The 72089-nt window shown below is 37.8% G+C and overlaps 4 protein-coding genes and 2 pseudogenes across 5 annotated transcripts; 2 read left to right on the plus strand and 4 right to left on the minus strand.

The window, feature by feature from the left end:
* Positions 1-2319: 2319 nt before the first annotated feature.
* LOC143534020 (uncharacterized) lies at positions 2320-16173 on the minus strand. Its single transcript, XM_077028627.1, has 2 exons — positions 15463-16173; positions 2320-4159 (listed from the first exon to the last, which is right to left on the minus strand). The coding sequence occupies exons 1-2, from the start codon at positions 15497-15499 to the stop codon at positions 3192-3194; spliced, it is 1005 nt and encodes a 334-aa protein (XP_076884742.1). The 5' UTR covers positions 15500-16173; the 3' UTR covers positions 2320-3191.
* LOC143534030 (uncharacterized) lies at positions 2512-3144 on the minus strand. The gene has a single exon (XM_077028635.1). The coding sequence runs from the start codon at positions 3142-3144 to the stop codon at positions 2512-2514; it is 633 nt and encodes a 210-aa protein (XP_076884750.1).
* Positions 16174-51016: 34843 nt separating the features above from the next.
* On the plus strand, positions 51017-52118 carry LOC143534039 (mitogen-activated protein kinase kinase kinase 20 pseudogene; annotated as a pseudogene).
* Positions 52119-56541: 4423 nt separating this feature from the next.
* LOC143534031 (uncharacterized) lies at positions 56542-57977 on the minus strand (annotated as a pseudogene). Its single transcript, XR_013135460.1, has 3 exons — positions 57559-57977; positions 57252-57449; positions 56542-56826 (listed from the first exon to the last, which is right to left on the minus strand). The product of XR_013135460.1 is annotated as an uncharacterized LOC143534031 (transcript).
* A 7638-nt stretch (positions 57978-65615) lies between these two features.
* LOC143534038 (PI-PLC X domain-containing protein At5g67130-like) lies at positions 65616-69014 on the plus strand. The gene is made up of 7 exons (XM_077028641.1): positions 65616-65852; positions 65930-66067; positions 67194-67292; positions 67393-67696; positions 67770-67993; positions 68543-68629; positions 68715-69014. Exons 1-7 carry the CDS (start codon positions 65640-65642, stop codon positions 68877-68879), a joined length of 1230 nt encoding a protein of 409 aa, XP_076884756.1. The 5' UTR covers positions 65616-65639; the 3' UTR covers positions 68880-69014.
* A 135-nt stretch (positions 69015-69149) lies between these two features.
* On the minus strand, positions 69150-71253 carry LOC143534032 (transcription factor SPATULA-like). The gene is made up of 5 exons (XM_077028636.1): positions 71137-71253; positions 69906-70010; positions 69765-69830; positions 69618-69683; positions 69150-69537 (listed from the first exon to the last, which is right to left on the minus strand). The coding sequence occupies exons 1-5, from the start codon at positions 71251-71253 to the stop codon at positions 69304-69306; spliced, it is 588 nt and encodes a 195-aa protein (XP_076884751.1). The 3' UTR covers positions 69150-69303.
* Positions 71254-72089: the final 836 nt, after the last annotated feature.

The raw sequence follows: 72089 nt of genomic DNA on the forward strand, positions 1-72089 counted from the left end.
ACTAAGGTTAGGCGTAATGATGAATTCAATATAATTCAATATTATATTAAGGGCTTAAGCCTTAAGTCGAGGTTATACTCGATACCTCGATAAAAGAATGGAAATATAAACATAACAAAGAAATGAATAAAAGATTGTATATTGTATATTGTGATTACATATATATGTGTGTAAGTATATATGTAAATATTCTTTGTTATGAAATATTATTTAATGAATAAAGAGTATTCTTAAATAATAAAAGAAAATGATTACGTTTCTTGGAGAAGAAGAAACGTCGGGTTTTTAATATAAACTAAAGGTTTATAATTTACTTTTAAACTAAAGGTTTTCAAGTAAATAAGAATTGAACTAAAGGTTCAATCGAGGATTGAGATATAAGACTAAAGGTCTTAAGCCGGATCGTGTATCCGACTAACAAATATTTATACTCGTAGTGCGAGATAAAGAAAGGGAAAGACCCTTGGACGGTGAGTGAAGCCGATCCTAAATCGAGAAGGTGAATACGCCCCCAAACTTTTATACTTGTTTTAAAATGAGTCAAACTTGTTATATGAAATTGTTTACAAGGAACTATGTGTTCCTAAAACCGTTATAAATAAAGGGTATGAACCTAGCCCTCATGTTGTGGTATACGTATGTCTGGATCCTTACATAGGTGGTAATATGCGATGAATGGGCATGATCGCACCACCCATGGTCGTAGGATGCTCTCCTGCAGGGAGTACGACCGTTGTGTATATTTACGGGTACTTAACTAAGTCAAACGCTGCAGTGTTTGCTGAGGTGACCTAGCGTAGAGGCTCATATTTATAATGTGTTATTTGACTTTGTTATTCCTAAGCCACGTTGGGCCGAGGCAGGCGTAGTCTCGAGGGGTAATAAAGTAAAAAGAAATATTTTTGCGTCAGCATGTTCACCAGCATTCGTTGTTGACGTATTTTCTTACATTTTTGCAGGTGAACAAAGTTAGAGCTTGGAATGACGAAGTACTATGATATCTGATGGCTCGGAATTATTTCATATAAACTTAATGTGGTGGTTTGTAAACATAAATAAGTAATTTTTTGTTAACAACTTTAAACGGGTATTTTATAATTCCCGTCTTTTGATTCTATATATAAATTACACTTTTGATCCTTAAAGTTTTATAAAGTCTTCCGCAAAATAACGCAACTCTGAATTATTTGCAAACACAATACCAACTTATGGGTCACGCTCCTAGCCCTAAGATGGGGGTGGACAGGTTGGTATCAGAGCCATCGATCTTAGCGAATTGGGTATCATAAAACAATACCTAAGCTTCGATCCAAGTATAGGAATTAATTGATTATTTGCTTTAAGGATAAGATAGGTTGGTAACATTTCTATCCCTCTCTACATTCTAAACCACCTAAATTGTTAGATTCATTCAAAGCTATTATGAAGAATTTTATTCGCAAGGCCAAGGAAGCCGGTATAGCTGAACCTTACCCCGAAGACAACATGAGCGATGGATATTATGAGGCATACTTCAACCAAGATGTGGAACACGATTTCACTAAACCGGTGTATTACCCCGGAAGTAGGCATTACCCGATAGAAGTACCCGATAGTCCACCAAAGCCAAATGTTGAGCCACCGAGACACTCCAGCTATCACCCACCAACCATGCCGATGTATCAACCATCACAAGAACCACAAAACTATCCTACTGGATATTTCCCAAATGCACACCCATCCTATGCCTTTCTTTCAAACCGAGCAGTAAAGGAAGAACCACAAAGCCCATCCTCCGACTGGATGCAGTGTCATTCCGACCCATGTCGATGGTTTACTGGAAGCTCCACCATGAACGAAGTTAACTCGCAACCCAACAATATCGAAGGGCCATCCCGCAAGCCCAAAATGAGGGTAATGATGCCCTACGAAAGTTTCAAGATGCCCCCAATAGAGAACGAAACTGCACAACCAATGGAGGAAGATGAACCAGAGGAAGATGAACCAGAGGAAGAAGAACCAAATGAAGAGGAGGATCTAGATGAAGAAGAATATCCCAAAGAAGATGAGGACCCTGTGGAGGAGTCCGAGGAAGAAATGGAAGAAGAGCACCCTGAGAATTCTAACGAGATGTCAAGCTCAATAAATGGATCACTCACTTCCCGAAATCCAAGCTACGGTTCCGTCGATCCGTATGTTCAATATTTGGAACAACTAAGGAACCAAGCTTCGTCAATCTTCCCGCCATTTCAAGGGAGAATTCCTTCAATTCAAGAACAAGCCGATGAAATTCGCGAGCAAAATCAAGCCGCCAAGACATACCTCTACCTTGCATCCAGTGGCGGATCCAGAAAATTTAGCCAGTGGGTGCAAAAAAAAGTTCAACCTAGAACTCATCAATTCAAACTAAAACAAGTCAAACCAAAACGGGTCGGGTCAAACTGAAACGGGTCGAGTAAAAAATTTACATTAAACAAACTACGTGTAAAAAATGTAAACAATAAATTTCATTAAAGATAAACAAAATACATATTACAATTGACCTCTACGTGATTTCATCATTTGAAAACGGTCAATTACAGCTTCATTCGTAACACTTAAAAGTGCTTCTTTTTCAACACTACAAATTACACAAGCATTCAAAAAATCTTCACCAATTCGATTACGTAAATTTGTCTTTATGATCTTCATTGCCGAAAAACATCTCTCAACCGTTGCGGTCGCAATAGGCAAAACTAATGTTAGCTTTAATAATCGATAAACCAAATGAAAATAGATATGTTTCCTTGTTTCCGCCATAACTCTAGCAAGATTCGCAATACCTTTCAGGTTAGCAAATCTTTCATCTTTTCGCACACTATCAATGTACAAGCCAAGTTGAGATGCAAGAACAATTTTGTCCCCATTATTAAAATCATATGGATAAAACTCACACAATCTCATTAACTTTGATGCATCAAACTTGGAAAATGAATCATACGTATTGAAAGCCAACTTGTTTGGAAGTAAATCCGTGTTAATCTCATTAAAGCGATCACCAAATTCTTGAATTTCCATATCGACAACACTGTTGAAACAATCAAAATTATAATAATGTTGATTGGTGATTGTGTACCTTTGTCTTTTGGGTCTATAACCAGTGTCATCAAAATAGTTTTCTGCCATGCTCAAAATTTGAATACCATGTTTTCCACAAATTGAATGTACTTTCTCTAAAAGTTGATCAAATCCATTTTCTCTATATTCGTGCAACTGTCCTTTATCGTTTCCACCAATGAAACAGCTTCCAAAATATCTTGTTCTCTTCTTTGTAGAGCTCGTGATAATACATCAGTGAGCCCTAAAATGTGTAACATCAATTGCAAATAAAAAACAAATTCAAATGAGTTTAAATAGGCTAACATCTTGATTGCTTGATTTTGAGAAGAAGGATTACTACATTCATCTCTAACACATATAAGCACTCTAATAATTGAGGAAAACATATCAACCAAACGTATAAGTGTCTTGTAATGAGAATTCCATCTTGTATCTCCAGGTCGTATAAAAGAAAGCTCTTGGTTTAACCTACTTCCTGTTTCAAGTATACCACTACCAATTTCTTTTTCCACTCTCTCCTTCTCGTTTTCTCGAAGCATATATGTTCTCTTACAAGAAGAGCAAACCACGTTCATCAGAATGCTTAAATTGTCAAAAAAGTTCACAACACCTAGATGTTTTTTTGCATCTGTCACAACTACTAACTGAAGTTGGTGAGCAAAACAATGCACATAATATGCCGACTTATTTTCTTCTAAGATTTTTGCTTTAAAACCATTAAACTCACCACGCATATTGCTTGTGCCGTCATATCCTTGGCCTCTTAGCCTTATAAAACTCAATCCGTATGTAGCAAAAAAGCAGTCGATGGCAGACTTGAGAGCCAAAGAAGATGTCTCCATCACATGAACAAGACCAACAAATCGCTCTATAACAAGTCCGCGTTTATCAACGTATCGTAATACAATTGCCATTTGTTGTTTTTTTGACACATCACTAGACGCATCAACTAGCAAAGCAAACACATCATCACCAATGTCTTTGAAAATAGAATTTAGAACCTCTTCCTCAAAACAATCAGCAACATCTTTTTGAATAGTTGGAGACAAGTACTGATTATTACCTGTGGGTTTTGGCAATTCTCGAAGTTCCTTATTGTCACACCCTCAAAATCCACTAACGGAGTTTTACCGTCAGAGGGTGTGAACTGGCAGGATCGGAATCATCAGTTATAATCAAACCATAAAATAAAGTTTCAAAACCATGAAAACGTTTACGAGTAATTAAATGCGGAAGCGTAAAAACCTTTAATCAAAAGTTGCGTCACGCAGGACGACTTAAAACCAAAGATAATCGTTAAAAATAAGTTTGCAGGACAAAAGCGTTTTCAATCAATGCATGTTCCTAAACCGCGCGCCCGCCTCGGCTACCTGAGAATAACATACTAAAAGTGTCAACACAAGGTTGGTGAGTTCACAAGTTATATAAAATAAATCGTTTAGCGTTTGCGTTCAGCGTTTTACGTTAAGCGTTTTGCGTAACCACGTTACGGCGTTTTGCGTTAAGCGTTTTGCATTACCAGATAGTGTTATGTCAAATTATATATCAATAGGTAGCTGGTCTATACAACAAGTATTACTAAGTGTTCGACACCGAAGCTGACTCGTTTAGTAAGTGCCTTGTCACCAGGTCCTCCAGACCATGGTACGTGTTAGCCAAAATTACACCCGCTCGACCTCCAGTCGAGTTTAGCGTTGGGTGGGGTTTGGCAAACCCAGTAGTACTACTCAACAGTGACTCGCTATTCTAAATATTAACCGGTTCGATGTGTTGGACTTCAAATATTTCGTTTGCCACTTAGCCTTTACAAGTGATATATAATTTATAACAAAATCTTAAATGCGTTGTGGAGTATGTTATCTCCCCCAAGTGAAAAACGTTTGAAAACAGTTTAAAGAGGGGAAAGTGAAACTCACTGTTTGCGAAGAATTTCCCAAAATAAATCACCAAGATGCGCGTCACCGAAAAACTCTCTCTAACGTTCAAAAACAACAAAGAGATTTTTCTAAGTGTCGGAATATTATCGAGTCTCTAGACCCGGCACATAATACCTATGCACATAACATGTTTCGTGTTTCGTTCGTGAATCGTGTGTCTTTAACAAGTGTTTTTGTGACACATCACATGTGTAAGCAATCATATACGTGTCATGTATTCATAACGTACATTACTAGCAATTTTTCCCGTAAGTGCATTTTGGTCAACAAATAACAATTAACTAGTCATTATTCCCCATAAGGGCATTTTGGTCAAATTATGACAATCAATTAGCAGTTATTCCCCGCAAGGGCATTTTAGTCAAAACACGACAATTATCTTGCAATCATTCCCCTCAAGGGCAATTTGGTCAAAACACGATAATAAATTAGCAAGTTTCATATTTCATGCATTTTCACAAAACTCAGCAGCTAGTTTCACCGAGACAGAAATCCTACTAGAAAGATTGTACTACTTCACCGATCATAGCATCTAAATTAATTTACCAAAAATCATCACAGAAGCACATATATCTTAGGTTTCCAGAACATATTTTATTACATTTTTATTCCTCATAGTTTTCTCACAATCATCAAATCATTACAGCAAACTCATATCAGTCAGATTCATGCACAACAGAATGTTATTTGCAATTCCCGTTAAACGAAAAATCCAATAAATGCAAGACCACTTGGGTTTGGTTCCTAACTCAATGAGTCAACTTCCAGAAGTGGAACCAACCCAATTGGTCTCGTAGTTCATGAGATATAACATTTACAACATAACCTAACAGCAGGTCTAACAGCTCAGCTTTGCACAACGTTTTTGTAAAATCATAAAAGTTAACTTCTACTTGTCCAAAAATTACAAACTTATACTTTATAGAAACTAGACTCAACCTAGTTTACTGCAGTACCCACAATCTCAACCAACTTTCACGTTTACACTTCGTTACAGTCACTTAAACATCGTATACACATTCTGTCCAGAATCTGTTTGCATCCAAACTCAACATAATAACAATCTATGAACTATCATGCATCCATATAACCCTCTAGACCCATAATCACCATCCATGCACATCAATTTCACATTACATACAAGATTAGGGTTTGTGTTTGAACTCAAATCAAAGACACAACAATCACCATACAACAAGATTCAATCTAGTTATCAAATCATCATCCAAATAACAACAATCATGTTAGCTATGTACATACTCAAAATCGGCAGCCTAGGGTTTGTTATTAACCCAACAAACATCAAAATCAATCAACAAGAATGTAAAGGATGATCAATTATACCTTCCTAGCACCTAGTTCTTCAATCAAACACTTGATTTGAGGGTTGTATGTGTGTATAAGATGGACGGCAGCCAAGGAGCAAGGGGATGAGAGCTCCGATCGGGGTTTTTGGGTTTAGAATAATAATAAGTTAGGGTTAAGTAAAGGATCTATTTATAAACAAACAAGTTACACTCAAGTCCCTCTACTTTCAAGTGTTGTTTTTCTAACTTAACTAACTTAGTTCTTGTTTCTTGTCTAGCATTACACACCATATAATCAAGTAACACATATGTTAACACATAATTATCCCATAATTATTATGTTGACGTTTTTCGTTTATTCCTCAATCGTTTGCGTCAACTCGTTTGCGTTTCGGTACAAATCCCGAAAGACTACACATGTAGTAAGTGTTAAGCGTCATTTAAACCCTAGTTTAAATGTAATGAAGTGTGCGTTATAGATTTAGTGATCTTAAGTTTGAATTGACGGAGTTGAGTTAACGGAGTTAACCTGAAATTGACGATTGTCACATCATTCCCATGTTAAAGAATTTTCGTCCCGAAAGTTTGAGTCAAGTCGTGATGAGAGTCTGAAAGAGTAAGAAAAAAAATTTCAGTTTGTCATATCATCCCCTAGTAGAAAGAAATTTCTTCCCGAAATTTAATTCATACCTCCGGTGATGTCTGACGGTTTTCCGAGTTTCGCGGTTTTCTGTGTTTGGTTAGCCCTTCAAAAAGGTGAGGATACTTTTTCATCATTTGATCCTCGCGTTCCCACGTGAACTCCGGTCCACGTCTCGAGTTTCAACGAACCTTAACGATTGGAATTTTGCTGTGTTTGAGCATTTTGGTTTCCCAATCCAAAACCTCGACTGGTTCCTCAATGAAACGTAACTGTTCATCAACTTGAAGTTCCTCCAAAGGGACTACTTGGGTTTCATCAGATAGGCATTTCTTCAAATTTGATACGTGGAATACATCGTGTACGCCACTGAGTTCTGTTGGTAGGTCCAGTCGGTACGCCACCGGACCAATGCGCTCAGTTATCCGGTACGGACCAACATACCGTGGGTTGAGTTTGTTTCGCTTCCCAAAGCGAACCACGCCTTTCCAAGGTGAGACTTTGAGTAACACCCGATCGTTCACTTGAAATTCGAGAGGTTTTCGGCGCTTGTCTGCGTAACTCTTTTGGCGATCTCGTGCTGCTGCCATGCGATTTCGGATTTGAACAATCTTTTCCGAAGTTTCGAGTACCAGTTCCGGACCAGTGATTTGGCTGTCACCCACCTCTGCCCAGCAGAGTGGTGATCGACACTTCCGTCCGTACAGCGCTTCAAACGGCGCTGCCTTAATACTTGCGTGGTAGCTGTTATTGTACGAAAACTCTAACAAGGGCAAGTGGGGTTCCCAACTTTTTCCGAAATCCAAAACGCATGCACGCAACATATCCTCCAGGGTCTGAATAGTCCGTTCACTTTGCCCATCCGTCTGAGGATGGTATGCTGTACTCATATCGAGACGGGTGCCTAGTGCGCTTTGCAGCGACTTCCAAAAGTGCGAAGTGAAACGAGAATCTCGATCAGAAATGATTGAGACAGGCACTCCGTGTCTAGACACTACTTCCTTCATGTAAACACGAGTCAGTCTTTCCATTTTGTCCGTTTCTTTAATTGCTAGGAAGTGTGCCGATTTAGTCAACCGGTCAACGATCACCCAAATGGTATCGCATCCCGTCGGTGTCTTAGGTAAACCCGTAATAAAATCCATTGAGATGTGTTCCCATTTCCACATTGGGAGTTCCGGTTGTTGCAGTAGACCAGATGGTTTCTGGTATTCTATCTTGACTCTGGCACAAGTCAAGCATTTGCTCACGTAGGTGGCAATGTCGGCTTTCATGTTCGGCCACCAGTAAAGTGCCCTTAAATCATGATACATTTTATCTGAGCCAGGGTGGATAGAATATCGGGACTTGTGAGCTTCGTCCATCACTAGAGTTCTCAACTCTCCGTATCGTGGAACCCAAATCCGGTTCTCAAAATATCGGACCCCGTCCGATCTGGTTTCAAGTTGCTTGTTCATGCCCCGCATGAGTTCCGATGGAAGATTATCATCTTTCAAAGCTTCAAGTTGCGCATCGCGAATCTGATCGGGTAAGATGGCATGAATCGTGAGTTGCAATGCTCTCACCCGTATGGGTTTATCTGTTTCTTTTCTGCTGAGGGCGTCGGCCACCACATTGCCTTGCCAGGGTGGTACTTGATGGCACATTCATAATCTTTGAGCAGCTCGACCCAACGACGCTGTCGCATGTTCAGCTCCTTCTGATCGTAGATATGTTGGAGACTCTTGTGGTCGGTGTAAATGGTAAACTTGGTACCGTACAAGTAATGCCTCCATATCTTAAGAGCAAACACCACAGCTCCGAGTTCCAAATCGTGTGTCGTGTAGTTCTTCTCGTGAACCCGTAGTTGTCGAGAGGCGTAGGCTATAACCTTCTCGAGTTGCATCAGCACACAACCGAGACCTTGTATAGATGCGTCACAGTGTACCTCAAAATTTTCCGTTCCCTCGGGGAGGGCTAAAATAGGGGCGCTACAAAGCTTGGTTTTCAACAGTTGAAAAGCGGATTCTTGCGCGTCACCCCAATTGTACTTAGTGTCCTTGTGAGTCAAAGCGGTGAGGGGTTGAGCAATCTTTGAAAATCCCTCGATGAAACGCCGGTAGTAGCCGGCCAGTCCTAGAAATTGTTGCACCTCGGTAAGAGTCTTAGGTGCTTCCCAGTTTTTGATGGCCTCTACCTTACCGGGATCGACATGGATACCATTCTCGTTGATCACATGTCCTAAAAAGTGAACCTCGCGAAGCCAAAATTCACATTTCGAGAGATTAGCATACAGTTGTTCCTTCTTCAATAGTTCCAGAATTACCCTTAAGTGATCTTCGTGGTCAGTCTCGTTCTTGGAGTAGACGAGAATATCATCGATGAAAACAATCACAAACTTGTCGAGGTACGCCTTGCATACTCGATTCATGAGATCCATAAATACGGCTGGTGCGTTGGTTAGGCCAAAAGGCATAACCGAAAACTCGTAGTGACCATACCGTGTTCTGAAAGCCGTCTTTGAGATATCTTCTTCGCGCACTCTCAGCTGGTGGTAACCGGATCGCAGATCGATCTTCGAGTAGTAACTCGATCCTTGAAGCTGGTCAAACAAATCATCAATTCGGGGTAAAGGATAACGGTTCTTGACCGTCACCTTGTTCAATTCCCGGTAGTCGATGCACATTCGGAAAGTCCCGTCTTTCTTTCGGACAAACAAGACAGGGGCTCCCCACGGCGATGAGCTAGGTCGGATAAAACCCTTATCCAACAAATCTTGCAACTGAGTGGACAACTCCTGAAGTTCCGCCGGTGCGAGCCGATACGGGGCTCGTGCTATGGGTGCTGCACCGGGTGTCAACTCGATTTGGAATTCGACTTGACGAATAGGAGGGAGTCCGGGCACATCCTCCGGGAAAACTTCCGGGAAGTCTCGCACAACAGGTATATCTTCAATTCGTTTCTCCTCCGCGGGTTTCTCAACAATCTGCGCCAAAATTGCTGGATGACCCTTTCGTAGATACTTCTGCGCCTTCATAAGGGTAATGACGCTGGTGGTCATGCCGCTTCTCTCACCTCGGACCGAAATGATCTCGCCGGAAGGGGTGGTAATGTGTACTATCTTATCGTGGCATATAATCTCCGCTCGGTTCTCGGATAACCAGTCCATGCCGACAACGACATCGAAACTACTAAGCGTAAAAGGAATAAGGTCGATATCAAAGACATGACCTGACAGTTTCAACTTACATCCCGCAAGTACATGAGTCGTTACTATAGTCTTACCGTCAGCTAATTCAACAGAAAACTTAGCATCTAACGGAGTTGGAGTTAAGTCTAAGAGTTGACTAAAGGCTTTCGACACAAAACTCCTATCAGCTCCAGTGTCAAACAATACAGAAGCAAAACAATCGTTTACAGGGAACTTACCAGTCACCACGTGCGGATCATTGCGGGCTTGACCCGACCCAATCACAAAAGCTCTTCCCTTGCCATTGCTTCCACCATTACTGCCACTTCCATTACCCCCATTGTTGTCATTTTGTTTCAGCTTGGGGCAATCTTTTCTGAAATGACCTTCCTGCCCACATTCAAAGCATCCTTTCGTCGTCATAGGTGGCTTAGGAGCACCCTTTGCCGCAAGGTCTCCTCTACATTCCTTCGCTTGGTGACCCATCTTTCCGCATCTCTGACACTTGGCACGGTCACACTGGCCAACATGATGATAGTTGCACCTGTTGCACTTTGGATATTTCCCAGCATATCCATTCGAAACCTGCCCGCTACCGTTGTTGTTGTTGTTGTTGTGATTCTGAGTGTTAAAGCTCCGAGTGAATTCGGGCTTACGGTAGTGTTGTTGCGGTGGGAGGTTCGAGGATGAAGATCTGGTGTTATCAAACTTCCTCTTCCCGCTGTTCGGGTTGCTGTTGCTGTTATTGTCGTTACTCTGGTTGTCACGGGCTTTAACGGTCGAACCCCTAGGTGGTAACGCACCTTGGGTCACAGCCTGATCCGTCAGTTTGTGAGCTAAACGGATCGCTTGTTGGATCGTGGCTGGTCTGGAAGACGTCACCATGCCCTGAATCTGCGGTGCTAATCCATCAATGTACATTTCTATCCTCTTGCTCGGCGGATCCACCATCCGCGAACACATCACAGCCAACTCGTGCGAACAGGTAGTGTAGGCTTCGATTTCCGAACCCACCATCTTCAGCGACCAAAATTCTGATTCTAACTTCGAAATCTCTTCTCTCGGACAATACTCCTCTCGCATCATGTTTTTGAACTCCTCCCAGTTCATCACGTTAGCCAGTTCCAACCCAAGGATCTGGACGTTTGAATTCCACCAAGTGAGAGCGGAATCCTCAAGTGTCCCAGCAGCAAATTTGACCCTACTGGCAGGGGGACAATTACACATCTCAAAGGCCGACTCGGCCTTCTCAGCCCAACGCAGGAAGCCTATAGCTCCCTCAGTGCCCTTAAACGTACTGGGCTTGCAGTCAAGGTAGTTCTTGAAGGTACACGTTCCACTCGGACCTCCAGCTTGATTCTGAACGTGTGCGGCTAAAGCGGCCGCAACATGGTCGTTCAGCAGAGTTTGGAGTTCAGCTGCAGTCAAGCTGATGTTACCACGTCCTCGTCCAGCGTTTCTTCCAGCCATTTCCTAGAATCACAGTATAAAATGTTAGACATGAATTTTTCTTTCATATATAACACACCATACATGTAATAAAAAGATAGGTAAGAAAGAAATAAGAAACAACATCACATCACAACCACATATTAGTCTAAATAAAAGTTCATGATTAAAACCATTGTATTCGCTACAAAGTATTTCCAATCAATCCTTAAAAATCATAGAAAAATAATAGTTCGGATGGAGATAACCCCTCCATCTAAGTGTCATCATTACTAGATGTCGTCATCTGAGGACACCTCTGAGTGTGCCTCCTCCTCAGCCGGTTCTTCCTCCGGTTCTTCTTCGGGTTCCTCCTCGGGATCTTCCTCGGGATCTTCCTCAGGCTCCTCTTCGGGATCTTCTTCAGCTTCAGGCTCTGCCCCAGGCTCGGCCTCAGGTTCGGCTGCGTTCTGAGCAAGTTACATTTGTAAGACATCGCAACGCTCTAGAGCTATCTCGGTTCGGGTCCTTGCTTCTTGGAGTTGCTCTTTCAAGTCTATCATCTCAGCTTGCATCTTCATCATAACCTTCATCTGTTGATCACTAGTCTCTTGCATATCTTTCATTGCCGCTGCCATGCGGGCAATCTCCTCCTTAGTCTCGGTTCCGTCTTTTAACATTCTGGAAACGTTCTCCCTCGTATAGCGCATGTAACCCACGTCACGCTCCAAGCATGAGACAACAGCTGCGAGAACTCTCTCTACAGGTTCGGTTATGGGTGTAGGGTGTTGGGATAAGCAGGGTGGTTCGGGTGAGGCAACGGGGGAACTTGTTCGCGATAGACCATACGTCTGATCATGTTAGGGTACCAATCCCAACTAACGTCGTTTTCATAAATGCCTCCGGATAGGCGGTACCTCTTCGGTGCGGAAGCTTCGAGTTCCGGGACTACGCGGGGTGGCGAGGCGGTAGGTAACTGCGATTCCTTCCCGTGAGTATGCGTCATCGAATCAGATGATGATGAGGGTGGCGTCGACATTCCTACAGGTAGCCGTGTATGCGCGCGTATGAGTGAAAGAGGTAAAGAGATAAGATTACAAGACTACACAAACCTATGCAGTGCGTATCATTATAACTAATTGGTCGTCGCGGTTATAGTCTAGTATGCATGCAGCTTCTAGTTCGCTATAACCAATGGCTCTGATACCAATCTGTCACACCCTCAAAATCCACTAACGGAGTTTTACCGTCAGAGGGTGTGAACTGGCAGGATCGGAATCATCAGTTATAATCAAACCATAAAATAAAGTTTCAAAACCAAGAAAACGTTTACGAGTAATTAAATGAGGAAGCGTAAAAACCTTTAATCAAAAGTTGCGTCACGCAGGACGACTTAAAACCAAAGATAATCGTTAAAAATAAGTTTGCAGGACAAAAGAGTTTTCAATCAATGCATGTTCCTAAACCGCGCGCCCGCCTCGGCTACCTGAGAATAACATACTAAAAGTGTCAACACAAGGTTGGTGAGTTCACAAGTTATATAAAATAAATCGTTTAGCGTTTGCGTTCAGCGTTTTACGTTAAGCGTTTTGCGTAACCACGTTACGGCTTTTTGCGTTAAGCGTTTTTTTGCGTTACAGATAGTGTTATGTCAAATTATATATCGATAGGTAGCTAGTCTATACAACAAGTATTACTAAGTGTTCGACACCGAAGCTGACTCGTTTAGTAAGTGCCTTGTCACCAGGTCCTCCAGACCATGGTACGTGTTAGCCAAAATTACACCCGCTCGACCTCCAGTCGAGTTTAGCGTTGGGTGGGGTTTGTCAAACCCAGTAGTACTACTCAACAGTGACTCGCTATTCTAAATATTAACCGGTTCGATGTGTAGGACTTCAAATATTTCGTTTGCCACTTAGCCTTTACAAGTGATATATAATTTATAACAAAATCTTAAATGCGTTGTGGAGTATGTTATCTCCCCCAAGTGAAAAACGTTTAAAAACAGTTTAAAGACGGGAAAGTGAAACTCACTGTTTGCGAAGAATTTCCCAAAATAAATCACCAAGATGCGCGTCACCGAAAAACTCTCTCTAACGTTCAAAAACAACAAAGAGATTTTTCTAAGTGTCGGAATATTATCGAGTCTCTAGACCCGGCACATAATACCTATGCACATAACATGTTTCGTGTTTCGTTCGTGAATCGTGTGTGACTTTAACAAGTGTTTTTGTGAACATCACATGTGTAAGCAATCATATACGTGTCATGTATTCATAACGTACATTTCTAGTAATTTTTCCCGTAAGGGCATTTTGGTCAACAAATAACAATTAACTAGTCATTATTCCCCATAAGGGCATTTTGGTCAAATTATGACAATCAATTAGCAGTTATTCCCCGCAAGGGCATTTTAGTCAAAACACGACAATTATCTTGCAATCATTTCCCTCAAGGGCAATTTGGTCAAAACACGATAATAAATTAGCAAGTTTCATATTTCATACATTTTCACAAAACTCAGCAGGTAGTTTCACCGAGACAGAAATCCTACTAGAAAGATTGTACTACTTCACTGATCATAGCATCTAAATTAATTTATCAAAAATTATCACAGAAGCACATATATCTTAGGTTTCCAGAACATATTTTATTACATTTTTATTCCTCATAGTTTTCTCACAATAATCAAATCATTACAGCAAACTCATAACAGTCAGATTCATGCACAACAGAATGTTATTTGCAATTCCTGTTAAACGAAAAATCCAATAAATGCAAGACCACTTGGGTTTGGTTCCTAACTCAATGAGTCAACTTCCAGAAGTGGAACCAACCCAATTGGTCTCGTAGTTCATGAGATATAACATTTACAACATAACCTAACAGCAGGTCTAACAGCTCAGCTTTGCACAACGTTTTTGTAAAATCATAAAAGTTAACTTCTACTTGTCTAAAAATTACAAACTTATACTTTATAGAAACTAGACTCAACCTAGTTTACTGCAGTACCCACAATCTCAACCAACTTTCACGTTTACACTTCGTTACAGTCACTTAAACATCGTATACACATTCTGTCCAGAATCTGTTTGCATCCAAACTCAACATAATAACAATCTATGAACTATCATGCATCCATATAACCCTCTAGACCCATAAACACCATCCATGCACATCAATTTCACATTACATACAAGATTAGGGTTTGTGTTTGAACTCAAATCAAAGACACAACAATCACCATACAACAAGATTCAATCTAGTTATCAAATCATCATTCAAATAACAACAATCATGTTAGCTATGTACATACTCAAAATCGGCAGCCTAGGGTTTGTTATTAACCCAACAAACATCAAAATCAATCAACAAGAATGTAAAGGATGATCAATTATACCTTCCTAGCACCTAGTTCTTCAATCAAACACTTGATTTGAGGGTTGTATGTGTGTATAAGATGGACGGCAGCCAAGGAGCAAGGGGATGAGAGCTCCGATCGGGGTTTTTGGGTTTAGAATAATAATAAGTTAGGGTTAAGTTAAGGATCTATTTATAAACACACAAGTTACACTCAAGTCCCTCTACTTTCAAGTGTTGTTTTTCTAACTTAACTTACTTAGTTCTTGTTTCTTGTCTAGCATTACACACCATATAATCAAGTAACACATATGTTAACACATAATTATCCCATAATTATTATGTTGACGTTTTTCGTTTATTCCTCAATCGTTTGCGTCAACTCGTTTGCGTTTCGGTGCAAATCCCGAAAGACTACACATGTAGTAAGTGTTAAGCGTCATTTAAACCCTAGTTTAAATGTAATGAAGTGTGCGTTATAGATTTAGTGATCTTAAGTTTGAATTGACGGAGTTGAGTTAACGGAGTTAACCTGAAATTGACGATTGTCACACTTATCATGGAGTAGAATTAAGTCCATAATTTCCAAAAAATTTCCTATGCAAAGAGATTCTTTACTCTCGTCATGACCACGGAAGGATAATGAATTTTTCAAACATAATCTGCAATCATTAATGGTAGCATTCAGTCGAAGTCGATTCGCTTTTTTCACTGTATCATCTTGCTTATGAAAACCAGTGGCAATAGATTGATTTTGATTTACTAGATCTTCACATCTTTTAAGTGTTTTATTGTGAGCACTACCAACATCACCAACATGTTTAACAAGTCTCTCCGGTTTATTTCACGAATTAAACCCATTTGACGAAAATACATCACGCCCCCCTTGGTTCCCAACATAATCTGCAAATATGTAACAACACAAGCAAAATACTTTGTCCGCTTTTACACTATACTCTAACCAATTACCGTATTTATCATACCAATCCGTGCTGAAATTTCGTTCTGTAGACCCTATCTTTCTTTTTGGAAAGACATGACCATGTCCACCTGGTTGGCAAGGTCCATTAAGCCAATACTTTCTCCATATCTCGTCTCTTTGATTAGGGTGATAATCTAAAATTCTTTTTCTATCGACATGATCCCAAGGAAGATCATCTAGATCAACTAAACTTGGTCCGGCATCTGGTGTTTTTCGTTTCAAAAACAAAAATCTTTCCATAGTTGTCATAGCTAAAAACTCTTACTGTACAAATAAAATGATCCATGAACAATAAATGGTTGTTTTATATTAGAATAAAATTATAAAAATCAAGAATTTAAAATCAAATATACAAAATAAACATGACCTGATGTCAATGTGAAGCCGCCGATAGATCACCCTAATCTTCGTCCTCCACTAATTCTAATTATATAATCAAAGTGGTTTAACAATTATTTAAATGGGCTTAATTACAAAATTAAATTTGGGCTTAAAAATTTTCGCTTAAAATTTTAAAAGTAAAGTTTGGGGCACTAAAAAATTATGAGTGGGTCACTAATTTTTTTTTTGGATGGGTCACTTGGGTCTTTGGACCTAATATATTACAAATTTATAAGGGTTACTATGGACTTGAGTGGGTGCAAACGCTCCCCCTGATTGTACACTGGATCCGCCCCTGCTTGCATCTGACCAGACTTATGTTCCGTATCCTGAGCCGAGAAAGCATTACGACATGGTAACACTGGGTTATCGCGACCCACCTCCGCAGTACGGATACCCCAATATAGTCCCGCAGTCGTGTGAGGAACATCTGGATCGTGCATTGTATGAGACCGACGACTGGAGAAGGAAGGTAGATGAGGATAAGAAGAAGAAAAAAAGCATGGGAGAGAAACTTCTTCATAAATGCAACAAACTCATGAAAGTTGTGAAGAAGTTTATGAAAGACTAAAGACAGTGGTGATGTGATGTGTGTAAAATAGTTTTGTATGCTATGTGTATGAATAAAGAACGTTTGAAACGTTCTTATGTAATGATAGAACCATCTATATATATATATATATATATCGTGGGAACGATATATATATATATGTATATGTATTGTAAAAATATATATATATATATCCTTGGGATATATATATATATATATATATGAATGTGTGATAAATAGAAAGTGTGTTTGAAAGAAATGTTGTTAAAATTTTCAGACTAAATTGAAAAAGATAAAAGAAAATGTCTGAACAAAGCAATAATAACGAGAATGCTCAAAGAAAAAGAAATGAAAGACAAGGGGAAAGGCCCCGAGAACGAGCGAGAGGTAGAAATTCCCGAGAAATATATGAATAAAATTCAAAAGATGATTAAAGATGCTGTTAGGGAAGAATCCGCATTTAGATCTCAATCTAGACATTCTCGAACTGCTAATTCTTCCATTCATCCCTCTCGAAAAACCGAAAAATCTCGTCCGAACCCGTCTCGTGACGAAGAAAGTGTACATGAGTCTAACGCCGACGGCGAAGTTATACATGAGTTCAAGAAACTCAAGATAAGTGGTTGTACGTTTAAAGATTTCAAATACTATGGACCAAAAGAGTTCCATGGTGACAAAGGGGCCATCACAACCGTAAGATGGCTCGAGGAGATGGAAACCATTGTTATAACTTGCAAGTTCTCCGAGGAGGAGATAATTCAATACTCTGCATTAATGTTCAAGGGTGACGCGCTGAGTGGTGGATGCGTTGTTAATGAGCAAAGGAAGAGATGTGATGTATGGCCTGACATGGGATGAGTTTAAGGCCATGGTGATGGGAAAGTTTTGTCCCATGCACGAAACTGACCAGATCCAAACGAAATTCCTCAATCATAAGGTTGTAGGGACAAATCTTCGGGAATACAACACTAAATTCCTTGAGTACTGTCGCCTTGTTCCCCAGCTGGTTAACCCTGAGTCCAGCAAAGTCACAAGATACATATGGGGATTGTCGCGGGAAATCCGCGACATGGTGAGGTCTAACTTGCCTCAAACCGCTGACTCTGCAATGGATTTGGCTGGTTATTTGACGGGCGGCATAATCCGCAATAAAGAAGAGGACAAGAAGGTGCCAACAATAACGGCTGCTCAAGGAAAGACTGGAGGAGGTTCCAACCTTATAGTAAAGGGCGTAAACCGAAACAACTCTACGCCATGCAAGACATGTAGGAGATACCACAAGGGCCGATTCAAATTCGCCCAGTCTCCTAAAGTCTGTGAATCCTGTAATCGTACGGGATGTGATGCTGCCAACTGCTGGAAAAAGAAAATGACTTGCTTCAATTGCAAGGAAATGGGCCATTTAAGTTTCGAGTGCCCAAAGAACAAGCCCGCTGCTGGTGGTGCGGGTGGAAGTTGTCAAAACAAGAAAGGAAACGCTCGAGTCTTCGTACTTGACACAAAAAGGGCCGCGGACGTGCCAGAAACCATAACCGGTACGTTTCTAGTCAACGACACCTATGCTAGAGTTTTATTTGATTAGGGTGCCAATTTGAGTTTTATAGATTATAGTTTCTGTAGTCTATTAAACGAACCATTAACAAAATTAGATAAAACTCTAAGCGTCGAGACTGCTAGCGGTGAAATCCTTAAGATCTCCGAAGCCCTTGAAAACGGAAAAATCTTTTTAGCCGGTTATTTGTTACCTATCTGTTTGTTACCCATGAATCTAGTTAGTTTTGATATTGTATTTGGTATGGATTGGTTATCCGGTAACCATGCTTGTATCATCTGCAATAGCAAAACTATTGAACTTCAAGCCCCCGATAAACGAATAATTCGAATTGAAGGGGACAAAGACGCTGGCCAAGTTAGTATAATCTCCATGATTGGGGCTAACAAATGTTTAAATCAAGGATGCCTCTCATTCATGGCCTACGTCACTGAAGAATCTAAGCCAAAAGAAATCAGAGACGTTCCTATCATTTCTGACTATTATGACGTCTTTCCTGATGAACTCCCTGGTATTCCTCCCGATCGTGAAGTAGAGTTTAGGATTGATCTGGTTCCCGGCACTGCTCCAATCGCCAAAGCTCCATATCGCTTAGCGCAGAACGAAATGAAAGAGTTAAAGAAACAACTCGATGAGCTTTTGGAGAAAGGATTCATTCGACCAAGTTCGTCGCCTTGGGGAGCGTCAATTCTGTTCGTCAAAAAGAAGGATGGTTCCATGAGGATGTGTATCGACTATCGTGCATTGAACAAAGTCACAATCAAAAACCGATATCCACTTCCTCGTATTGATGATCTTTTCGACCAACTTCAAGGTGCTAGCTTCTTTTCAAAAATCGATCTACATTCCGGTTATCACCAACTTAAAGTCCAATCAGAAGATATTCCAAAGACGGCTTTCCGAACAAGGTATGGACATTATGAGTTCACGGTTATGCCGTTTGGACTTACTAATGCTCCGGCCGCGTTTATGGATATGATGAACCGTATTTGCAAGCCTTACTTGGATAAATTCGTTATCGTGTTCATCGACGACATAGTTATTTATTCAAAGTCAAAGGCCGATCATGAAATTCATCTTCGAACGTTACTTGAAATTCTAAGAACCGAGAAGTTGTTCGCCAAGTTCTCGAAGTGTGAGTTCTGGTTGCACGAAGTGCAATTTCTTGGTCACATTATCAATGTTAACGGTATTCAAGTGGACCCCGCTAAGATTGAAGCTATCTCTAAGTGGGAGGTTCCGAAGTCGCCAACTGAGATCCGAAGTTTCTTAGGTTTGGCCGGCTACTACCGTAGGTTCATCAAAAACTTCTCTCGTATCGCCGTTCCCTTAACCTCATTAATTCGTAAGAACATTAAGTATGAATGGGGAACGAAGCAACAAGAGGCGTTCGATATACTCAAACAAAAACTCACCCAAGCACCTATCTTGGCTTTGCTAGAAGGTACTGAGGATTTTGTAGTCTTTAGTGACGCGTCCCATTCGGGTTTGGGATGAGTACTAATGCAACGCAAGAAGGTAATCGCTTACGCCTCTCGTCAACTCAAAGTACATGAAAAGAACTACACGACTCATGATCTAGAGTTAGGCGCCATAATCTTTGAACTTAAGATTTGGAGGCACTATCTCTATGGAGTACGATTTACTGTGTACACTGATCATAAGAGTTTGAAACATATTTTCGATCAAAAAGAGCTCAGCATGCGCCAACGGCGATGGATGGAAACACTCAACGACTATGATTGTGAGATTGTCTATCATGAAGGCAAGGCCAACGTTGTGGCCGATGCCTTAAGTCGTAAAGAGAACGAGAAACCATAAAGAGTTCGAGCACTACGTCTAGAGCTTCAAATTTACCTTTTCGAGCAAATCAAATCTGCTCAAACTCAATCGATAAAAGAAAACCAAATCTTCGATGAAAAACGCAATGGCACCATTGACTCGTTAGTCAAGGGTAACGACGGTATCCTTGGACTCGGCAATAGGATTTGGGTACCAATCGTTGGAGGCTTGCGTGAGAAAATCTTGAATGAAGCTCACAAGTCTAAATATATGATGCATCCCTGAAGTGATAAAATGTACCACAATCTGAAAGCGAATTATTGGTGGAATGGAATGAAAAGGGATGTCACTTCGCATGTTGCGAAATGTTGACTTGTTTGAAAGTCAAGGCTTAACACCAAAGGCTTTAGGGATTGCTACAGCAACCCGAACTTCCCGTATGGAAGTGGGAGTTGATTACTATGGATTTCATCACCAAACTCCCGAAGACGACTCGACAACACAATGCAATATGGGTAATTGTGGATCGATTGAAAAAATCCGCACACTTTATACCCATCAATGAGTCGTATTCTATGGATAGATTAGCACGTATCTATGTAAACACCATTGTCACTTTGCATGGAGTACCGTTGTCTATAATATCTGATCGAGACAGTCGTTTTACGTCTCATTTTTGGAAAAGCTTCCAACAAGCTCTCGGTACAAAGTTGAACCTTAGCACTGCTTATCATCCACAAACCGATGGGCAAAGCGAAAGGACGATTCAAACGTTGGAAGATTTGCTCCGTGCTTGTGTGATCGATCTAGGTGGAAGTTGGGATGACCACTTACCCCTAATGGAATTTTCGTACAATAATAGTTATCACGCAAGTATTCAAACCGCACCATTCAAGTCGTTGTATGGAAGAAAATGTAGAACGCCAGTGTGTTGGTCTGAAACCGGAGACAATCAGTTATCTGGACCCGAGATAGTCCAAGAAACCACCGACAAAGTTATTCAAATCCGAGAATGACTTAAGACGGCACGTGATCGCCAAAAGAGTTACGCCGACGTCCGTCGTAAGCCGTTAAAGTTCAATGTCGGTGACAAAGTGTTACTAAAAGTCTCGCCTTGGAAAGGCGTCGTTTTCTTCGGTAAGAAAGGAAAATTAAGTCCTCGATTCGTTGGACCTTTTGAGGTACTCGAACGAATCGGCACTGTTGCATACCGATTGCAACTTCCTGAGGAAATGCAAGGGATACACGATGTATTCCATGTTTCGAATCTGCGTAAGTGTTTGACCGATGAATCGTTGGCTATGCCATTAAAAGACGTTGAAATAAATGAGAACTTAAAATTCGTAGAACGTCCAATTCAAATTGAAGATTCGAAAACAAAGAAGTTAAAGAAAAGAACATTGAAAATAGTGAAAGTAAAATGAGACTCACGTAGAGGGCCCGAATATAGAGGTGCACAAATCGGTTTTTTTAAAAAAACCGGTTCGGTTATTAACCGGACCGGTTTTTTTCGACCAGGAAAAAAACCGGTTCGGTTAATAACCGGACCGGTTAATAACCGGTTTTTGTGTATGAAAACCATAACCGGTCAAACCGGTTAGGACCGGGTTGGGAACCGGTTAGAACCGGTTAATAAACCGGTTTTTTTATTAACCGGTTTTTTGATAACCGGTCTAACCGGTTAACCGGTTTTTTTTTTTTTTTTTTAAATAACCATTATTTTTTCACAGTATAAACAAACCGGTAACTACAAGGCAAACCGGTAACTACAAGCATTAAATCGTTATCGCATATTCGTAACTCAAAAATACATAACTTTCATTTATAGCTTTTACATTAAAAATACAAACATTAAATCGTTATCGCATATTCGTAACTCAAAAATACAAACATTAAAGAATGCTTAGACACGATTACATTAACAACTTGCTGTTTCTTACTCATTATTTTCATCGCTACCCGATCCCGAGCTATTCCTTAGGTAATCGTCGTACGCGGCTTCTTCATCGGTCATTGGTTGAGTGTGTCCTTGATTGACCTCGTCTTCATACAAGTCCGCCTCATAGTCCATTTCCCCCTCGAGTGAGCGTTGATGTTGTGCCCTATCTAAAGAGTCCAAGTAATCCTTGTAGCAAATAGACATCTCTACAGCTGGTGGAGTGAGTCGAGTCCTCCTAATCGATATAACCCTGCCAGAAACAAAAAAAGCAGACTCGGAAGCTACCGTGGAAGCTTGGACTGTTAGTAAATCTTTGGCCATGGCGGCGAGGATCGGAAACTCATCCTCCTTACCTCTCCACCAAGCCAGCAAATCAAGACTTCTAAATTCATCTGGAGTCATGTGTTTCACAAAGTTGGTACCACCATACCTTCCAAGTTCACTGCTTGGGATGTTTACCTTTTGACGTTTACCGGCGTCTTCCCAAATCATGTAGTACATCCCCATTTCAAGGTCGGTTTGGGATTGGGATTGGGCAACAGCTCTTAACGAGTCATGAATTTGGGAAGACGACCCGTATTTTGTAAGGTAAACATCATACATGTTAGACAAGGTGGTGTTGAAAGCATTCTTTAAAGTTTGGTTATAATAGGGGTTTTGATCGTCGTTTAACTCTAGCTCATCACAAATTTTTTCTATTAAAGCTTCAACACCACCAACATTTATGCAAGGGTTTAACGCAGCAGCACATGTCAAAACAGCGGGTAGTTGTTGAAAATATTTTCTAAATTTTTCTTTCATTTTTACACCCATATCAAAATAAGGTGCACCCCTACAATGAAGTTCACTCAACTTTGTGCACATGACAGCAATTTTTGGTAAAGCAATGGGGCTTGTTGGATAGTAAACCCCGGATAAACTAGTTGTGCAAGATTTAAAAATTTGAAGGACCTCCGTAACGATCTCAATCAATAACCAGTTTCTAGGATCGTACGGTGCACATTTACCCCTACTTGACATTATTTGATGAAACGCAATTAGTGATTCTTTTTGTTGGATGGCTTTCTCAAACATATCACAAGTCGAGTTCCATCTTGTTGGACAATCCCAATTGGGCCCCAACCATTGACAATTAGCTTCATCACAAAATTTTTTGTATCTTGAAAATGTTTTATTGTTGCTAAAAACATCTCGTAACATTCTTTTAAAATTGTTTCTTTGCGTTTCGATCACGTTTAACCCATCTTGCACGGCCAAGTTGATAATATGTGCAATGCATCGGCTATGAAAAAACGCTCCATCACAAATAGGTTTATACTTTAATTTTAAATGGCCAACCGCGGCCGTATTGTTGGACGCGTTATCAAACGAAATTGAAAAGATTTTATCTTCAATCTTGTATTGTCGAATGACTTTATCCAAGAGTTTAAAAATATTTCTACCCGTGTGCGGGTAATCAAACAATTGAAACGCAACGGTTCGTTTCATCATTTGCCACGACCCGGGGTCAACCCAATGAGCCGTCACACAAATGTATGAGTCGGGCGAACCATTAGGTACCGACCACACATCCGTTGTTAAGTTTACACCAGTTTGTAAGTTTGAAAAGTATGAAATTAGTTCGGATTTAGCGTTTTTCCAAGCTTTAAGACAATCTCTTCTAAGGGTCGAACGACTTACGTGTTGGTAGCGTGGTTGAACATACTTTTGCATCATCTCCGTGAATTGAGGGTTGTCGAAGTGGTTGAAAGGAAGTGTATTTTGAATCACAAAGTTTGAAAACTTTTGACGTACCGCTTCAAGGTCGTACGTAAACAACGTTCCTTGATTCGTCATCTCCGGCTGCGAACTACTTCCCGATTCGTCCTTCAAGGCCTTGCAAAAGGGCCTTTGTACATGCGCTCTTAAAGTGGAGTTTGCATCTTTGCCATAAAACTTCAAACAATGTTTGCATCGAGCTTTTTGGGTACCGTTAGACATTTCGCATAGGTCGAAATGTTGCCAAACATCTTGGTTTCGTTTCGTGGGGATGACCCGAACGACCGTTTCTCCCGTGTTCGAGGCACCCATGTTGACGGATGAAGTAGCACTTTGGGAGGCCATGATAATCGACTACGAAATAAGAGCGTATGGAGTGGTAATGTGGTATAATTGAGCGTGAGATAACAAAATAATCGCGTATGTAATAAACGTTTAGAGCGTTTGGAGTTGTATAATCGAGTGTGATCTAACCAATACCCAACCTAAGCTATATATAGATGTTTGTGGGGGTAAAATGGGGAAAAAAAAAAACGGTCAAAAATTATAAAAAACGGCTATATGGCCGTTACTCAACGGGAAAAAACCGGTTTTTAACCGGTTAACCGGTTTTTTTATAACGGTCAAAAACCGGTTTATAAAAAAACCGGTTAACCGGTTTTTTAAAAAACCGGTTATTAAAAAAACCGGTTTTTTAATAACCGGTTTTTTTTATAACCGGTTATAAAACCGGTTTTGGCTCCAAATTGTGTAACCGATATATAAACCGCCGGTTTGTAAACCGGTCAAACCGGTTTACAAAAAACCGGTTTTCTTAAAAACCGGTTTCCGGTTTAAACCGGCAAACCGGTTCGAGGACCGGTTTTTTTGACCACCTCTACCCGAATATACTTGGGAACTCGAATCGGAAATGAGAAAGAAATACCCCAAACTATTCTTGTAAAAGCAATCTCGAGGACGAGCTTTGTTTCAAGGTGGGGAGGATGTAACAACGTGAAAATTTCGAGTTCAAAGTATCAACTTTCCAAAGTCTAGGGACTAAAATTGTCAAATTCCAAACCCCAGGGTTTAAATTGAAAATTCTAATTTCCTGACCCATCGCGCTACGTGATGAGTCAGAGGAGAGCCCCATCGCGTATCGCGATGGGGTACCTGACACATATTGACACGTGTGCCACGTGGCACACGGTGGCACTGGTTATCGCCACGTGGCAACACTACTGCCACGTGTTGCCACGTGTCGACACGTGGCAGGTCTATGCTGTGAGTCAGCAGACCTATATCGCGATACGCGATAGGTCTGCCCAGGAACCCATCGCGTATCGCGATGGGGACCAATTTCAAGTCTATAAATATCAAGGTCCGTGTTTCATTCTTGGCATCCCACAACTCAGCTCTCACTCCTCTCTCTAACATCTACATCCCGACAATCGTATACTTGATCCACCTCGATAAACGTACCATATTTCATCGTAAAGCGTGTCCCGAACCTTCATTTGTGTACCGACATTTCCTTGAAGTTTCTGCCACCCTCCACCCACATACCAAGAAGGTGTTGTTATAATGGCAATGAATCTCGATAAGCGTGTTGTCGAGAGTTGAAGTTTGGCGTTATCGGTTGACGACCAAAGAGATCAAGCGGTGTTGGAGTGCTGCTCGAGTCCCTAGAGCTTCTATACGCCACTAAGGTTAGGCGTAATGATGAATTCAATATAATTCAATATTATATTAAGGGCTTAAGCCTTAAGTCGAGGTTATACTCGATACCTCGATAAAAGAATGGAAATATAAACATAACAAAGAAATGAATAAAAGATTGTATATTGAATATTGTGATTACATATATATGTGTGTAAGTATATATGTAAATATTCTTTGTTATGAAATATTATTAAATGAATAAAGAGTATTCTTAAATAATAAAAGAAAATGATTACGTTTCTTGGAGAAGAAGAAACGTCGGGTTTTTAATATAAACTAAAGGTTTATAATTTACTTTTAAACTAAAGGTTTTCAAGTAAATAAGAATTGAACTAAAGGTTCAATCGAGGATTGAGATATAAGACTAAAGGTCTTAAGCCGGATCGTGTATCCGACTAACAAATATTTATACTCGTACTATAGGTGCGAGATAAAGAAAGGGAAAGACCCTTGGACGGTGAGTGAAGCCGATCCTAAATCGAGAAGGTGAATACGCCCCCAAACTTTTATACTTGTTTTAAAATGAGTCAAACTTGTTATATGAAATTGTTTACAAGGAACTATGTATTTCTAAAACCGTTATAAATAGAACCTAGCCCTCATGTTGTGATATACATATGTCTGGATCCTTACATAGGTGGTACTATGCGATGAATGGGCATGATCGCACCACCCTTGGTAGTAGGATGCTCTCCTGCAGGGAGTACGACCGTTGTGTATATTTACGGGTACTTAACTAAGTCAAAAGTTGTGGTGTTTGCTGAGGTGACCTAGCGTAGAGGCTCATATTTATAATGTGTTATGTGACTTTGTTATTCTTAAGCCACGTTGGGCCGAGGCAGGCATAGTCTCGAGGGGTAATAAAGTAAAAAGAAATATTTTTGCGTCAGCATGTTTACCAGCATTTGTTGCTGACGTATTTTCTTACATTTTTGCAGGTGAACAAAGTTAGAGCTTGGAATGACGAAGTACTATGATATCCGATGGCTCGGAATTATTTCATATAAACTTAATGTGGTGGTTTGTAAAAATAAACAAGTAATCTTTTGTTAACAACTTTAAACGGGTATTTTATAATTCTCGTCTTTTGATTGTATATATGATTACACTTTTGATCCTTAAAGTTTTATAAAGTCTTCCGCAAAATAACGCAACTCTGAATTATTTACAAACACGATACCAACTTATGGGTCACACTCCTAGGCCTAAGATGGGGGTGTGACACACAAGTTCTACGTGCGCGCAGGAGGGGGTGCAAAGTTGGGTTTCTGGACTAGAAATCCATCGAACTCGTGCGTGCCCGCACGTCCCGCGGATACGAATGCAACTCCAAAAACCTTAGCCCACGTAAGACAGTTTCAACTTTTGAAACTGAATTAGTCAATAAAGTGATATTATTTCAATTTAATAGTCATTAACAGGTGTGATTATGATTCTTGAGTATAAATACCAAGACCGGCCATTCAGTTTAGACACACCAAATCAAACACACTTCTTCTACTACCTCTCTACAGCAATATTATTTCGCTTTCAGGCAAGTGATCGAGTCGGCAGAGCACCGATTCTGTTTCGAACCGGAGTACCCTGAGAACAAACCGCGAATCTTTTTAAGGGAATTGTATTAAACACAAGCCCGTTTACTGTGTCGATTGTTTCTTTATTCCTGTTTATTATTAATACAAGATTTCCAACAGACCTTTTTGTAGGATAAGCCAACTATTTGCACTCTTTTAACTTATAATTACATAATTACCAACATTATTAATACAAAATTCATATTTGTATATTCACTAATCAAACCACTTAACTAGGTAAAAAGGATTAAAGGAACAAGTAAACTTTTAGAATTTAGAGCAAGTAATATAATACCTTTTCTTATATTTTAACATTAATATTTCTAATTATATGTATAATATATACGCACGCACAAACACCAATTTCAAGTTTCTACAATGGTCACCTTTTGCTTAATTGTTTATAATATCTTAAGTGCAAATTTGAAGTTTCCTTTTAAGAGGGGAATAGTATGGCCGAATATAGTAAGCATGGAAAACTGAAAGTTTAGAAAATTATATTAAGGTAAAAAGTGGGCAACTTGAACAAGTTGTGTGTGTGGCCTAGGGACTGACTGACTGGATTGTTATTATATTTGTTATCCTATCACATGCTATGTTGCATCATACAAATATCCATAATCAATTCTAATGTTTTCCTTTTTAACTCTATAATATAAAAAGAATTTGTATAAATAATTCCCGGCCATATATGAGTTGTCACTAGAAATATAAAAAAGACGAGTGCGGGTAAAGTTAATTTTTCTTAAGGACATTTTTGCCACGTCATTATCACTTGTTTTAGTAAAAGATATATGTAATAAATAATGCTCCTTAATGTTCATTTAGACTTCAATAATTACACTTTAAGCCAGATATTTTATTGTAAAAATATTTATGCCCTTGTAACGTCCAATAATATCTCTCATAATAGTGTATGACTTTATCCACTCATATAAGGGGGGGGGGGGGGGGGGGGGGGGGGGGGGGGATATGGTGTCATCACTCATCACACACCTCACCCAATTATATGGTGTCACATCACCAACCCAAAATCCATCACATGTGATGGTTTTTTACTAGGGTGATGGTGTGGTGTGATGATTTTTTTAATAAATAATAAATTAAATAAAAAGAAAACAATATTTTACATTAACTAAAAAATAAAACAAGATTACATTAAATAAAGACAACTAAATTAAAAAAACCGACAAAAAACAAAACCTACGGCCCTTCCCAACCCCATTTGTCGCATATCTCGCGTTTGCGTTGAAGTAGGAGCGATTTAAATGGTTCCTCAAGATGTTCGTGCGGTTGTAGGAGGAAAGTTAGATCGGGTTTTTCATTCAAATGGTTAATATACGTCTCCTCACGTTTCATTTTTAACATATGAGCCTCTTTCCTAAGCTCCTTCGTCTCGGCCATTTCCGCCATCTTAGCCGATTTGTATTCGGCAAAGTTTTCGGCCACCGCTTCCTTTCCAAGTCTTGACGGTTCCCCACTTTTCTTGCGATTCGGCCGTGTGGGTGTGGGTATGTCTTCGTCGGGATTGTCTTCGGGTTCTTTGTTCAAGTTCATGTTCGGCATGTTGCAGGACAAGCCGCCGGTAGACGTCGTGTAGTCCCCGGACTCGGAAGTTTTTGATCTTTTTGAACAAGATCCTTTCTTCCTTGGAGCCGTTGGTCCGTTCAAATCGACCAACGGAATCGGTACCCACTTCGCGTGACGTCTCACAATCTCCCACGCATCCAAGTGGGGAAAATCCTTACATTTGTAAACTCGGACATATTCGCGCAAGGCGTTCTTTATGATATTCGCCTCGTTCGTTCCACTTTGTGGAGTTCGGGACTACAAAACATTTAGAAAAAAATATATATATCAAATTGTAAAAATAAAGTACTAGATTATAAAATAAATAAACTAAAATAGTTACCTCTTGGATGAAACAAGCGTTAAATTTTGACATTTTTCGGTTCAAATCTCCACACTTGCCAATCATTTGATCCTTGTTTCGTTCGGTGCGCCGGGATGTTGCAAGAAATGGTCTTTAATACGTTTCCATAACACTTCTTTTCTTTGTTGGTTTGAGTGTTTTTTTGATTCGGAGCAATGTAAATAAGCCTTGGTCAAGGCGACCTCCTCATCGGCCAACCAACGCCGATTACCTCTTTGATACGGCTCCTCATCCGCGGATTCATCTTCATCCAAAGTTTGCACTTCGTGACGAAAAGCACTTGCAAATTGATGTATAACCTCGTTATCGTCTAGAGGATCGACGGACATTTGAGACGGTTGAGATCCAATCGCTTGAAAAGCATTATGTGGATAATTTTGGGTAGAAAAAGGTGGAATATAAGGTCGGTTTTGATACGATTGGTCTTGGGACGGTTGATAATAACGTTGTTGTTGGGAAGGTTGTTGATAGTTTTCAGATGGTTGAAAAGGTTGTGGATAATAAGGTTGTTGTTGGGAAGGTTGGTTTGTGTCGGGTTCGTCTTGTAAGCGAAATCTCGTCGGTTCGCCAAGATTTTGTCGAACCTTTGGTCGGGTTTGGGTTTCTTTGAACCCGACCCACGTTTCTTAGAACCCTTCATTTGATATGTTAAAAATGGTGTGTGTGGTAGAAGATTTTGAGTTGGATTTGTGTATGTTTTGAAGATATATTGTAGTTATTTATATAGGTAAAATTTGTTTTTCTTTTTTAATTTACCCAGCCCACAACGGTCATCTCCCCCCCCCCCCCCCCAACGGATATATTTCTTGGTATTCACCCATCACCATGCGTGATGGCCATCATGCAGATGACCTCCATCACGCTTGATAGACGAGCGGCGACAGTGTGCAAAATGGCATCACGCGTGATGGAGCACCCATCACGCGGTGCCCCGGGTCACCTAACACTCCATTAGACATGACCCTTACGTTTTAGAATGTCAACTAGTGATTAAGCACACAATTTAATAAATTTATTGTTGAAGTCAAATATGATAGATTGTCTCATAAATGCATAATATATTTTAAATTTGACGTGAGAGAGAATCATGGGTAACTAGTAACTATTAACTACAAAGCTAGAAGCAAAGAAAGAGGGGGTGAACTGACTGTGGAGTTCCAAGTTGGAAGGACCATACCCTCCGAAATTTGCACTTTACAAATTGCACCTCTATCTAAGGGGCATTTATCAACCAATCTTTATTATTATTATTATTATTATTATTATTATTATTATTATTATTATTATTATTTTAAATCCCAAGACTATTTTATTAATTTCTTTCCAAAAAGTCATTACAATTGCCAACATAACTTCACATGAAAGGAGACGCTTTCGTATCACACAATTCCATGTTTGGTTTCATATATAGGCGTACTTATAATATTAAAAAATCTATAGGCGTATTTATAAAATATTAATATATTAAGAACAAAGTATTTAGTTTTATGGAAAGTAAAAATGTGTGATCTCATATGAATTATACTTGAGATGGGTTTTCACGAGTATATTTACTTTCATATAGTATAGCTATATACGTTTTAGTTGGTATGTTTATTCTGATCTTTTTATTTTGTATGTTCGACTTTAAACTTAAATAATTACATATTTTATCAAATATTATTTGAAAAGCATTGTACGTTATGTAATAAAAACTAGAATTTTCGTATGAGTATGTAATTATTTAAGTTTAGGCAGAGATATATACAATTCTTCCTTTTATTTTTAAAGTGATAGTATATTTTTATGAGCCAACTTGCTTTCAAATAATAAATAATGCTTGTATCATGATCTAAGTTTGTTCTTGTAAAATTTGTTCGTGTTTGCTTGTGTACGATAAAAATATAGTATATTAAAAATGGCAAATAAAAACACACAAACATCATCGTTTAACAACACACAATCAATGAATAACATCTAATAAAGATATCAACAAGTCATGGTCCTACGCACAACGCCACCATCTATCAAACAATATAATCTCCTTGAATTATTAATTCGTAATGAGCAATTTACGTTTTCTTTTTCTTGAGTAAACATTTTAACTATCTACGCTAATTTATTTGTACGAGCTAAAAAGTTCATACTGAATTGTCTTAATAATCATATTGTTCGTGTGATGCTTTTTTCTTCTTAATTCCATGCAAACATCAATTTCACTAAAAAGGATTTGCAACTTCATGACTAGCACGTTTCTTTCTTTCTGTAGAGGATGTTACAAGATCGAAAAAGAAACTTATACTTACGAGTTTGAGCTATGTGATCAACACGTGATGTCAAATTCAATGTATAGTTAGACTTAATTGGTTAATTAATTAGTCCCCACAAATTGTTTCTAGTGTTAAATCTATTATAGACCATACGCATCAACAATAATGAATATGACATTTGTCAAGGAGGACCGTCCCATGATTTAGGTACTTCCTTAATGAATTAGGGGTTTCGATTACAAATTAAGATATACGTAACGGTCTTACTCATGTTACCAAAAACTCAAAAAGTGTTGTTACATTACTATCACGTAGGAATAAGTAGTTCTATTTGACACTTAATAAAGTGTGTAACCGTCTTATAAGAATTCTAATTTTTTTTAAAGAATGGTGAAGTGAAGTGTTTATATCGGTTGATTCACAATCACCCTCAACTCCTCAAGCCATTGGTAGCTTCATGTCGCCCCCACTCATGCCCCAAGAGTGGTGTTTGTTCCACGTCTTGGGAGCTTATGTGCCTCTGCACAATCATCACACATAGCCTAATAATGAAACAATATGGTCTTAGTTTGGTGGGCCACCCACTCCCAATGTTCCAATAATTAATGATTACATTTATTTGTGAAACTCTTTCATAATCAAACTCAAGTATATTATTAACCTTTTATAATAAGTAAAATTAAAATTCAAAAAAAATATATAAATATTAAAAATAAATAATATAAAACAACCTCGTAATACGAGAGCGTAAAAACTAGATTTTTATATAAACAAGTTAAAAATTTTATATTTGTAAATGGAGTTAAAATAAGTATAACTACAAAAAGTCAATCTACGACTCTAAATCTCAATGAAATTCCAGATTTTGAACATATCCAAATACCACTTGACCATGTATTCTAGTTCTAGTTATAATTAATATAATTACTAGTCAATTAAGTTATAAAAAGGGCAGCAGCCATCCACAAGAACCAAAAGATAGTTATAATGAGGCATTTACATTTGTATATATCCGTGACTGGGTAGAGGATAGGAACGGCAACCAGTTTCTTTTGATACTTTGAATTAGGATTATGCATGTCACTTTCATTAATTTAACTATTTAATTAATGCTTAATAATCCCACATATGATCTTAAACTATAATGACTTTTCAGTATTCTAACTTTCTTACTTTTCATATTATTTTTTAATGGCATGATAGATCACAGACAAGCTACCGATTCACATTACTATTTCTATCTCACCCTCATTTAAAAAACCCAACATCTACTGTTACAATAAAAGACTACTTACTTGTGCCATTTGTCACTTTCTTAGTCATTCTCATTTTTTAGCCTGTTTTCAAAAACATAAATTCAACAAACATTATTTTGGATCAGGTCAACTCATTTGCAATACTTCCTAAAAATTCGAATTCTTTGTTTATATGGAAAACTACAATCACAATTTACTAGCTTTTAAAACTTTTCATTATGTATTTTTTTTCATAACTAAGATACCATTAGTTGTTTGTTTTTCTGTTATTTATATTTGTGTTGACTATATTTTGCTTAATGTGCAAAATTTTAACATTTTCATTAAAATCACTTTATTTAATATGTTTAAAATTAAGAGAATTTTAGGTAAGTATTAAAACCATTATTAGTTTTAGCTAAAACTTTGGAAACCTACAATTCTGGTTTTCTTGCTAAAACTCTAATCATACGAATAATTATTAGTTTTAAACCTTAAAATCAAGTATTAAATTATATCTTTTTCCTTATTAATACATATATAAGTGTGAAAACAATCATGGTTTACCATGTGTTTAATTCCAAATGAAATTATCTAATCACACTGGGTGTATCAAATTATAGATATTCATTATTTAACACTTTTAACTAATATAAATGTGACTGATTTGATTTTTCAGTTTTTCCTAAATATAAATCAATAGATTATTTTAGGTAGATTTTTTTAAGAAAGAAATCAAGGGTCTAATATGATCAAGCTATAATAACGGTTTTTTTATTTAATCTGGTCAGCTCAGTTACCATGATTGTTTTCTGTAAATCTGAATTCTTTCATTATTTTGAAAACTACAATCATGATTTTTTAATTGTTTTAAATAATTATAGAGATAGAGATATATAAATTTAATTAAATATTGCAACTTCTTCTTAAAATAATCACTAATCACATAGTATAAGTATTCAAAGTTTAAAACATTTTTTATCTAATATTTTCAAGTATTATATATAAGAACATCCTGTGGTACTTTGCTAACTCATACAATAGTCAACGTTTTTACAACTATGGCAAACATGTTAGTATGTCTTTTTCATATTTATGCCAATTGCATTCCTTGTGTAATACTTTCAACTATTTCATATATTCCTTGATTATATGACTTTTAATTGTAATAAATTAAAAAAAACTTGAAATATTTAAATACAGATAGGTTGATGACAGCAAATTTATCATACCCATTCAACTTCTGATTCAATTAGTATAATACTTTGTATAAAAAGTCTGTTAGTATAATATTATTAAAAGTATCCAATTTAATAAAAAAAATAACCAACATATATCTTTTTTACTTGAAAGAACCCGTGTTCTTACATGGATGGTTATATGTTGCCTTGTCAAGAGTTACAAGCAGACATGTGCTAATGAATTTGATTCTTGATAAACAAGGTAATCTAATACAAGCACAAATGTAGTGTACAAGGAAATGTTCTTCTTATTTGTAAAGTATTTGTGTAATATTTCTTTTGTAATTCCTGTAATTTCAATGTAAGTTGTAATTGTATTAACAATATATGATAATTTCGTCGTTGATTGTATATTTCTTAATGTTTAAATTTTAAAGTGAGAAAATTATAATTTGCTTCCCTATGCTTTATGGGCGAGAGCACTTTACAGGCCCGAGTCCGACTTTGCGTGTTGCGTGCCACTAAAGCACATGGAGGCAAATCATAATTTTCTCTTTTAAAATTTCCATCAATTACCCGTGTAATACACGGGCCTCAAACTAGTTTGTGATAAATTCTTTGACTTAATTTGAAACCTCATTTTTTTTCACATGTAAGACTTGAACCCAAAATATTTTTATATAGTTAGAATGGAGAATGTGGGGCGATGGATGCCTAGGGGTACTACCTCGCGGGAAACACCGCCGCCAACCCAAGACTGTCACTGGCAGGAAGCCAGGAATAGCCCCAAGGGTAGTATCCCCAAAACAATTTTGTTTCATTTGACCATTTTCTAGCCGTTTTAATTTTTTCTCCTTTTTTCGCTTTTTTAAATAACTAATCACATCTAAACACTATTCTACAACAATTTTTTCATTCTCTTCAAATCAAATAATTTTTACAAAGAGCAACCAAATCTCCAATGAATTGAGTCACGAAGATGGAGCCATGAAGAAGAAATAGCGTTAGCTAAGGCTTAGGTCTATGTTTCTGAAAATATGGGCCCTGTGGAGCAATGAATGTTGGGTTTTGCCCACGAGTTTGAACTATTTTGTTTCGGAGGGAGGATCAAGCAATCGTACACAACACCAAGTGTGTTCGAAATGGCGACATATGGGTAGACAAACAAATGCTAGTGATAACGACACGTTTGAGCTCATAACAAAAGTAAAAAACCGATGGAATTGGAAATATATTTTTATCTATATTTTATTGAATAAAATATTGTTTAATTATTAAGTATTTTTAAATTTATAATGTATGCATTTTTATTTCTTTTTGAGTTATTAAATATATAATTTTTGAGTTATTTTAAATTTAAAATAAAAGTCTTTAGGGAAGTTTGGGTGCACCATTGTCGTCCTTAGGGTAATCCAGGGTAGTTAAGCTAAAATGATGTGACACTAAATGATTGGTCAGTTGTCACACCCCCAAACCGGGCCTGGGAGCGTGACTTGTCCGTTGGGACCTGTTTTGTAAATATATCAGAGTATGAGGTTTATTTTAGCGGAAGACTTCTTTTAATAAAAAAAATATTATTTTTATCTAACTTAGTTTGGGAATAAACACCCAAACTTACATTGTTTTACAAAATAAGTAATTTACATAACAAGGATTTCGTTTATTTTTATATATAAAAAACTGAGCCATTCTTCACGAATCTTCTAACGGTATGACTCTATCCTTGCTTAGCACATCTTTTCCTTACCTGAAATGTTAAGTAAATACATCAGCGATATGCTGGTGAAATATAATGATTCAATAAAACCATTTTAATAATCATTATAATACATAGAAAGTTTTCTTATTACTTAGCAGAAACGTTCTTAATTCTGGGACCATGGCCACAGTAAAATACAACAAACTAACATGCCCTCGGGATCTTATGCCCATGTTGAGGAGGTTAGTTTGACCAGCATGTAACAAACTATATAAATTCTCGGGACCCGCTATCCATAATGAGAAACTAGTTTAATCTACATGCAACAGTATGTTTGGATCCAGACACATGTATTGACTGTCTAAGTACTTTATTATCTAACATGTATCATAACGTTTTAGAGATCCTAATATCTCATGTAAACATTCAACAAACTTAGGGATCACGTAATCCCTTTACTTTGACAGACTTGTCAAGTCAAACCCAATGTCTAACTTGCCAAGTTTCCATTAAAAGGTTGTACGTATTCACCCTTCAAAATCGAGCTTTAACTTCTTTCGTTTAAGCTGGATGAATGGGATTGATCAGATTGATAACAACCACGTATTAATACTAGCTCACGTAATCTAGTTCCAGATCTTGCATCTGATTTAACCTTGTAAATCTTTTTGAATAAAATTCTTTTGTTTATTCTAGGGTGACGTTTGATATAGCATGCTTTGGCCTAATAGGTTCAATCACTCTCATCGAGTCTCTCCAGGAAAGTAAACGGGTCCCTCGGTTGATTAGGATTTATACGAATTACTTTCCTTAGACAAGAAACTCAACTACCGGTGATATCCCCCTTCCAGTTACTACATGCCCGTCAAATTATAATTTTTATTTGGACATTACTTCATCTAGAAATAATATCCTTATGAAAACGTTTAAGCGTATATCAAAACAAGGTTATAGACGATACCCTTGACTAGGGTTTAACATATATAGAGATAACTTAGTACATAAGTCACCTTAGATAGGCTAGTCAATTTGATAACAACTTGGACAGAGGTTTGATTCTTTGTTTAGTTTGCTTACGAACTTCCTGACTCGCAGGGCTTTTCCGTAGCACTTAGCAGCGAACAATCAAGTGTTCGAAAGAGAGAAAGAAGAAATTTTGGTGTGAGTTTTAGGTTAAACCCGAAGTCCATATATATAGGCCACTTGAAACCGCCCTTAGGGGTTAAAATTTACAATTTTGGCCCTTAAGCTTTTATTTTGATGTTTTCGAACCCTGAACTTCCTTGTTTCGCCATGCAAAAATACTAAGGCGGCCCTTAACCGGCTCGCGGCGATGCGAGCGTGCAAAGTGCGCCATTAAAGCGCCACATTGCGCCCATCGCCCGAGCCCGTGCGCATTCGGGTGCTTCGCACCCTCCGCTAGGACCACTGGGTGCATAAGGGCATATAAGAATATTATTATGGAATTTCATCTCCTTGTAAGGAGCTCAACATTTTTATCCACTTCCAATTTGGGATGGGATTTACACTCCTTATTTATACCCATGTGCTAGGATTCCACTTTCTTTCCTTCACCAATGTGGGATGCACCCATCTTTTCTTATTTTCCTTTTTCATATTTTACAAAGTTTATCCATAACTTTTTAGATTGAAATTTTTAGTCCAAAATATTTATAGATTTTTATGGGATCTTACATCAGTGCTTATGTGACTACACGCTCCATCCTTATAAATTAACAGTCATTTTGTAAGTTTAAATGTAATAAAAAATAAAATATTTTCTCCGCTTTTAGTAAAGTAGCCAGCGGGTTTATGCCCTAATCAAAAACAAAAAGTTACTTGTGGAATTTGACAACTAAAAATTAGGTGATTAAGCTATATGCAATCTTATATTCACTAACTTTTTATTGATAAACTTTATCATATAATGTCTACCCAATAGAATAACACCCCAAACAACGAAATCGTATCATATCAATACAACGTCATACATGTTGGGTGCGGATTTTTATCCTCGGAATTGAGCCTAACTTAAGGATGTTAACTTAAGATGTTATTCTGAGGAAGGTACGTTGACTAATTCAGTTGTCCTATATTATCTGATTGTTTTGCAGATAAGAGCACGTGTTAAATATGTTTATAAGAACGTGGATTGCAACGTAATGCTACTTGAACTTCGTCAACAAACAACGTGGGCAGTAACGGCTTGTTAGAATAATCAGAATAACAGTTGTAATCTTCTTATTATAAATTCGAGCCGATAGTATCGATAGGACACACATAATTCACTTGTTTAGCTGCTAGTAATCATTGTATCACTTATCTCATGTTTACTAATCAGCTCCAACCTTTGTAATCACCGATTTTGTTATTAATAATATCGACGGTGATAGTTTTCACCGTCCGGGGGTTTTTTGTGCCGGAGATCATAATAATCAAGCGTAATTCGACAAAAAGTTAAGTTCATAATCATTAACCGAAGAGATTCGACTAAAGATTATGTTGTAAACTCTTGACCGAAACAAAGATTATCATAATCAAGGGTTTTTTCCCTCGTAATCATATCTCTGTGTTCATTCATTTTACCATCAAGCACCTCACCTCACACACTAATTTGATCAAAAGTTAGTTCGTTAATTTTTGACCGAAACAATTTGGCGCCCACCGTGGGGCAAACAGTGCTTTAATCATTATTCACTTTCAAACGAAACCCTACTCTCAATATCCACAACATGTCTTCACAGCCCAAGATTGTTTCATCTTCTGCCGCAGCCTCAGAATCCTCAGCGAGGCCACCCATGCCTCTTCCTCCTGCTGGTAGTATCCCGAAGAAGCCTGACAATGCTCAGAAGAAACCTGCTACTCCCGTCTTCTCAGGTTCGAGGCCATATCCCCAGGATCCCGTCATGGTGTCCAACAACGACCTTCTGTCTCTGTACAGACGGCTACAGGAACAGATGGATCGCTAGAACAAGACCAACCAGGTGCTCGTGAGGGAACTGGAAGATTTCAAGAAAGCCAAGAAGCCGGCTGGAGAATTCACACCACTAATCCCGAGATCTCTGGATTTCACTCCTCCAGGATCCTCAGGATTGGTGCATCCAGAGCTGACCACGGCGTACAACCCTAGACCCCCATCTTTCCAATATTTGGGGTCTGCAGGATTGCACTTACCTGGATCTTAAGGATACCCGTATGCGTCATCTGCTGGGCCTAATCAACATGCGGGATCCTCAGGATTGTCGCAACCGGGAGGACCCTCCGGATTATTCCAACAGTCTGGATCCTCGGGATTGTTCCAACAGTCTGGATCCTCAGGATTGTTCCAACAGCCCGGATCCTTAGGATTGTTCTATCAGGATGATCCTTATCAATAGGCGGTATCTTCAGGATTAGCTCAAGCTCAACAGCCCTCAGGATCCTCCGATGTGCATCAGGGAGACTTTATCCCAATGCATGCCAATACTCCAACTGCTCCGCTTACCAACCCTGGAAATACTATGTTTGGGAATACGAGCTACAACGCCCAGACCGCTCCTCAGAATGTTAATCAGGGTAACTCTTTCAATACGATTCCATTTAATGCTAATCAAGGATTTTTGCAGGATGCAGGCATAAGTTCGAGTTTAGCCCGAGAATTACAAAAACTTAAGGACATGATATCGAATGTCCCCGGTGTAATCCGTCCCATAGCTGAAGTTCCCACTTATAGTCACAGGATATCCCGGTTCGTGCCTTCAATTAGCGACGTATAGATCCCAAAACGGTTTCAAACCCCAAATATGAAACTGTATGATGGCTCAACGGATCCTGAGGAACACGTCGCACAATATAGAGAACGTATGGAGATCAATCCAATCCCTATGGAAATCAAAGAAGCATATCTTTGCAAAGGGTTTGGGTCTACCTTAACCGGAGCAGCCATGAAATGGCTACTGAGTATTCCTCCTAACACTATCAATTCTTTTTTTCATTTAGTTAACATGTTTAATAACCAATTTTCTTGCAGTAGAACTTTTGAGAAAATGACAGGTGATCTTTATAGGGTTACCCAGATTCTGGGGAATCCTTGAGAGATTTTATTACCAGGTTTAGTAATGAGTCGCTAGAAATTCCGAACCTAAACCCAGCTTCAGCAGTGGAAGCTCTCAAGTTGGGGTTAGAAAAAGGCTCCTCTTTCTATGATGATCTCGTTATGACTCCATGCAGGTCATTAGACGAAGCAAGAAGCAGAGCTCTGAGGTTTATCAGGCTAGAAGACGACAAGAAAAACTCTAAGGTCGATATCCCAAAGTATGATCAGACGAACAGGAAATTCGAATCCCCGGGAAAATCATATCGAGCAAAGCCTTACTACAAGCCTGATAACCCCAAGATTAATGCAGGAGATGAGGAAAATGATGAAGAATATCCAAAGATCTCTGAATATTGTTTTTCTGTTGATATTGGTGGATTAATGTGTGCCATGCAAGATTTAGGTGAGAAAGCTAGGTGGCCAAGGAAAGTGGAGAGACCAGGATCCTGGAAAGACAAATCAAAATGGTGTGCCTTCCACGAAGACTTTGGGCACTTGACTGATGATTGCATTGCACTCAGAAGGGAGATCAGCTATCTTCTCAGCAAGGGCCACTTGAAAGAGCTACTTGGCAAGAAGAAGGGAAGATAACAGGATCCCGAGAAAATTCCTGAAAAGCCGACTCCTCCACCAACGGATGCAAGAACAATCATGTTCATATCCGGAGGATCTGACATCTATGGAACCTCTTATTTTGCTGCAAAGAGAAATGTTGACCAAAGAAAGTTAGAAGTGGCTGACAGGCCAACAAAGACATCAATTCTCACTCAAGAGAGGATTATATCCTTTGATGAAAGCGATAGAGTCGATGTTCAAGATCCTCATCATGATAGTGGTAATAACTTTATATGTGGCTAACCATTATGTTCCCAGGATCCTCATAGATGGCGGAAGCTCTGTCAACATTATTCAACTAGACGTGCTAAAAAATGAATATTCCTGATGATGAGATCGTCCCCAGTTCCTCAGTATTGGTTGGGTTCAGGTGAGAAACTAAGAACACTATTGGAGAGATTAAGCTCCCAATATATGTCGAAGGGGTAAATAAAATGCAAAAATTTTGTGTTATTGACTGTTTATCTTGTTGCAATATTATATTAAGCGGGCCCTGGATACATGACTTGAAAGCAGTACCCTCCACTTATCACCAATGCATGAAACTCCCAAGTCCATGGGGAGTTATCAAAATAATTAGTGACCAACAAGACGCGAAGAATTGCTACACCTCTTCCATGAAGTGTACTGCCAAACCCCAACAGGCGTAGCAATTACAGAAGCCAGCACGAGACATAATGGAGGCCAGGGAAAAACAAATTAAAGGAGACCTCTTTATCCCGAGGATCCTGAAGTCAAAGTGCTGACATGAACGAGTATTCCTGAGGATATTGAGTCAAGTCTACTCGATTTCCTCAAGACAAGGCTGTCAACATTCGCATGGAAACATGAATATATGACAGGTATTTCTAAAAATATTATAACACATAGACTTGGAATTGATAACTCTTTCAGGCCAATCCATCAAAAGAGAAGAAAGTTTGCACCTGAAAGAAACATAATCATTCAAGAGGAAGTAGAAAGACTCTTGAAGGCAAATATGATTAGGGAATTTCAATATCCCCGATGGTTAGCAAATGTGGTGGTTTTACAGAAAAAGAATGGCAAATGGAGAGTTTGTGTAGATTTCACAGACTTGAATAAACCTTGTCCTAAAGATCCATTCCCTCTACCACACATCGATTCGATGGTAAATGCTACATCCGGCCACGAGATGCTGACATTTATGGACGTATCCTCAGGATTTAAGCAAATCCAGATGGAGCCATCAGATCAAGAAGATACGGCCTTCATGACTCCCACAGTTATTTATTGTTATATTGCTATGCCCTTTGGACTTAGAAATGCAGGTGCAACCTATCAGATGCTAGTTAACATGATGTTCAAAGAGCAACTAGGGGACACGATGGAGGTCTATATTGATGATATGGTGGTAAAGTCTAAGATGGCTGAAAATCACCTCCAAGATCTCAAGACCGCATTCGATATCCTCGACAAATACAACATGAAGCTAAATCCTTCAAAATGCCATTTCGGGGTGAAGACTGGCAAATTCATGGGATACATGGTCACCAAAAGGGGCATAGAGGCAAGTCCGAAGCAGATACAAGCTATCCTGAATTTGAAATCCCCAGAATCAGTCAATGATGTTCAAAGGCTAACCGGCAGGATAGCGGCGCTCAACAGATTCATATCCAAATCCTCAGAAAAATGTAAAGAATTTTATGATATCCTGAGGAAAAACAAAAGGTTCAAGTGGACCAGTAAGCATGAGGAGGCTTTGGCATCCTTAAAATCTTATCTTTCTTCTGCTCCTCTACTGGTAAAACCCGAAGAAGGTGAGTCCCTATCTCTATATCTTGTTGTGTCAAATAATGCTATAAGTGCAGTTTTGGCCAAGGATCTCGAAGGTCAACAACATCCCATATATTATGTAAGTAAAAGCCTTTTGGATGCTGAGACCAGGTACTCTTATCTTGAGAAATTAATTTTAGCACTTATTATGGCATCTACTAAACTTAGACATTATTTTGAAACTCACCCTATATGTGTTAAAACTAATTATCCTATTAAGTCTGTTATGAGAAAACCAGAAATGTCGGGTAGAATGGCAAAATGGGCAGTAAAGCTAAGTGCATATGATATAACATATGAACCTAGGACTGCTATCAAATCCCAGGCATTAGCAGACTTTGTGGCTGATTTCACCAGCGAACTTAAAGAAAAGGCAGACTTGGAAGTCCAACTACTTGAAGAAACCAAAGATAAGTGGACTCTATACACTGATGGTGCTTCAAATGTTAGAGGAACAGGTCTCGGAATTCAGCTGAAATCGCCACAGGGGGACATTATACCACAATCCATATCCTGCGGATTTCAAGCCACAAATAATGAGGCAGAATACGAAGCTTTGATAGCAGGATTACAACTAGCCATCGACATGAAAATCAGGTTTATTCAAGTACATGTTGATTCATTATTATTAACTAATCATTTTAATGGTTCTTACACTGTTAGAGGAGAAAGAATAATGAAATATCTAGAGCTAGTTAAAAAACTAGCAAAGTGTTTTGAAATGTTTAGTATTTCGCAGGTACCTAGGGAAGAGAATGTTGAAGCAGATGCCCTAGAATATTTAGCTTCATCCTTCAGGATACCAGAAGGTGTCAAGATCCCTATCGTACATATCCTGATCCCAACAATAGAAGAACAAGGTGTCAATGAAATATCAAAAGATGACGAAGATATGGGAGCCAAGAATTCTGAGAATAATGAAAGTTCTTGGATTATCCCAATCAAGGAATATATTCAGGATGGGGTTATCCCCAATGATGAAAACCCAAGAGCTTTTCGCACAAAGGTAATCCCATATACTATAATAAATGATATATTATACAGAAAATCTCTTGCAGGACCATATCTTAGGTGCTTGGAGAAGGCAGAAATTCAAGAAGTTTTTCAAGATATCCATGATGGAGATTGTGGGAATCACACTGGGGGGCAGAGCACTATTCTCCAAAATCCTGAGGAAGGGGAATTTCTGGCCAACGATGAAGAGGGATGCTATGAATTATTCTCAGAAATGTGATGCATGTCAGAGACATAGCAACATTTTGCACCAGCCAACAGAACCATTATATCCTATTATATCCCCTTGGCCTTTCATGAAGTGGGGAATGGATATCGTGGGGAAATTACCAAGAGCTCCAGGAGGAAAAGTCTTTATGTTGGCTATGACATATTATTTCTCGAAGTGGATTGAAGCGGAAGCCTTTGTTCAAGTCAGAGAAAAAGAAGTTATCTCATTCATCAAGTGCAATATCCTGACCAGATTTGGGATTCCGATAGAGATAGTATGTGACAATGGCTCGTAATTCATTGGCAAGAGAACAACTAACTTCTGTGCCAGTTGGGGAATCAAGATGATCACATCAACACCTTTCCATCCTCAAGCTAATGGACAGGCCGAATCAAGCAACAAAAACATCATTAATAACCTGAAGAAAAAGTTGGGGTCTAAGAAAGGAAAGTGGGCCGAGGAACTAACTTTTGTTCTTTGGGCAGATAGAACCACTTCGAAGAATGCTACTGGTCAGACTCCTTTCTCATTAGTGTTTGGAGCTGAAGCAGTTATCCCCACAGAGATGGTTATCCCGACGGCCAGAGTCACTCATCAAAATCCCGAAGATAACACTCGAAGTCTACTTGAAGATCTAGATGCGGTAGAAGAACTCCGGGATTTGGCAAAGATCAGAATGGCTTCTTATCAACAGAAGATAGCAAAGTCCTACAACAAGAATATCAGAGTTCGAAGGTTTCAAGAAGGGGATTTGGTTCTCCGAAAAGCTTTTCAAAATACTACCAATCCTACGGATGGTAAGCTCACACCAAAGTGGGAAGGTCCTTACCTGATTGATTCGGAAGCAGGAAAGGGGGCAAACAAATTGTCTACTTTAGATGGTGACTTACTACCAAGGGCTTGGAACGCTATACACCTAAAAAAATATTTCATGTAAGACTCCTATCCCGAGGATAACTATTATACTAAACAGTCAAGTTTTGTACTCAAACTTATACTTTTATTCATTTTTAATATTATTATTCTTCAAACAAAGTACTGACTTAAGCATCAGAGGGGTGTTAGCAAGGCTAACACCCACCCATCACTTAGAGTTGACTGTTTTGTAGATATGAGGGATTCTCATATGAAATGAAGTTTCTAAGGGCCCTGTCGCCAACTTATTCCTAAGGTATGAGAGGTTTTCACCTCTTCTAAGGTTTAAGGGATTTTCATCTTTCCTTAAGGTCACTCGTAGCGCACGTTTATTCAACCTTAGTTTGAAAGGCGGGGCCAGCACATGAAATATAGTTGTTACCTCGTTATCCTCGGCTATTGATTTGAATCTTGAGGTTTAAGGGGTCTTCATCTCTTCTTAAAGACGCCTGTAGCGCATGATTTATTCGGCCTTAGTTCGAGAGGCGGGGCCAGCACATAAAATATAGTGACTTGTTACCTCGTTATCCTCGGCTATTGGTTTGAATCACAAGTTTATGGTAGACGTACCACAATCTAAGGTTTAGGAGATTTACATCTCTTCTAAAGGGTCTTAACGCAAGTTCATTCTTAAGGTTTGAGAGATTTACATCTCTTCTAAAGGGCCTTGACGCCAGTTCATTCTTAAGGTTTAAAAGATATACATCTCTTCTAAAGGGCCTTGTCACCAGTTTATTTAGACCTTGTCGCCAGAATCTCTAAAAATATTTTCAGGATAATGCTGATATTACAATTCTATTGCTAAATCCTCAGGATTTGAGGGATATTCTAAACAATGATCTTATTGCAAGGATAAGAAGGTCTAGACGATTTCCATGTTAATTAATACACGGTTCTGGTATGAGTTACTATTTGCAAGTATTTTATCTTTCATATTATTTAAATTTTATGACTTGATATTGGTTTATTGGTAAAACTTAAACTATTACTTAAAGATTTTTTATAAAACTTGGGTGTTTTGTAAGAATGGAAAAAGTGAAAGGATGCCAATATAAGTCATAAACAAGTTGTACTAATATTATGATGCAGGAAAAGATAGTCCGGGTTTCACTCAAAACGGATCCCATCCACCCGAACTATCATAATTGTTCTAAATGCAGAAAGTAAAAGACGGTTTTGGTTATTGTTTAGAATATCCTCACCAGCTCCAGCATCTTTGATCACCTCAGAAGTTCCAGCCGTCTCATCCTCTTCAAGCTTCTCCCCCGTTAGAATCTTGAGCTTTTTCTTCCAAGCTACAGAATTCCAAGAATCCATCACATGACCTTTCGCTTGCGCTTCCTCTGACATCTTGATCATCAACTCCGGCATGCTGGCGGCTGCACACTTCTTAGTCTCCTCAAGGAACTCGGTCTTCTCCAACTCAAATGAGGTTTTGAGATCCGAAATCTCTTTGTCCTTCTTTTTGAGCAGCTTGTCCTTGGTGTCAACAGCTTGTAGAAGATCGGCGAGCTTGGCTTCAGCCTCTCTCTTGGATAATTCAGCATCTTGGGATATCTGACGGTAACATTCGGTTTTCTGTTATTCCCAAATTAATATTAGTTTTTCTGCATATTATTATTTTCAGGATAAGCAAAAAATACTTACTGTTCCAAGAAATTTAGCAAGAGCTTGAAGCTTCTCCACAGCATCAGTAATGGTCATGTCAGCAAAGGGCTCGGTCTCGGCCGAAGTAGTGGCTTTTCTCTTTTTCTGTGCGGCACTTTTCTGGCGAGTTGTTGGAACTCTCACCGACGGAGAAAGTGTCTTGGAATGTTCTTGCTTCACCACAGTCCTATCCTCAATGAGATCATCCAAATCCACTAAGCTAAAAGACTTTGGCTTCGGCATCCCTACACAATGATTTATCGAGTTATTTTCAAGATACCAAAATCCCTAGAAAACCTAATATCCCCAAAACACTTACCATAATTCATGCTCTCAGCGGGTTTTGCAGCGATCACACTCGTTTCTCCTGTTTCTTCCTCTAACCAAAACTCTCTTTCCTTTGCTGGAATCTTGAACAACGCCTTAAGGCTTTTCCTCGTATCCTTTCTAAGCTTTATCAAATCCTCAAACACAACTGTCAAAAAAAAAACAAACCATGTTAAGATGAATCATTTGCAAAGAGAAGTTTTATCCTACAGATTTCCTACCCTTATGAACCCATTTAGTAGGCAAGTTCATCCCATCAGGAATAGAATCCCGACGAACGAAAAATAAATGTTTTTTTCCAATCAGGGTCCCTACCGGACACCTTGGGAACCATGTAAAGACGGCTGGACTTGGATTGAAGACAATAGCGAAAGGATCCGTGAGTCCGGAGGTTATAAGTTGTGGCAATCTCAGGCACACCTATGGATAGTCCACGGGTTTTGTTCAGACGGTCTACTGTTGCCAAAACCCTCCACACCATCGACATGACTTGTGAATACGAGAATCCGGTCACGTCAAAGAACTCTTGTATGAGCGGGGAAAACGGATATGAAAGGCCGATCGAAAAGGGATAATAAAAGAAACACACCCAGGTTTTGGAAGAAAAGTCGGCTTTGGTTTTGGGGTCGTAAGGTCTAATAATGGCTTCGGAAGGCAGCAAACCAAAATTTTTCAAGAACCTGATGTCAAGATCCTTGAAAAGACACTGGTCTTCGTCAGTCGCCGGAATGAGAGCTTGGTCAATGAATCATCTGAGGTTGCGAAACAGAAAGGATTGGGCGCACGAGGGGTTCTTTTCCTCATTTTTTATGTGGATCAGAAGAAAAACTTCAAGAAATTAAGAAGACAAGAGAGGAGAACTAACCTGATTATGAATCGGTGGAAGAGGATTATGGTGTAGAAGATTGGGAATGCTTTAATTATAACCTAGAGGAACGGTTGTAAAGTCTCCTCGATTCCCGCAACACGTAATTTCAAAATGCAGAGATAACATTGATTTTAAAATTCAAAATTTTTACAGCTGTCACGCGGTAAAAATTGGGGGCAATTATTGGGTGCGGATTTTTATCCTCGGAATTGAGCCTAACTTAAGGATGTTTACTTAAGCTGTTATTCTAAGGAAGGTATGTTGACTAATTCAATTGTCCTATATTATCTTATTGTTTTGCAGATAAGAGCACGTGTTAAATATGTTTATAAGAACGTGGATTGCAACGTAATGCTACTTGAACTTCGTCAACAAACAACGTGGGCAGTAACGGCTTGTTAAAGACTTAGTCTAGGGTTTCCGGAATAATCGGAATAACAGTTTTAATCTTCTTATTATAAATTCGAGCTTATAGTATCGATAGGACACACACACTTCACTTGTTTAGCTGCTAGTACTCATTGTATCACTTAGCTCACGTTTACTAATCAGTTCAAACCTTTGTAATCATCGATTTTGTTATTAATAATATCGACGGTGATAGTTTTCACCGTCCGTGGGTTTTTTGTGCCGGAGATCATAATAATCAAGCGTAATTCGATCAAAAGTTAAGTTCATAATCTTTAACCGAAGAGATTCGACTAAAGATTACGTTGTAAACTCTTGACCGAAACGAAGATTATCATAATCAAGGGTTTTTCCCTCGTAATCATATCTCTGTGTTCATTCATTTTACCATCAAGCACCTCGCCTCACGCACTAATTTGATCAAAAGTTAGTTCGTTAATTTTTGACCGAAACAATCAATCAATCAATCAATCATGCCCAGTAAAATCCCACCGACAGCAAAGCTATAAGTAGGGTCTGGGGAGGGTGGGATGTAGGCACACCGTACCTCTATCCAAAGGAATAAAGAGGTGGCTTCCAGAGAGACCCTCGGCTCTAAGTACATGTGTATGAAGCAAAATAAAGGAAATCAAAGTTTAACAGTTATATAAAAACTACTACTAATTAAAATAATATTAATAATAAGATCACAGTTTAACAGCTATATAAAAGCTAATAATAATTATAATAATAATAATAATAATAATAATAATAATAATAATAATAATAATAATATATGTAAGGGAAATACCATTATGGTATGTGACCTAAATAAGTTAAGTCTAAGCCCTAATGAATTCAATTCTCTCTAAAAATCCTTAACTTTAATTCTACTTCTCCACGAATTCCTATCCTCAACCATGTCCTCGGAGAGGTTTAGGTCTATCAAATCCTGCCTAATCCTCTCATCCCAAGTCAATTTCGGTCGTCCTCTACCCCTCCTCCCCTCTATAGTAATGTTTTCTACGGATCTAACAGGATTCGTCGTCTGTCTTCTCTTTACATGTCCAAACCATCTCAATCTCTACTCTCTTATCTTGTCTGCTATGTTCGCCACCCCTAATCTCTCGCGAAACACAATGTTTCTTATTCGGTCTAGCCTTGTGTGCCCACACATCCAACGTAGCATTCTCATTTCTGCTACCTCCATCTTCCGCACTTGTGCCTTCTTGATGGCCCAACAATCTGTTCCATATAGCATTGCAGGTCTAACTGCCACCCTATAGAATTTTCCCTTTAGTTTAGTCGGGAAACTCTTGTCGCACAATATACCTGTGGCTGCTTTCCATCTACACCATCCTACCTGAACTCGGTGGGTCACATCACTGTCTAATTCCCCATCGCTCTGTACAAAAGATCCTAAATACTTGAACTTCGTTACCTGCGGGACCACCTGCCCTTCAATTGTGATCTGTGCGTCTTCATTGTCGTTTATCCCACCAAAATCACAGTGGAGGTACTCCGTCTTAGATCGGCTAATCTTTAAACATTTTGTCTCTAAGGTTGTTCGCCACTCCTCAAGCCTCATGTTTAGATCTTGTTTTTTCTTATCAAGTAACACAATATCGTCTGCGAACATCATGCACCACGGGAGAGTCCCCTGAATCGACTTTGACAACTCATCCAAGACTACTGCAAAAAGAAACGGGCTCAACGCTGACCCCTGGTGAAGACCTACCTCTACAGGAAAGAAATCAGTATCCCCCACTGGCGCACGGACACTTGTTTCACTCCTGGTATACATATCCATAATTATCTCTATGTATTTCCTGGGCACTCTTCTACCCTCCAAGCACTCCCAGAGCACCTGTCGTGGCACACTGTCGTAGGCCTTTTCTAGGTCAATAAATACCATATGTAGATCACGCTTCTTCTCCCTATACTTTTCCATTAATCTTCTTATAAGGTGTATTGCCTCTGTGGTGGAACGCCCCGGCATGAAGCCTAATTGGTTGACCGTAACCTGAGTTTCTCGTCTAAGTCTACCCTCAAACACTCTTTCCCATAGCTTCATAGTATGACCGAAACAATACACATTTGATTTCAAAATAACGTGTTAATTGAATTATAAATGCTCTTAGATTTTAATTTTTAAGATATCTTATTACGTGTGTGTGCATGTATGTATGTGCTGGAAAAACTTGTGAAAATGTGTTCACTTTTTATTAACTTTGGACACAACTATTTATATTCTTGAATTATGCACCAACTAATTTTTTACAAACTTTCATTGTCTTTGATAAGATCTCACGCTCCAACTTAAATATGTTAAAACAGAGTTAAGATGAATAAAAGATTGATACCCAAAGTAATGTGTTTGATATAAAACTTGATCATGGAAATAAGAAAAAGTTGTCTCGTATAGTGGGCAAACAAATATTGGAACGGTTGGATCGGTAACCGAGTTACTACTAAGTGAGTAAGTGGCACGTTGTTGCTGATGCATGTTACTACTGTGCATTTAGTTACTGCTGGTGGTCACTCTATAGTCTATAGTTGGAAGTTATTACTGCCCGGTTACTAATAAGTACTTTCCTACTAGCCGGTTACTATCGCTCAACAATCAACAACAGTAATAAATTAATGTTAAGTGGTTATTAACAATTGATTTTATCACGAATTGAAATGAGAGTTCCAGTATTCATTCAAATCCATATTATAACATAACTTAATATTTTTTTTACAATATTAAATATACTTTCCAGTTTCTCTTTTGCGAATTTAAAACGAAAAACCACTCTTGAGATGATGAAAAACACTCATACACTCAAGCGAGCAATTGAGAGTTACGAGCCAATATGAAACCTTTAATAAGTATTAGAGGGAAGTACTCTTTATTTATTCCAACTAACTACTTCTTCGTTTTATTACAAAAACAGAGACTATTTTCTCAAGAGAGACTCGTTACTGTTTTAAGAGACTATTTTCCCAGCTAAAGCTAACAATTTATTAAGCATAAAATTGTAATTTTATACTTGTTATATTTCATACTAGATTATTTTGTATAACTAAACAAAGTATCTTCATTTTGTGTTGATTGATAAAATGCTTTCTTTGTTGTACGTATATTAGTGAGTTTTGGTTTGAAACAAAATCGAGGACCAATGGTCATCGTGTTCCCTAAATCAGAGAGTCCCCAATCAACTCACAAATTTCCCGAATAAGGTTGGGCGTCGATTGTCGAATACCCATCACATATGAGTTATTTTTTTGGCATCTTTTATCAAATATCTAACATATTATTTGGTATTTTTTTTTCAACAATAAAGCTCCATAGTTGGTTAAGTAGGTAGCTATTCATGATATACAAAGGCCAAAGATCATGGTATACTATAGGTTAGTGACTGATTAATCACACACAAGTTTTAAGACATCTCTATCAATCACTTGTAGGCGCAACGACGGTTAACGTTAAATAACAGTTCTACCCCCAACCATGTCAACCACATTCTAAACTGGTGTACGCTATTCCCGCAGCCAAATTACCAAATAAAAGTCGTTAAATATCACGTGCGCCCAATATTTTCGTCTAGACTTAAAATATCATTTTTTATATAATTCCAAATCCAAGTTGCATTCCAATCTCCACACGCCTACATAAATACACAAATCTCACATCTCCCAAACAATCATCATTCCACAATTCACAATTTCACATAATATTAATTTCAATGCCTATGGAGTGGGTTAGAGGTAAAACAATCGGTCACGGAAGCTTTGCATCAGTCAGTTTAGCAAAACCCGTAATCCCGAGTTCGGGTTCGTGTTCGGCTTACCCAAACATCATAGCGGTGAAATCTTGTGGCGTGTCACGCTCAGCGTCATTAAAACACGAGCGAATAATATTACAAGAGCTAAAAGACTGTCCCGATATTATTCGATGCCTCGGTGATTCGGTCACGGTAGAGAACGGTGAGAGGTTATATAATGTTGCCTTGGAGTATGCCTCCGGTGGAGCATTATCGGAAAAAGTCCGGTTACCGGAAAATCAAGTCCGGCGGTACACAAATTCAATATTGAACGGGCTTGAGTTTATTCATAGGAATGGGTTTGTGCACTGTGATATCAAGCTTCAGAATATTCTGTTAGTTAATAATGGCGGGAAAGAATCGATTAAAATAGCCGATTTCGGGTTGGCAAAAAGAGCGAAAACAGTCTACGGAGATGATGATTTGAAGTACGAAATCAGGGGAACTCCGATGTATATGTCGCCGGAGACTGTGACCGTCGGCGATCAGGAGTCACCGTCGGATATATGGGCGTTAGGGTGTCTGGTGACGGAGATGATCACCGGAAACCCGGTCTGGAACTGCTCCGACGTCGGAGGTTTATTGATGAAAATCGGTGTCGGCGCCGCAATTCCTGAAATTCCCGGGAAATTATCTGACGACGGGAAAGATTTCCTGGGGAAATGTTTTTTGAAAGATCCTAGGAAAAGATGGACGGCTGAGATGCTTTTGGATCACCCGTTTATTAAAAGTGTTGTTAATGAAGAAGCAGAGGATCAAGATCAAATATCACCGAGGGACCCATTTGGGTTTCTTGATTGGGAATCGGAGCAGTCGTGTAATTCGATGTCGCCGGAAGGAGAATTCCGGTTGCCGGAGATTCTGGCGGAGACGAGGTTAGGGCAGCTGCTGACAGAGCAAAAACCTAATTGGTCGGTTTCCAACAGTTGGGTTAACGTAAGGTAGATGCCAGCAGATTCAAAGCACCGAGGGAGGGTTGTGTTAATTTACAATTTTGACACGGATTTTTTTAATTGGTTATTATAGATAGAATATGTTTAGTTGTATATTCAGACAGATAGATAGATAGATAGATAGATAGATAGATAGATAGATAGGTAAATGGGAATGTGTACATACACGATAGTTTGTTATTATATGACTTATTTAACAATATATCTTTTTCGTTCTTTAGAAATTTATACTTTACAATTCTTTTTCTTCAATTGTAAGGTATCCATCATCATTGGAACTACCAATTGTGTATAAGTAATCATGTACGATCTTTATCATACTGTATATAACGTAATATAAAATTAAAAGATTAAATTGAGAAGAGATTATACATGACGTAACAAAATAAAAAAGATAAAACTGAAAAGAGCATGCAGTGGTTTTGAGTTTTGTTTCGAGCTTAGCATTTGCCAATAATGGCAATTTGTCACCGTCAAACGGGTATAAGAAAACCAATCATTTGACTAATGAATCTTGATTTTGATTAAGATCGATTATTTTATAAGTAATTATATTATAAATATTCTTTAAAAAGGTGGAGGTGTAACTTGCAAGTATCATGTTGAAGTAAACCAGAGGATGAAAGCAAGGATCTTTTTGCCACAAATTTGATGACTTTTGCAGGATTGGGGATCCTACTACTATTAGAAAAAAAAACGTTTAATTTTAATATTTAATAATATTCAGAGCACCTTGCTTTAGAATTAGAATTATATTTATGTTTTCTAAACAAAAACGTTTAAAGATATTTTAATATCAACAAACATTAAACATATTATATTATACGACCTTTAAATTAGGACCAACCCCAAATAATAGTTTTATATGTTATATTATATCATATATCGTGTGAAATAAACTTATGTCCGCTCAAGTTGGTCAAAGATTGTAGACGTTCTTCCTTTTCTCCGATAGGAGGCATCCTATTATCCCACCTACCTAGGTTTATGCCTCCAACTCTCCAAGTGACATCGGACATTTTTTTATTAGTTTAGTAGTTTAAGAAGACAAGTTTTCCAATCAACATAAAAAGTGTTATTGGCAAGTTGACTTCATTCCTTGCGTGCCCAAAAGAGCGGGCTTATTATATTCCATAAAACTTTACAGCCCAATAAACTAAACGGTTAATAGGCCAAAAAGCGGGCTTATAATCTTACTATTTGATGCCAAAATTTGGGCCTATTCAAAGCCCCATCGTAACACTGTTTAGCATGCAACTAGAGGTGCATAAATCGGGTTTTTTAGATACCCGATTCCGGGTTTGCAAACGGATTTGGGTATAGCTAGGTATTGACAATACCAGATTCGGGTCAGGGTATTGTCTCTCAAAATCATACCGTATGCATCTGGTTCGAGTCGGGTATAAAACCGGGTATTCTAAAATTGGGTTTCTGAATACCTTTTTTTCGGGGTTCTATTTGCATATCATATTATCGGGTATTGAAAACCCCATTATTTTTGGGTTTTTAGAGTAGTTTTCGGGTATAGATTGGGCTTTTTAAGGGTTTGCACCTTTTTGGGTTATTTTTCGGGTAATTTTAGGTATAGATCGGGTATTTGAAAAACTCAGTTTCGGGTATTGAAAAATTTTGGTTCTGGGTATGGAATCGGTTCCGGTTTTTGGGTATTACCAGGTATAAATCGGGTTCGGTTCCGGGTACGGGTTTTGCAACTGAAATGCATACTCTATTCGTACCCTACAGGTAGGGTCGGGTACATGTTCGGTTATTAAAAACCCGGGTTCTGGTTTTTTTTTCCCGGATCCGGTTCAAGTTTGGGTTTTTGTGCACCTCTACATGCAACTACTTATTGTGATTCGATTATGTAGGAAAAGTTAGAATGCAAATGAAGACAAAAATGAGAAATGTGATAAGAATTTATGGCAAAAAAAACGCCTAAAAAAATAAAAATCTTAACTCAAAATATAAATAAAAATAAACTAAAATATTTCCATTAAAAAGTTATATATCGTTTTTCAAATTTTGAGTTATGCTAAATAAAAGACACAAAAAATCCTTATAAAATAAGGAAGCATGGCTTAAGTTGAATTTTTTTTTTTTGTTACTAGTGTAGAGATTAAAAGTACTAATCGCACATGCTACGGTTGATCCATTGTGTGCCCGTGTGTCGATTGTATCACTTCTGATTTGATATCTGAGAATGCATGAAGTGATTTAAATGCCACCAGGGTTTGAAAGTCAGTATCTATTGAGCGCACGCTAGGGTTTGATAAGTGTTTATTTTTTGAGGTGAGTGAGACAATCAACGAAAGCTTGATACAAGATGCTATAACAATAGGTTTATGAGAATATGTGATCTATGAAAAATTAGAATGTGCCACCAAAAATTTTGAACTTCTAAAGTTTAAGTATCGATCAAACTTGTCAAGGTTTATTCACAATATGATTGCAACATTAACCGTATCTCCACTGCCCTTATTTGTATTTATACATCTTTTGTTTGACTTATTTTGATATGTATTTATGTAACTGAAGTGTTTGCATTGTTGCCCCTTTGTGTGCCTTGAATTATGTTATATGTTCTCTTTTGTATGTTTACAGGTTTTCCCTATGGCTTCTCTTTCTTTTTTTTTTTTTTCTTGTTATTCACCTTAGCAATCAGTTTTCTAATTTGCGTATGCCATATAATTTACGGCATAAGCTTAGGGAGTGTGTTCTTCATTCCCTTTTATAAATCCTTAAAGTGAGAGCTAATAAATGAGTTTTAAGCTACCCCTACAGGGTTGACACTCTTCTAGGGATGATTTATTTGCATGACTTACTAAGGCCGGAAATATTTGACCGCATGAAGGGAAAGAAAAAAAAAGTTCATGGGTGTGCCAGTGCCAGTGCCACCGCCACCATTAGTCATACCAGTTGAGAAATACATGAATTCACACAAGTTCCTTACCATTCCTTTGTTCAAGTTTCTTCTCTAGAATTGTAAAATAGTGTGTAAAATTATACAAAAATAGCGAGTCCGAGTCACATGTTATCCAAGTTCGAGGACTTGGCAATCGTTATCCATGTTCTGCTTAATGTAGAGGCTTTTGTGCAATACCACCATGTCCGGCTCATAGGACAGCTAAATCAAGTCAAGGCTTTAGGCCTCCAATTTGATAAGACCTTTTGCCTTTTAGGGCTTTTAGAAGTGGGCTTCAGGCTTGTTTTTGTTTATTTTGAAACTGGAACTGTTGGGCCTTCATAATTGTTTTATTCGGAAGGGATGGCTCATGGCTATATGTAACCAAAAAGCATATAAAATTATATTTGTTAAAAGACTATTAACTAAAGTAGGAGATATTATCACCGGCAACGGTTGTGTAACCTGTGGCGGTGGACGATGGAGTAGAACTGTAGCTGTAGCTGTAGATGGAAGAATTTTGCTGGTAAGAGTATTCTCAGCCCATTCCCTATATTTATAGTGAGATGGTTTTGTAAATTATGTGGTATGGTTATTAGTGTTTGTAAGTAGGGGAGAGAGAAAATGTTATATGGGAAAGTTAAATTTGGGGTTTCACTGTTCATACCGTATAATATTTTAATATTTTTAAAAAGTGATTGTGAGTGAAAGAGAGAAAAAAGATAATGATAAAGATATAAAAGTATTATTTAATTAAATAGGAGATAGAAAATACAGTGATTTTTAGTGTAATTATATGATATATATGGATATATGGTAGGGAATGCTCTAAGCCCGGTTAAAGTAGGGTTTATATCAAATTTTGTCAGTTTCAGGCCTTCAGAAACACTAACCCAGCCCTGAGTACCATAACAAGACTTTGCAGACAGGAAAAGAAAGTGTTATAGGAGAAATTTATTTTTTTATCACAACATGGAGTAACGTGTGATAAAACCTCTCAAGGTGCAAAAACAAGAATCTGTCTATTTTTAGTATATTTCTCGTTAGTTGGCAACTCATTTTGTTAATACAGTTGAGATGACATAGGTAGTTTTAAGGTCTAGAATTGCTGATGGTGTCGTTTGTTGGTTATGTACAATTGTTAAAACTACAACCTTTCTCTCACAAAAAAAAATATACTCAATAAAACATTTTTTATAAATAAAATTACATCAAAATTTATAGATCCAAAAGGGCAAAAAGGTAACACATCATAAATGTTATTGGCCTTTAATTTAATAATAAATCAACGGTGCAAACTCCAAACCACCAAGTGCAATTAATTTACACGTAAAAAAGTGCAGGAATCATAACGTAGTGGTACTTATAAAAAAGTACATATATATATATATATATATATATATTCCATTAAATAGTTAAAAATAAATATCACAATTATAGATCCGTTCACGTTTCCAATCACCACCGACACCTCCCTCCAGATCATCAGCTGGCCCACCGGTTAACAACTGCCCGTAACACTCAGATCTGCCCAAGCTTCAATTTCTCATCTTTAAAAAAATTAAACAAAAATGAACTGTAACAATAATTTACACAACATTGCAGGAGTTTTTGAGTGAAAGTGGCACATTGACTTTGGTTGGTTTATAGAGAATGTCACATGAAACCTTTCTATGGAACTTGGGTTTCACCAGTTTACCGAGCACATTAGCCTTGGCTTTGACCGTGAAAGTTAGGTTCAGTGGCACCGGTGCGGTCATTTTTCCGTTCTGGCTGCTCCAGTTCACACCGCCGCCGTATAAGGGAACGTGGCGCCCCTGTATGTTCACACTCACTAGCCTGTGCCCCTTTCTTGATTGGTAAAATTTCTTGATCTGCAAGATACACAATTGATTATTAAATTGATGTTAAAGTAATAAGATTTATGTGAAATTGAGATATAATCAACAATGCCCATGTGAAATTGATACCAAATTAGCAAAGAGTATTGTGAAGTTGGGATCAAATTAGTAAGATTCAGATGAAATTGAGATCAAATTAACAACACCCGTGTGAAATTAGGAACAAATTAGCAAAAGATTTTATGTGAAATTGGGATCAAATTAGCAATTCCTATATGAAATTGAAAACTGAGATCAAATTAAGAAGATCCATGTAAAATTGAGATCATATTAGCAATACCCATTTGAAATTGAGATCAAATTAGCAAGATTTATGTAAAATTGGGATCCAATTAACAACACCCATGTGAAATTGGCACCAAATTACTACAATTTAGCTGAAAACTTGAGTGACTTACAGTTCCAGAAGCTAGAGTTAACTCTATACGACAGATCGATAGGCGTGGAAGAAACATGAACTCCGAAGAAGGTACCCCTGTTTCGGAAACTGAACTTAATGGTAGCATTCAAATTGACCATCTCTGTAGCAACACCAGTCGCATCCGCACCAGCATTCGCCACAAACTCATCAAACGAAATACTCTGCAATTCAATTCAATCAAAACATCAAATTTGTTTCAAACCCCCAAATCCAATTAACTCAAAACCCATAATAAAAAAAACCCAACAAGCAAATTCAAATACTGAATTACCCTCATAACAATATCGGTTTCTGAGGCTTAGCAGCAGCCCACAAAACCAAGGCAAAGAAGCCGACAACAAACGCCAGGAAATAACAGCGGCGAGGTATTCCTCTTCGGTAATCATCGTCAACGAGACCCTCTTCCTAAATGGCATCGAAGCCTTTACCGTGTTTGGGGGGCTGTAAGGGTTGGGTGGTTTTTCTGGATCCGGAAAAGCGGGTGGAGGAAGAGTTGCGGGAGTGGCGACCCGGAGAGGCGTTAGGGCTTAAGACAGGGGTTGAGTGGAAGGAGTTGGTGGTTTTCTCGCCGTCGTGGGAGTCGCGTGATGGGCTCTGGACGAAGTAGACAGGGCGCCGTGGGGATCTGGTGGGAGACGACGCCGTTTGGCTCGTCACCTCGGAGTCGGTCTTTGCGTGCATTGACATGATGTTTCTTTCTTTGGGTTTTGATTTGGAGAAGAAAAGGGTGGTTTTTAGGGGTGAAGTGAAGTCTTGCTGGTAAAGGCTGGAATTTTGGGGCTTTATTGGATAGTATGGACAAAGTGTCAAGGTGATTGATTCCAGCTAATAATTATTTTACTTATTAAAAATATCTTTATAATTTAGTTTTGCTTATTAATTAATTTCGATAGCTGAAAAACTTTTCAACGTAGTGTATTGGCAGGAAATTTGGGGTTTTGACGAGACTCGAGTTTAAAGCCTACTTACAATAATTTGGAGGGGTATGTCATATGTGTGGCTTAATGAAGGAAGATTGTGATTTTTGTAATATTTAGTTTGATCCTAAGAGCGTCCGGGTTTTACCAGTGGACTTTGGGCAGGTGGTTTTACTCCGGAACTGAAGATAAAACGGAGGCGCCTTAAGGTTTCGTACGGCTAGCGGTGACCCTTTGTCATTTGGTCACCTCGTATGGTACCTGGGCAATTATTTGTTTGTTAACCGTTCAAAAAAAATCATGGTGACAATGTTGTATCTGTTCTAGCGTCTAGCTAGTTTATTGTTGGTCACTCTCTATAAAAGGGCAGACCGTTCAATAAACCAAAAGTTATATTATTAAGTTATATTATTTAGTTTAAATGTAATCAATAAATTTTTAAATTGGTTGAGCTATATTAGTTGAATATATTGTACACTATTGCTATGTTTAAAATGATGTTAGTTCTTTTTAGGGTGATTGAAATAGATATGTCATTTCTACATTACTACATTAGGGGGGTGTTTGGTACAGAGAAAAAGAATGGGAAGAAATGGAAATAGAAATGGGAGAGAAATGGAATTGGAGAGAAATAGAAATGGGTGGAGAATTGACAATCATTTCCTTTGTTTGGTACAATAGAGAAATGGGTGGAGAAACGGGAGCAGAGACGTGATTAGGGTTCCGCCTCGGCATCATCATGGTGGAGAAATGGTGGCTCAGAGACGCGTCGCAACACCGCGAACGGAGTAGAGCGTCATCATCATCGCCGCGCAACATCAACACCGCGATTTAGGGTTCCGCCTCGCAACACCGCCTCGCGAAGGGTTTCGTTTTGGCTCAGAGACGCGAACGGACGTGGCTGCGGCGTCGGCCGCCGTGCCGGACGTCGGCATCATCATCACCATCGCCGGTCGGAGCATCATCATCATCATACGCGAACGGAGTAGAGCAGAGACGCGATTTAGAAGCAGAGAGAATTCCATTTCTCTTCCAAATGGAGAGAATTGGATTTCTCTACTTTTTGCCTACACCCAATTCTCCGCCCAATTCTCCGCCTAATTCTCCCAAACAAGAGAAACCTAATTCTCCACCCTCAAATCTCTCTACCAAACACCCCCTAGAGGTGAAATAAATCTTAGATGATGACACAATTCTCACCACATCAATCAGCAAACGTGCCACATATCAATATCATTGAAAATAAGGCCTATGAGATTAAATCGGAAGCCACAATGATTTAGTGCATAGACAACATGCATTCTTATGAAACACCATACATGATTGTTACTTAACATTTTCATTTCACTCGATTATATGTTCTCATGATTTAGTAGTCCATGATTAAAGACTCACTGCAATCTAATTCAACAAAATTGCCTCGAATCTTGCTTTGTGAGGTCTTTAGGTATACTATACATCCATATATAAACCCTTATGATGAAATATTCACCGCATTTTGACTCCCTTTTAAACGTCTAAATGTCTAATATTGTTGTTTGTAATGATAAAATAAAATATACTTGTGTCACATTAAAATAAACTCAAAATAACCAAATCCTAGCCGTTACTTGAGAAAAACCATAGAAGGGGAGGCACGTCTGTATGGATTTCTATTTCATGTTATTTCGTGTTCTACATAAAGTCTCAATTTCAGTTTTAGATTCGAGTTACTGTTCATCAATCTTTTTATGGGGCATCTCTACTTTCATCGTTGCTATCAATCGAATTGTCTCCCTTGGATTAACCAGCAGCCAAAATCGTCATAGAGTTTATGTCATTTTAAAAATAAAACAAAAAACAAGATCTAAATCAAATACATGCTCTTGTTACACCATTAGGGAGGTGGGGTGGTTCACACCCATCACTTGCAACACCCAATAGAGGTGTGCCACCTCACCCCACCACTTTCTATCAGTAGTGATGGAATTTTAGTGAGGTGGTGGTGTGGTGGAATTTTAGCATGCACACAAGGCCAACGGTTAAAAATCTCGGGGCTCACCACGTGATGGCCATCACGGCCGGACCCCCATCACGCGTGATGGGAGGACCGGCGACGGTGTTCGTGGGTGCATAACGTGTAAAGGGGGTGGCCATCACGGACCACCCCGTCCCCCCTTATAAAAGCTAAAAGTCATCATCATCATCATCATCGTACTCAGTATATCCCACCAATAGCAAAGCTATGGTAGGGTCTGAGGAGGGTAAGATGTAGACAGCTTTACCTCTACCCCATAAGGATAGAGAGGCTGCTTCCGGTGAGACCCCCGGCTCGATAGTAGTTTTGCATCAAGCCTTGGACATAAGGCACATAGCACTCAATCATCGGGACACCGGCTGATCGGTGCATGTACCCTTGTCTTTCGGCTATCAACGCCACTACATGATGCCTGATTAACCGTCAGTCACTTTTAACGTTATTTTCACGAGATTAGTAAAATAACGTCAAAATTAGTGCAATTTCACTTTTGCCCACCCGAGGGTTCACACATATATACATCATATGTGCGCACCGCAAGCAGGGCTTTATAAAAGCTAAAAGTGAGAACATTAAATATCTGGTTTTTACAGTACTCAGTGCTAATATCTTTTGAGTTTATTTTCTTGAGAAAATTAGTTACAAGAAACTATTATCGTTCCCTAATGAATACACTAATTTCTCTAAATGAGTGGAGGAAAAAGAACATTACAATTTCTTATTATCTTTTTCTCGCTTTAGCCGCGTCTTCGTCTAAGTTGAAACTTGTTTAAAATTATTTTTTTTTTCTTAAAAGAACAATACGTAAGTTTATATGAGCTCAGGGTGTGGTCCAAACAGATACTTGTAGTCTTGTAGCAATATAAATTATTGCTCGATAATAACATGTCATCTATATAGATTTAATTGGTGTGCATCCATGTTGTTCCTGCATGAATTGGATTGGGAGGATGTTAAATATTCTCTAAACGAAAACAAAAAATAAAGAATTTCTTTTTAAATAATATATAATCATTCTACTTTAAGCATTATCGTGTATAAGCTTTCAGTCTCATATCTTTGGATCCCTGTCGTTTTATCGATAGGTAAAGGTGATAGGCGCTATACCCTCACGTATGATAAATATAATATATTGTGTATTAATATTTCTTTATTTAGGGGCTTGTTGCACCTTCTTGTTCTCCACCTATGTTAACTTATTATTGAGGGATGTGATCTTTATCTTTGCATTGTCAAAATTATCCTATGCTATACCAGTGAAAATAATGCCGATCCACGGATATTATCACATTAACCTATGTCACCCTATAGCCTTGTAACATAAATATAATGTAAATCAAATATTAATACATTGAAAATAATGTTTGATCATCGCCATTAGAGGCATCTTATCACACATCATGATTCCAACACTTATATCCTTCAAATGGCATTACTTTAACGTTCATGTGATCCTTAAACTTCTAGTCTTCTCTTAATTTAATGACGTCCAAGAAAGTACATGGTCGGAATAGAAATAAGTATATCTTATCAAGTTATCGATAGACAAGATTGTGTTAACACAAACATGTACAATATAAGTGTATAACATCAAGGAGGAGCAGGTCCAATTAGAGTTCAAAGGGTAAGACCCGACACTTTTATCTAATACCTTACCCAGACCCTTTACCCGTTTAGGAAGAAATGTGGACCCGAGACCTTACCTTTTAAACAATAAAAGAGTCGGGTATAAATAAGGGTTTCAAGGATCCAACCATTTACCCTTTAAGACGTTAATCACATCTCCTTTTTTTGCATTTATTAGTTGTATATCTCATATATGACTTTAATATATGAATCCTGAAGCAATTATACTTTCATTTAATAACATAGTAAAGTCTAACTTCGAAAGTTTATCAACTATTTGAACTGATGCAAACAATATTCACATTCACAAATTACATATAGAGAACAATTCAGTGATTTCTATATATATGTTTCCATTCAGTAGTATGTCCCTTTAATTTTATTTTTCTTAGTAGTTGAGATATTTCTGATGAATCATATATGAAATACAAACTCTCATAAATTTCAGATTAATCGTAAATCTGATGTATATATATCTAGTAAATGGGTCAAGGGTTTGAAAAAGAGTCGGACCATTGAAACCCTTTTACTCTTTAAGGTGAAATTTAAATACCCTTTACCTAACCCATATTATTTATTCAAGTCTAATTAAGGGTTTTAAGATTCGGGTAACCGGGTTTCAAGGGTCCGGCCCTTATCTTTCTCACCCCTATGTGTGATTATTGGATTATCTGTATTGTTGATACTGCATGTATAAGAATAGTGATCACGTAAAATTCAAAAGGAGTTAGGTACCATTGGATTCGTGTTGGGAAGATGTTGAACATCTCTTCATGGAAAAATGTGAATCGTTGATCTAAGAGACATATTGAGCCACACTTTATAGGACTATTTAAGATACTAGCTCGAGTGACATAGATGCTACAATGGTTGGAAATTTCTGAAGTTTTTAACCAGTTAATAAATAAAGTAAAGGTGCAGAGCCATCACTAATAATCTAAAAATTTAGGGGCCCTCGACAAGTGAAAAAATGGATCCTAATGGGTTTAGTTGGGTAAATAAGTTTAATTGTTTAACGGGACTAAACCAAAATTTAATGGATGACCAAACAAATTGGGTTTTCAAAAATAGTTAAAAGTCTTTTATCTAGAAAATATTAAATATATAATTTTGAATGATTAAATGTATCCAAACTTCATGAAATTATTAAATTTAATGGATTTAGTGATTTACCCATCTTCATGAAATGATTAAATGAATCAGATATATCTTTAAATTTATAAAATGTTGAATGATCGACTATTGAGTGACATATCACATAAGTCAAACTATTAAGTTTGTTTTGAGTTACTTTAGTTCTTATAAACAATTAAACATAGACTTGAAATGGCAACTAATTAGATTACTAGAAAATGGATGCCATAACAAACCCACGTGTCTTGGACCAAAATTAAAATAGAGGAAAAAACGCCTAGTATGGAACCAAGAATCTGAGTTAAAACTTATAAATGTTACCATACACGAATATAATTTAATAGAAATCATAAGTCATGAATCTAGCTGGGTTATAGGTTCTACATCAACCCCCTTGAACATTGTAAATTGTTGGATTTCATGAGTAACTAAACCCTAATGGATTCAGAAAGTTTCTCTTATATGTTCTTATTAGAGTTTTGACATTTATATTGTATTGATTTTAAGTAGTTGATTTATATTTAGTTATTTATCTCTTTTCATTAGTTTTTACTTAATCTTTGTTAAGTAAATATTTGGGTATAATTGCAATATTGCAAATTTAATAAATACCAAAACGAGATTTTACGAGTGTTCGGATTTGTCGGTTCGAGTCTTGATAATTGGTCAAGCTCGAAGCCGAGATTCCAAAGCATTAAATGTTATAAGATAACTCAATGAAATCAAAAGAAGCTTAACCAAGTGTGTAGTTCTATTAAGAAGAACCTCAACGTCCGTTAAGCGAGTGTTTGGTTTTGTCAATCTAAACTTGTTATAAGATCAAGTTAGATCCAACATACCAAGTGTTTTTAGAAAACAATTAAAGTTAGTTTATAATATAGTTTTAGAGAAAATATGAGATTCGGTGGCTCAAAACACAACTAATGTGTCTTAAGTAGTTTGGTCTTGGTTCGGTCCTTGACTCGAAATAAGAGCGAGGATGGTTACCATATACCCAATAATACCATAGAACTTATTAAAATGAACTTAGAATTTATAATATACAAATCTTACATGTAGCATAATATTAAATCATTTTAAATATAAAGCATCTAACGAGAGTTTGGTCTTGGTTCGGTCCTTGACTCGGAATAAAACCGAGGATGGTTACCAAATACCCAATACCATAGAACTCATTAAAACAAATTTAGAAATGATAATACTTGAGTTCTACATACAATATGTTAACAATAAAGTATTTAAACAAAAATTCGGTTTTCGTTCGGTTCTTGGCTCGGGATGAAACCGAGGATGGCTACCACATACCCAAATACCATTGAACTAATAAAACAATTTGGAAACTAAAAGTAATTAAGGACTAAACAATATTAATAAGCTTAAACAAAATTAAAGCATAAATTAAAGTGTTTATCAAGGACTATAATAGTTCTCCATGTAGCCTTGCCTAGCAATACCGAAACCAACATGTCCGGAGAAGGGAAAGCCAGAGAAACAAGGGGAGTATGTTTTAAATAAGTTATAATAACAAGCTTTAATTAACAAAATTTAGTCAGCAACAAAGATTAGTATTAGTTTGACCTTGAAGAGTCAAACTATCAAGAACTTGAAGAATGGATACTTAGATCTTAGATTGAAAGAGTTTGGAAAAGAATGAGCAAACCAAAATGGGTGCACGAGACTTGTTTTTATAGTGGAAAAAGTATAGCTTATTCATAAGGGGTATACGTGCATTTCTTTGGTTAAAAATGATAAAACAATGCACAAAAAACAAACAAAAACGAGCTGGTGACCTGCATGGAGGGGGTGGCAGTGCGCGACCACCTTGAGGGTGATGGTGGCGCGGCGCGACGCCCCTAGGGGGGGGGGGTTCCAGCTTTTGATATTTGACAATATTAGTTCCTTAGGTTTTCGTTTTTAGTCATAAAGAGGTGTTTTAACGTACCGAAAATGACGTTTACTTGATCCGACATTTGTGTACAATAAACGAACATAAAACCCAACATTTTATTAATAACGACGGATCTGAAAGATCAAAACGGGTCGGGTTGTTGATACAAATATAAATTAAACCGAAAATAACAAATGTCACAGTTAAGGCTATTATGATCTACTTTCTCATTCAACGTCTTTTTCAACTGAGCGAATTAGAGGTTGAAAATTCCATTCAGAGGCTGAATGAATTGTAGCCAAACGCTCTTAATCTGAGCGAATCAACTATATACATCTGAATGGAGCCATTCAGAACTCCTTAAAATTAGAGAGAGTTATGATCAAAGAGGAAGAACCGAACGCGAATTTCCCTTACACGCAGTGTCAAAAGCTTTTAGATTATTATTATTATTATTATTATAATTATTAAAAAAGCCGAGTCACGGTCACCCCTAATTAATCTTGTTTAGAAATGCAAAATTAGAAAGAAAAGGTCAATTTACGACAAATATTCGAAATTTCATGAAGTGGGATTTTTGATTATTCCAAGCGGGGTCCACTCATCTCGTGTTAACATTTACACGTCCGCGTAGCACGCTCCCTTTCGATTACGACTAACGAGCCACCTGCTACTTATTTTGCTTCAATAATATTAATCTCTTTTTCTTTCTTTTTCCACCAAATAATAATAAAAACCAAACGGACCACTCTCTTTCATTTCATTTCACCGGTGACAGCCAACATGCGGCGATCCGACCACAATCTCGTCATCATCATCGCATTCGCCCTAACACTGCTACACGTCTTCCATGCTACTTCATCTCTCAAGATCGGAGAAACATGTTCCACCACCACCAACAACTGCGATTCCGGCTTACGCTGTGGCACTTGTCCCGCCAGTGGCAACACGCGACCCAGATGTGTTCGAGTTCAACCTACGACTCCCACTTCTAAGGTTTCTATTTATTTATTTATTTGTCTGCTTTAATTATATGTCCAGGTTTTTAGGGTTTAATTAAGTTTTTGGAGCAGGTTAATGGACTACCGTTTAATCACTACACATGGCTCACAACTCATAACTCATTTGCGGTTTCGGGTACCAAATCACCCACCGGGTCCCCGGTTCTGGGTCCGGCTAACCAGGAAGATGATGTTGCATCTCAACTAAAGGTAACTCAAACTTATCTTTCAACCTTTTTAAAGCATCATTAATAATCCCGGACTAGTGAAATTAGTCTGTGTATGTGTATTGGGGTAGTTTCAAACGCTTTTTAAATGAAAATAAAAGTTCGTTGACTAGCAATTAGTTGTAATAAATATATTTGATGTTAATTTGTTCACGACTTTTGTGCTCATGCGTAAGCAAAATTAACGAGTCAATAAGTTGGTTGAGTTGGTCACATTTTTTTTATCTCTTGTTTCATTAATATTTAATAGTTAATATATCTTAATTAGTTTAAAATTGATTTTGTATTTGAATGTTACACGAGATAAACTTTTACCACGTCTATGATTTTTTATGGTGAGTTTTGACAGATGTAACGAGGAAGCTTTATGAAATAGTTGTTAGTGAAATGCTCTTTTTATATAATATAGTTGATTAATTGGTTTGGTGTATGGGGAATAAGTAGTCAGTAAATTATTAATTAAGTTATTGTTTTTTCTTGAATGATAAGCATCTAATCTCTGTTTTATATTCCACTTGTCTGGGTGGGTGGTTTTGGAATTATTAACTTCGTAAATAAATGTTTTTTAATACCAAAAGCAGTGAAGTTGCATTTGTTTTCTAGAAAAAAGAAAAAGTCTGATATTTTCAATCTACTTTTATTAATATGTTAAAACAGAACATGCCGTATGTGTCTATTAAAAAGTTTGTCCTGTCACTCAATTATTAAAAGTTAGAACAATTAACTTTGTGTTCAACAAATATGGACCTTTTCTTTTTTCTTCACATGTATATATATATATTTATTTTCTAAAGAATTTTTTTAACATTTTAAGCTTTATATTAAATCAATTACATAGTTTTAAAGTTCTTCTTGACGTTTTATTGGCTTAAATAAATCCTTTCCGGTACTTGTAAAGGTTTTCAACTAGCATTGTTCGTTATCTTGATGATCTTTAGATTGAAGCACAAACAATGTGCGGTTTCTATACAAGTAACTGTAATAAGAAATTGAATTCGACAAAAGAAAACGTGACATACATTTTATATCGTACAATATTTAGGCGTTATTGTTAGTTAAAAATAATCCAAATACATGACAGATAATAGATTTGTTGAAACTTTATGTAGAATGGAGTTCGAGGACTAATGTTGGACATGTACGACTTCAATAACGATATATGGTTATGTCACTCCTTCGGCGGTAGATGCTACAACATCACAGCATATGTAAGTACATTAATTCAAAACAAGTTTATGCTTACTATAGCAAATTAGCATATAGTTTTTGCATATAATTTAATTCAACATGTTTTCAACTCAACTACAGCAACCAGCTATAAATGTGCTCCGTGACATTCAAAAGTTTCTACAAGTAAATCCATCAGAAATCATAACCATCTTCATCGAGGATTATGTCACATCCCCAAACGGTTTGACAAAGCTTTTTGCTGCAGCTGGTCTCACTACCTACATGTTTCCAGTAAGCCAAATGCCTAAAAACGGCAGTGATTGGCCCACGATCACTGATATGGTTAAGCAAAATCAACGGTTGATTGTTTTCACCTCCAAATCATCAAAGGAGGCTTCTGAAGGGATCGCGTATGAGTGGACATACGTAGTTGAAAATCAATGTAAGTTTGTTTTCACATAACTTTAGTGGTATTAATTTTTTGTGGTTAAATGAATTTTAATTGAATTCTGTAGATGGAAGCGAGGGACAGATTGCTGGTTCGTGTCCTAGTCGGTCTGAATCAGCCCCGATGAACACAACATCGCGAGCGTTAGTTTTACAAAACTACTTTTCGACTAATCCTAATGTGACTGGAGCGTGTATTGATAACTCTGCTTCGATTATTTCCATGCTGAACACATGTCAGATAGCTGCAGGCAATCGTTGGCCAAATTATATTGCTGTTGACTTTTACCAGGTAAAATTTGGGGTGTGCATTAGTCGGTTTGGTTTGATTTTGGGCTTAAACAGAACCACTTTTGGTTTTCATGCGGGTTTGGTTCGTTTATGGGTCAGTTTTCAGTTTTACATTTGGGTTTGAAATGTTTGGGCCTGAAAGAATTGACCCAAAATATTAGAGAATTGGGCCTCATTTTTTTTGGTTAACTTCCTGCTAATGAATTTAGGTGTTAAACTTTTGACCCAAAATAATAATTTTGGCTGTAAATTTAGTGACAAACATTCAAACAAGTTCTGTGTGGCTCGGTTTTGGACGGTTCGGTTTGAAGCGAGTGCATAATCGAAACTGAACCGCCATTTCTGGTTTTCAAAGAAAATGAAACTGAACCGTTTTGAAGCTAGTGCATAATCAAAACTGAACCGTCATTTCTGTTTTTCAAAGAAAATGAAACCGAACCGTTGGTTATTAATGTAAGTGTGTTTTTTCGGTTTTGATTTGTTGGTTTTTATGTTTTCGATTTTTTGCTCACCCTTAGCTTGAACATTAATCGAGTGTTTTTGGGCACAGAGGAGCGATGGCGGAGGAGCGGCTGAAGCTGTGGATGTAGCCAATGGTCATTTGACATGTGGATGTGATAACATTGCTTATTGTGGGGTATATTATTTAATTCAGTTTTCTGTGAATTTCTAGTAATTTATTCGATAAGATAAATGCATTAAATGAACAAATGGGCGTGCAGGTTAACGGGACATGTAGCACACCGGTCTTGTCACCTCCACCACCAGCACAACTTTCGCCCGGAGGTTCTGGTGGTTCGAGCCAGGGTTACTCACTTCATGAAGTGGTTCGACTACAGTGGTTTGTTGGTGCACTATTATCCACCTTGATCTTGTTATTGTTGTAAGTTTTGCCTAGCTGAAGAGTATTCTCTTGGGTTAAATTCTTTTGCGGCTGAATACATACATGCACATTTGTATATGTTTAACCACTTGTTGCTTATGTTGTATCGAGGATGCTTATGATTCCGTTATATCTAGTTACTTCGAGTTTGGTGGTCATTGTTAAGGAGACCAGTATAACCATCATTACGCGTAATTTTCGTTTTCTTGATGTTGAATTCATAAAAAAGGGAAAAAAAACATTGTGCAAGCGGTATGCTTAAACCGACACATCAAAATCCGGATCCGAAAATCTAGAAAAGCTAAAAGTTTCTTATCGGAGTGGCAAACAAACAGCATTTGAACAATGTTAAAGAAACTAAAACTGGATAACTAAAAGCTGAAAACAACACGATTTAATCATAATCAATGTCTTGGAAGGATCAGAAACTAGGATGATCCGAGTTGAGTTCCGAATGACGGGTCCTGATTGATTGTTCGTGAAAAGTCGAGTACTGGTGGCCGGTTATGGCTAAGCATGTGGTTCACAAGTGGTCCATGGTTTGCTGTCATGTGGATGGACTGGTTCCCATGGTTCAGGCCAGTGGGTCGATGGTTCGGCTGAAGAACGCCATGTGGTGCACACATTGAGTACAAATTGATCCCATTTCTCATTGTTAACATCTGAAACATTAATCGATATATTATTAGTACAAGCCGATTAATTTTGACATTAATTAGATAAATTGGTTGGAGGCTTGCACCTGCACTTGAAGTTGGAGCTGCTTCAGATATTCGATGGCTTCGTCCAGCATAGAAGCCTTGTCAGTCTGATGAATAAATCATGTAACATGAAATCAAATGTTAAAAAAACATGTTTTTATGTTTGTGACCCAAACAGAGAAACATACCTTATTTGAATTAGGGATAAGTTTCTGTAAGGCCTTCATCTTCTCATTTATACGGCTTCTCCTCCTCTGACCGAAACAATAACTCATTTATCAAATGTAGAACAACAACGTACGCACTTTGTTACAATAATATATCGTTACCTTTTCAGACATGTTATGAACCTCGGCAGCACGTGTCCGTTTTGATGGGTTACGAGGAGGGTCTGGTTTTGCAGCCATTTCGTCCATCAAGTGTCCCAATCCCTCCTTCAGAAATTAAAGGGGAAACAGTATATTATAATTCATATATAAGAAATTGTTAGTTTATATATATACTATACCTATAACCTACACATTCTTTGGTAATACAACTCACTAATGTGTAGGTAAAGTTTACAGAACTAAAGTCTAAAACATATATTAAACGCATACATGAAAATACAAAAAGAATTAATAGTTTGATTACTTTTATGTTCATAATCTTCATATTGTATGTAAGAAGCAAAAGAAAAAATAAAAAATATGGACTATTGATGTTAAATTTAAATACTTTGTTCCGTCACTCCGTGTATTCGTAGAGAGAAAAAAAGTTGCTATATGGTAATGATGATCACTATACACACATATATGTAGGCACATATAATAGATATATGTTCACTTTCAAACTAATAACATGTTGAAAATTAACTACGACAACATCACACTATTTGTCATATAAATCAACTAAAATATACATATTTAAATTTCATTATTTTTTACATTTATTATTTAGATATGGTATTAGTTGCATTTTGTCAAAAAAAAATACATGTACACATATCATGTGGGTCGCAATTGCTTCGGATTTGTCTTTTTCTAAGCATGTGCGACGCAAATGTGCGCAGGCGTGTAACAAAATATTACCCAGTTTTCTACACACCAAATCGAACAGATCGAGTTTAAAGAAAGTAACTTTAGATCTTTTATGTTTTAACATCTAGACTCAAATCATCATCTATTCATGTCAGCTAATACATCCAAAATGTCAAAACATGAAAGAAAAATATAAATAAATATTTTTTTTTATTTTTAACATGTTTACCAAATCATAATTTTTTTTATATATACTTAAAACGTTTGTACACTTGTAATATTCACAAGTACGTTATGATAACATATAAGATGCGACATCAACATTAAATGCTGGTTAGGTCCTGTGTTGCTACGAACGTACCGCTGGTAATTAAAGAGTAACGTTACTTTGAAATAATAAAACATAATCATAAATTATGTGTGTACTTGGTTTAATATATATTTTCAGACTACATTTATTATATCTCATAATTTTTAAACTAGAAAATGATCAGAGAGTAAAAAAAAAAAGATATAGATGAGTATAGTGTATACTACGTACCTCACTTTCGCTATCATAGTCATGATCTGGGTCGAAATCAGCAGAAGAAGAAGCCACATGAGCAGCGGCAGCATTCACCGGAATATTAGCAGTGTGGCCGGTGGGGAATAATAACATGGACAGAATTTTGGTTTCAAGTAAACGAAGGTCGCACTTTATACACACATAATGTATGCATCGGAAATTCGGAATATTAAAATGCGTGTTTGGTTTAAGGATTTAAATATAAGACGAACTTTTATAATCCATCCAAACAACCACCTTTTTAGTGGAGTCATTTTATTTCTTTCGTTAGATCCCTAAGTCATTGACTTTTCAAAGGCTTTTTTGTGTTGTATGAATTAATCTAAGGAGATTGAACATGTTATGCTATCTATTGTGGGGTGTGACCCTGGCCTCGGGGCGTGATAAGGTCACGTGAACGCTAAGCACCATTACACATAAGAAGGTCTTCTTCACGAACGTGAGTCCTAGCTCAACATCTCATTTTATATCTTTTTTTGTTAATAACTAATATAAAGTTATAACTTCATCTTAATCCATAATCACATGTCATATTTTACACTACCAAAACATTTGTCTCTAGTGTAAAATGTGAAAGTCCTCTCTACATATGTGACGCCTTAATAGGTACAAGTACAATGCAATAAAATAGATAGTTAATAATCCAGAAAAGATATGCTTGAGGGTTAGAAAAAAAAACAAACCATAGCCGAAAACCGAAACTGGCAAAACCGATTTGTTATAATTATGGCTAACATACTTTAACCAAACCAAAACTCATATATTTGTGTTTTTCAATTTATACTTGTATTTCCATATTTTTTTTCCTTCCATTTCTAGCTTTGAACATATAGATTCATGTTGCTTGTGTAAAACCGAGCTTGGAACACCGTAACCAAGCTTGGAACAAACATATATAAGTTTAAAACTTCATGATTAAGCATTGAACA

Source organism: Bidens hawaiensis, unplaced genomic scaffold, assembly GCF_021521415.1.
Source record: "Bidens hawaiensis isolate Kalapana, Puna unplaced genomic scaffold, B.hawaiensis_p1.1 tig00009985_1, whole genome shotgun sequence".
Taxonomy (NCBI): Eukaryota; Viridiplantae; Streptophyta; class Magnoliopsida; order Asterales; family Asteraceae; genus Bidens; species Bidens hawaiensis.

Excerpts from the sequence above, each read along its gene's own strand:
- LOC143534030 (XM_077028635.1), bottom strand. The coding sequence starts at position 3,144 with ATGGCAGAAAACTATTTTGATGACACTGGTTATAGACCCAAAAGACAA.
- LOC143534020 (XM_077028627.1), bottom strand. The coding sequence starts at position 15,499 with ATGGACTTAATTCTACTCCATGATAAGTGTGACAATC. Across the intron at positions 4,160-15,462 it reads CCATGATAAGTGTGACAATC|AATTGCCAAAACCCACAGGT; the intron begins GTCAATTTCAGG and ends AGGAACTTCGAG.
- LOC143534038 (XM_077028641.1), top strand. The coding sequence starts at position 65,640 with ATGCGGCGATCCGACCACAATCTCGTCATCATCATCGCATTCGCCCTA. Across the intron at positions 65,853-65,929 it reads CTACGACTCCCACTTCTAAG|GTTAATGGACTACCGTTTAA; the intron begins GTTTCTATTTAT and ends TTTTTGGAGCAG. Across the intron at positions 67,994-68,542 it reads TTGCTGTTGACTTTTACCAG|AGGAGCGATGGCGGAGGAGC; the intron begins GTAAAATTTGGG and ends TTTTGGGCACAG.
- LOC143534032 (XM_077028636.1), bottom strand. The coding sequence starts at position 71,253 with ATGTTATTATTCCCCACCGGCCACACTGCTAATATTCCGGTGAATGCT. Across the intron at positions 70,011-71,136 it reads ACTATGATAGCGAAAGTGAG|GAGGGATTGGGACACTTGAT; the intron begins GTACGTAGTATA and ends TAATTTCTGAAG. Across the intron at positions 69,684-69,764 it reads TTATCCCTAATTCAAATAAG|ACTGACAAGGCTTCTATGCT; the intron begins GTATGTTTCTCT and ends TTTATTCATCAG.